This window comes from Phyllostomus hastatus, unplaced genomic scaffold (assembly GCF_019186645.2).
Source record: "Phyllostomus hastatus isolate PE091 unplaced genomic scaffold, TTU_PhHast_1.1 phas_scaffold_397, whole genome shotgun sequence".
Classification (NCBI taxonomy): domain Eukaryota; kingdom Metazoa; phylum Chordata; class Mammalia; order Chiroptera; family Phyllostomidae; genus Phyllostomus; species Phyllostomus hastatus.
The window spans coordinates 2626257-2698345 of NW_025334029.1; positions in this window are offsets into that span (position 1 = coordinate 2626257).

A 72089-nucleotide genomic window follows, 5' to 3' on the forward strand; every position below is an offset into this window, starting at 1 on the left:
TTATCCATTCAGCTACCCTATTTTTTTTATTAAAGCATTTAATCCATTTACATTTAATGTTACTTCTGAAAGGTACTTATTGTGATCTTTCCTTTTGCACATGTGTTCCTGTCTCTCTCACTACATATCTTCATCTTCTTAAAGCAGTCCTTTTATCATATCTTGCAATGGTCATATGGTATTGGAGTGGTATTCTTTTAACCTTCTTTTGTCTGGGAAACTCCTTATTTTTCCTTCCATTTAAGATGAGAGACCTACTAGATAGAGTAGTGTTGGTTGCTGGCCTTTACTTTTCATGTATTGGAATATATATATATATATATATATATATATATATATATATATATAAAATAAATATATATTATATATATAAAATAAATATATATTATATATATTTATGTTGATATATATATATATATATATATATATATATATATATATATATAGCCATTCTTTTCTGGCTTCTAGTGTTTCTGTTGGGAAATAAGCTGCTAACCTCATCAGAGCACCTTTATATGTTACTTCCTGTTTCTCCCTTGCAACCTTTATAATTCTCTTTGTCTTAAAATTTGGTATTTTAATTATGATGTGTCTTGGTGTAGATTTCTTCAGGTTCATCTTGATTCTAACCCTCTCTGCTTTCTGAACTTGCATGACTTTTCCTCTCTCCAAGTTAAGGAAGTTTTCTGTCATTATTTTCTCAAACAGGATTTATATCCCTTGTTCCTTTTCTTCTCCTTCTAGTATTCCTATGATTTCAATGTTGTTATATTTCTTGATGTCCTGAAGTTCCCTTAATCTATTCTCATACTTTTTGTGTCTTTTTCCATGCCATTGCTCTACCTAGGTATTTCTTTCTATCTTGTCTTCCAGCTCACTGATTTGATCCTCTGCTTCATCCAGCCTGCTTGTAATTCCTTCTAGTGTATTTTTTATTGCAGATATTGTGTTCTTCTTTTATTCCTGATTGTTGTTTATAGTTTCTATTTCCTTTTTCATGACACTGTACTTCTTACTCAGTTCCTCATAGTTGTCAATGAGTTCCTGGAACATCCTTATAACCATTTTTTTTTCAAATTGTATGTCTGATAGATTCCTTGCCTCAATTTCATTTAGCTCTTTTACTTAGGATTCTTTCATTTCTTTTGATTGGGGGTTATTTCTTTTTAATTCCATTTTACATGATTTTTTTCCCCTGCATGTCAAGGTGCTCTGCTTTGCCTGTATGTGTTCATGGGTGAAGTTTTGTTGTAGGTGTTTTGTGGGACTCAGTGATGTGGTCTCTTTGATATCCTTGTCTTGAGGCTCTATGGTTGCCATTTCTTCCAATTGTTGTGCTCTCTTATTGTACTGGGTTTTAATTTTTTGTGGCTTCTTTGTTGGTGTGTTCTCTCCTATAGCAGGCTTACATGGTAGTCATAACCCCCACATTGTCTTGTATGCTGTTGTACAGATGTTGGTTAACAAAGCAATATTACCAGACAACCAAACCTATGCCAGCAAAATAACCTCATCCCACATCAGCACTCTCAACTGTAATGGAGCAAACATTAATCAAGTTGAAGATATATTTCAAATATTATAATATAGGACAAAGGTAGTATGAGATGACTAAAAGAGGGGGAAATATTATTGCATAGTAAGAAGGAGAACTGATGAAAGTTGGTATAGGACTGAAGTAAAGGAAGGGGGAGAATAGAATTTAAAATCTAAGTAAAACAGAAAAGGGCAATGGAAACAATGGGGTAAAAAAATGGAAGAGTGTACTATGAGGTTTGAAGTAAAATTGGAAATGTCTTAGATAAACAGAATCAACATTGCAGAAAAATCACAGCAGGATAGATAGCAAAGACAGGTAGTTGAAGTTTAATAAAGGTGGAACGGGGATAAGAATACTGTGCAAAGACAAAAACTTGAATAAGAGATGTTTACAGTAAAGAAAAATGATTTTGAGGTGATGGGGGAAGGAAATTAACAAAAGTAAAGAATAAAGCCCAGGTTGAAAGGCAAGAAAAATGAAATAAAATTCCTCACTCAGCTGATCATGGTCAGGGGTAAGGCAAAACAGAATAAGACAGTGGGAGAATATTCTATTGGATTTCAAGTATAAATAGTGAACAAATAGGAGTTCTGTTGGAGAATAACAGCAATAACTATGGTATTTTGCCCAACTAGCTGCTGTTTATAACAGACAGAAAATAAATAAGACTCTTATAAGAGGGGAAAAAGAATGTGAGCTGACATAAGAAAGAAGACCGCTTGTGCGAGGTTAGATGGATGAAAAATAGTGAGAGTAAGGGATAGAAATTGCATAGTGTGAGAGAAAATAAAGTTTACAACAAGAGTAAAGAAGCTCAGGAAGATGGTAAAATGGATTAAAACATGGGAAGGGTGCTGTGTGGGATTTAGAATAACAATAATATGATAAAAACATAATCTGAATAAAAACTAAAAGACCAAGAGTAGTGGATTATTTGGGATATGAATGAAATAAAAGAAGAAAAATTAAAATGCAATATGAAAGGGTAAAACAATCAAATATGCCAACAAACAAACAAAAAAACTAAAAGAAACAACAAGAAGAGAAATTTAAAAAACATACAAGTTCTGATGAAGAGCAAGTTGAAATTTGTCTCAGTTGTTGGTGTTTGCCTTCTGACATTTTTGGGATCTGTCTCAGTTTCCTCTCAGCTCCAGGTCTTACTGTCTTATTCTTGAAAAAAAAAAAGTCCCCAGTTGGTTAAGCCTGCCTAGCTGGTTTTGCAACTCTTCCTGGCTCCTGAATGTGGTGGAGGCTTGGGCTCAGTTTTCCCTTTCCAGTGGCTCTGCCAAGTAAGGGGACTCAGTCTGGGCTGCAATAATCATTGGTGCCCTGTTTCCAGCCTACACCCACAGAGCACTGGGCAGCCTGCACTTTTTACTCTGCACAGTTGCTCTGAGCTAGTGCTGATAAACCACCTGGCTTTGCACCCCTAAAGGGCACTGATTGGGAGCAGATTGTGACTACAATCCTCCTTCCTGGTTGGCTCAGCACCTGCACATGCAAGGTCCCTCCCCAGTGCACCTAAGTTTCCCTCTTGAAAAAAAAAAGTATCTTTGGGTACCACTGCTGCTCTGAGCCACTGCCTGGTTTTCCACACACCCCAGCTCTCTGGAAAGTACAGAGACTTATGGCCAATCTCACTTATGGCCAATCACAGCCCTCTTCTCCTAGCTCCAGGTGCTGCCAGGGTTTCCCCCCACTCTCTGGCACTGTCCTGGCCTGCAACTGGCCAGTCGGGCTTGGGTGCACTGCCAGCAGTGTGTGTGTGCTTGCTATTTTTTTCTTCCTGGTAATTTTGTGCATTCAAGTCTCTCATGGCTTGAGTCTGGGATTTCTCCGCTCTGGGAGAAAAGGTAGCCCTTAGGCTACTATCACTGACCCAGCTCTCCTCCAATGTTGTCCCCGTAGCAGCCGAGGTTTCTGTCACCACGCATGGGGACTTTCCCTGTCCACCTCATGGCTTTCCTTTTCTAGAGTATAATTTGATAAATTATACTAAAGACCACAACATGTTATCACATAAAGAATCAAGTGCATATATGGATACTGACAAAAACACAAAAATAACAATCAGTGGTATATTGTTAGGTGATTGAAATCTATACCACAGATGGCTGGTGGGTTGGTACTTTTAGTACACTTTCTGAGTATTTTCTTGTGTTGGGGAATGTTTTATCCTATAACTGACCTTTCTCAGTGAAACTGAAACATTTTTTCTCCCCCAAGGGGAAGCGTTGTTACTATGGTTGAGCATTTTGGGAAAATGTCTTCAGGTTATTTTTTCTATCTTTCATAATATGGATCTGGATACCAAAAGAACTGGAATGAAACCCATGGCTGAGTATGATATTCAGGAGTAGGTGCTGTTGGAGGCTCTTTTGAGGGATTTTATAATTAGAGAGGAGTCATCAGATTTGCCTTCAGAAGGCATTTCTTTCAAATTTGGAGAGGAGTGTAAATTTAGGTTTGAGGGATGGTCTGTGTCAATCTGTGTAATGCAAATCTTTATTACATTTATGACAACAGGTCTTATAGAAGAAGATAAATTGAATAATACGAGCTTAGCCTTTTTTTTTTTCAGGAGCTTTCCTGAAAAAGGAAGGAAGAAAATTGGGTGGTAACTGGAATGGAAATCAGATCAAAATAAAGTCTATTTCTTTTTAAAATTCTTGTCAAGATGGTAGAATTAACAGCATATTTTTATGCTCATAATAATGATCCATGATAGAAGGAGTACTTGAGGTGGAAAAAAAAGTGGTGGATTAATTAGAATGAAGTTCTTGGTTCAGTGAGGGGATTAGAGTCTACTGCACAGTTCATCCATAATAACTATATGCAAATGCAAATACTGTGAGAATTTGTGGGAATTCTCTTCCATTCTCTCATTGAAATAAGATGAAAGATCACTAGCTGAGAGGGAAGTAGGAGAAATGTTAGAGGTACAGGTATAAAAAAGGAGGATATAAGAGTTTTCTAGATTAGTGGAAGAGAGAAGATACTAAGAAAATATCAATGCAAGGAAACATTCAGAGTTTACCTAAGGTAATGATCATTAATTTCAAATAAGGCCAGTCACTATGGTTGTAAGCTTTTCTCCTGTCACATTCAACTGAATAGGTCAAGTGTGGGTAAGAGAGAATATGCATATAATGAGACATGAGGGGAAACTTAACAGGATTTTTTGAAAAAGTTTACTCTGATTTGCATACAAGTATATACAGATCATGTGGGAGCTACAGCTTTCATAGTTTGAGGATGGTATTCATTGAGAAAAACAATACAAAATTGCAAATATGAAATTATTTATAAAACTTTGTATTTAGAATAAACATAAATCATAGCTTATGAGTTTTAGAAATTTGACCTCACAACTATAGCACACAAACATGTTATTTTTATTAACTGTCTGGAAGACAACTAGAATGTTTATTCCCCTAGTTTCTGGCTGAATATTCTTTGGTCCTGTCTTTTAATGACAATGATTATATAAAATTTTCTAAAGAAAAGGACATTAGTTCTAATGTAATTGATTAAACATTTTATCATTGATAATTTAGAAACAATACTGTCAGCATTATACCTGAGCAAACTGGGGCTTGTGTACATGGAACCTTGATGCAATTAGTGTTGAGGGATTAGGTTTTTATTTACAGGATTCCAACTTTGGGGAGAGGGCTGAGAGCACTCCTGCTTGGAGCCCTGTTCTCCCACCAGACCCAGAATTTCTCATGATCAATTGACCCAGGATATAAGTCCAAAACACCAAAACAAGAAGTTCCCAATATCTTTATCTTTTTTTAAGCCAGCTGCACAAGCACATCCCCATCCACTCTGTAAGGTATGCTAGTAGGATTCAGAATTGCCATCCTCCAGTCCTGAGAGGGAAGTTCATAGCAATCTAGGCCTACCTAAAAAAGATAGAAACATTTCAAATAAATAAGCTAACCCTACACCTACAAGAACTGGAAGAACAATAACAAACAAAGCCCAGAGTGAGTAGAAGGAAAGAAAACAAATATCAGAACACAATTGAATGACATGGAGACTAAAACAACAATCCAAAAGATTTATAAATCCAGGAGCTGACTCTATGAAAAGATAAACAAAATTGACAAGCCTATAAGGAGACTCATCAAGAATAAAAGACGTAGGACCCAAATAAACATAATCAGAAAAGAAAGAAAAGAGATTACAACTGACACCACAGAAATACAAAGGATTGTAAAAAGTTATTATGGAGAACAATATGCCAATAAATTTTAAATCAGGATGAAATGGACACCTTTCTAGAAAAATAAAATCTTCCCACAAAATGAACAAGAAACAGAAAGCCCGAACAGACCAATAACAGCTAATGAAGTTGTAGGAGTAATCAAAAAATTGTCGGCACACAAAAGCCCTGGACCAGGTGGTTTCACCAGAGAATTTTACAAAACTTCTAAGGAAGAGCTAACCCCTATCATTCTCAGACTATTACAAAAAAATCCAAGAAGAGGGAAGACTCCCAAATTCTGTTAATGAAGCCAGTATCATTATAATTCCAAAACCAGATAAAAACACAACAGAGAAAGAAAACTAAAGACCAATATTGCTGATGAACATAGATGCTACAATCCTCAACAAAATATTGGCAAACCATATCCAGCAATACATTAAAGAGATCATACACCATGATCAAATAAATTTCATCCCACAGATGAAGGAAGGTACAACATTAGGAAATCAATAAACATAATACATCACATAAACAAAATGTAAAACAAAAATCACATGATTATAGAAATAGATGCAGAAAAAGCATTTGATAAGGTACAGCACCAATTTATGATAAAAAGAATGAGCACAATGGGAGAAATGGGAACATACCTCAACATGATAAAGTCCATATACGAGAAACCTACATCTGACACCATACTCAAAGGTAAAAACTAAACCTTTCCCACTAAGATCAGTAACAAGACAAGGATGTCTGCTTTCACCATTTCTATTCAATATAGTATTGGAAGTCCTAGTCACAGTGATCAGACAAGAAAAAGAAATGAAAGGCATCCAAATTGGAAAGGAGGAAGTAAAACTGTCACTGTTTGCAGATGATATAATACTGTACATAGAAAATCCAATGACTCCACAAAAAAACTATTTGAACTAATAAGTGAATTTGGCAAAATGGCCAGGTTCAAAGTCAACATTCAGAAATCAAAGGCATTTTTATCCACCAACAACAAAATATCAGAATGTGAACACAGGATAAAATCCCATTTGCTGTAGCAACAAGAAAAATAAAGTGTCTAGGAATAAACCTTACCAAGCAAGTAAAAGACCTGTACTCAGACAACTACACAACAATAACAATAAAAAAAGAAATTAAGGAAGACACAAACAAATGGAAGCATATACTATGTTCATGGAGGGGAAGAATTAACATAATCAAAATGTCCATATTACCCAAGGCAATTTATATATTTGACAAAATTCCCATTAAAATACCAAAGAGATATTTCACAGATATAGAACAGACATTTCAGAAATTTATATGGAATAATAAATGACCCCTAATAGCCACAGCAATTTTGAAAAAGGAGAACAAAGTTGGAGGGATCACAATACCTGACATCAAAATATATTATGAGTCCACTGTTATCAAAACAACCTGGTCCTGGCATAAGAACAGACACATAGATCAAGGGAACAGAAGAGAGAGCCCAAAATAAACCCAAGTCTCTGTGCTCAATTAATATTTGACAAAGGGGGAAAAAGCATAAAATGTAGAAAATATAGCCTCTTCAACAAATGGTGTTCGGAGAGTTGGACAGCTACATGCAAAAAAAATGAAATTCAATCACCAACTTACACCATACACAAAAATGAATTCAAGGTGGATCTTAGACTCAAATGTAAGTTGTGACACCATAAAAATCCTAGAGGAAAACATAGGCAGGAAAATCTTATACATTACGTGCAGCAATATTTTCACCGATATGTTCCTTAGAGCAATGGGCATAAAGGAAAGAATAAACAAATGGGACCTCATGATAATAAAAAGCTTCTGCACGGCTAAAGAAAACAACATTAAAATAAAAAGAGAACCAACTGTATGGGAAAACATATTTGCCAATGGTTACTTGGACAAGGGTTTGATCTCCAAAATATATATAGAACTCATACAACTCCACTCAAGGGGGACAAGAAACCCAGTTAAAAAATGGACAAAGGTTTTGAATAGACACTTCTCCAAGGGGGACATATAGAGGGCCCAGAGACATATGAAAAGATGCTCAACATCACTAGCCATCAGAGAGATGCAAATTAAAACCACAATGAGATACCATTTCACACAAGTCAAAATGGCCATCATACACAAATCAACAAACAAATGTTGCAGAGGATGAGGATAAAAAGGAACCCTAGTGCACTGCTGGTGGGAATGCAGACTGGTGCAGCCACTGTGGAAAACAAGTATGGAATTTCCTCAGAAATCTAAAAATGGAACTGCCTTTTGACCTGGTAATTTCACTGCTAGGATTATACTCTAAAAACCCTGAAACACCAATCCATAAGAACCTATGCACCCCAATGTTCATAGCAGCACAATTTACAATAGCCAAGCACTGGAAGCACCCTACATGTCCATTAGTAAACAAGTCAATCAAAACACTGTGGTACATTTACATGATGGAATAGTATGCAGCAGAAAGAAAGGAGGAGTTCCTACCCTTTGCAACAGCATGGATGGAATATGAAAGCATCATGCTATGTGAAATAAGCCAGGCAGTGAAAAAGAAATACCACATGATCTCACCTATAAGTGGAACTGAATGAACAAAGCAAACAAACAAGTAAAATACAACCAGAGACATTGAAATTAAGAATAGATGGTTACCAGACAGGAGGCAGGAGAGGTATAATAGGGAATGTGTCATCAAGGGACATTTATAAAGGATCCATGGACAAAGACAAAGGTGGTAGGTTTGAGGGTGGGAGGCATGGATGGGTAGGGTGATGAGGGCATGGTGGGGTAAAAATGGAGGCAACTGTACTTGCACAAGATTAAAAAATTGTATTACAAACTGGAGAGCATTATGGTAAGTGAAATAAGCCAGGCAGTGAAGGACAAATACCATTTGAAATATGGTCTCACCTTTAACTGGAACATAATCAATGAAAGAAAAAAGCAAACAAAATATAACCAGAGACATTGAAATTAAGAACAATCTAACAATAGCCAGAGGGGAGGGGGGAGGGGACAGTGGAGAGAAGGGTTTTCAGGAACTACTATAAAGGACACATGGACAAATCCAAGGGGGAGGGTGGAAGCAAGGGAGGTGGGTGGGTTTGGCTGGGGTGTGGGGGGGAGTAATGGGGGGAAATGCAGACAACTGCAATTGAACAACAATAAAATAATTTAAAATTGAATTAAATAAGTTACAATTAAACTAAGTGGAAAATAAAAGTAATAAATAATACAAAAAACAATTTAAAAAGAATTTCCATCCTTGAAGCAGTCCCATTCTTCAGGATCTGGGGCATGCTTTCCTCACCCTTCATATAATAGCCCAGGAAAGCATGTGCCATGTTTCACTGGGTCATGGTGAAGTCCAGGAAGACACATGTCCCTAGAGATTGGCATCACCACATGTCCTTCAGAGAAGCAGAATTCTGCATTCCTTGTTCACAGTTCAGCATTCCAGGTATCTCCCACAAATCCATGTTAGTTTAGGCAGGTCCCCATGATTCCCAGCTCCATCAACTTTGCTGGCATCTGCTTCAGGCAAGCTTCCCAGGGGGTCTAGTCTTTCTAACTCCAGATCTTAATCCAAAACCACATGGCATTAACACTACAATGAAAGTTCCTTTTTTCTCTTAAGAGGTCCAGGGGAAGAATGTCTCTCTAACCCTTCTCCACGTGGCTGTGTCTTCTGGTGATGCTTAGAATTGTGGCAGCCTCTTGCTCCCAGTAAGAGAATGAAGCCAATCTTAAGATGATAGAACAGAGATGGAGAATACTTGGATCCTTGATGGCTTGTTAGCCAACTTACTTTTACCTCTGTACTTCATGTTATGTAATATAGTGAATTACCTTACTCTTTAAATCATTTTAAGTTGGAGTTTCTACTATTGGGTTTGTCAAAAGTTCACTTTTCTTTTTTTCTGTAAGATGACTCTAGTAGCATTTAGTTGTCTTTAACTATATTTGAAACAAATTTGTTTTGTGATAGCTGTCATATTGTATAGACATTTTAATATTGAAGATGGAAGAAAATACACATTTTTGGCATAATATACTTTTTATTTCAAGAAAGATAAAAACATTACTGAAGCACAATAAAAATGTGTGCAGTGTAGTGTATGGAGAAGGTACTATTAATGATCAAATGTATCAAAAGTGATTTGAGAAGTTTCATGCTGGAGATTTCTCTCTGCACAATGCTTCACAATTGGGTAGACCAGTTGAAGTTGACAGTGATCAATTAAAGACATTAATTGAGAATAATAAATGTTCTACCATGCAGGAGATAGCTGACATATTCAAAATGTCCGAATCAATACAGTTTTTGGTAGAAATTAGAAATGTATGTTTTATTTTATGACAAAAACTAAATGGACTTTTGGCCAACCCAGTACGTATAGCTGAAAGGATCCTGACTCTTTATTTATTTTTCTCTAAAAATTTATTCCCTATGTTTTTTTAGATTTTATTCATTTATTAGAGAGAGGGGAAAGGAGGGAGAAAGGGAGTGAGAGAAACATCAATGTGTGGTTGCTTCTCATGTGCTCCCTACTGGGGACTTAGTCCATAATCCAGGCATGTGACCTGACTGGGAATCTAACCAGTGACCCTTTGGTTTGTAGACCAGCACTCAATCCACTAAGCCACACCAGCCAGGGTCATTCCCTAAAATTTTCTTTTCAGTTTATTTGGGTTTTTCTTTTGTCTTTCTAAATATAAGTTACACAAAACTTTGTCTTATGTGGTATCAAAAACCCCCAAAATAGTATTTACCACTTTGTAGATGCTCAATAAATATTTGTTGAATTTGGATGAGTATATGAAGTGTGCCATTAACAGTGAGTGAGGCAGGCAATGAGTCTTCACTTTTATTATATTTTACACTCCCAGCTATGTAACCTTATAGAAAGGGGCTCATTTTAAAAAAAATATTCTACTGATATCTTGAGATTGCTATGCTGAGGTACTGCCATTGCAGAGATTTCTCTGCTCCACTCAAGATTAATGACACTGGTTTCATTCTGTCAACAAGGTCAGTCTGGGCACTGAATGTACAAGCCCAAACATTAAATTGTCTTGTCTCCATCTGTGTATTAAATTATGAACTAATAGTTTAAGCAGCTTGACCTCTTGGTAGGGAATAAAACACATTTTCTTTCTAGAGTTACTTCTGACTGCTAAGCATGCCTTATTCCTCATATGCCTCCTGTAACCACATTCTGATATTCCCCTGAACAGAACATCATCTAAGTTTGCCCTCTTCTTTTTAAATTCCCTGATTTGGCTTCTACTTGAAGTTGTCTAGTGTCTTCAGCCCTTTCAGAAATGTTCTTCAACAGCCACTCTCCATCTCTGGCTGGTTCTGTACTTAATTTCTTACATCAATAATTGCTTTCTAACAGAGCCTTTAATGGCTCCCTGAGGTTTTGGGTGTTAAGTACACATTTGTTTTCTCTCAGCTCTAATAAAAATTATTGAATTTCCTGGAGGCAGTGATTTGGGACTATAGTATTAGTGATAGTGACAGCAGCAAATTCCTATTAAAGAATTAGCAAGACAGAACCATTCAGCAAATTGGAGAATACTACTTAGGTATGGACATGCCTATCTCTTCCTTCTTTTCTTGCTTTCTTTTTTGCTTGCTCACTATTTCTTCCTGCCTTTTTTCCTTTCTTCTTTTCTTTTCTTCCTTCATTTCTTTCTTTCTTTCTTTCTTTCTTTCTTTCTTTCTTTCTTTCTTTCTTTCTTTCTTTCTTTCTTTCTTTCTTTCTTCCTTTTTCTTTCTTTCTTTCTTTCTTTCTTTCCTTTCTCTCTTTCTTTCTCTCTCTCTCCTTCTCTCTCCCCCCTCCCTCCCTCCCTCCCTCCCTTCCTTCCTTCCTCCCCTCCCTCCCTCCCTCCCTCCCTCCCTCCCTCCCTTCCTTCCTTCCTTCCTTCCTTCCTTTCTTCCTTCCTTCCTTCTTTCCCCCCTCACTTATTATGTGCCAGACATTTTAGTCAGAGCTGGGAACACATAAAACAAGGAGACACAGTCCTTGCTTTTAAGGTGTTCACTGTCTAGTCAAAGAAACAGACACATAAGCTGATGTTTAGAATGTAGTGTGATGAGGGTATGCATTCAGTTTTGTGAAAGCCCTTAGAAAAGTCATCATGTTTACTCCCAGTGACTCAAGGTATGTACAAAGGAGGTAGATCAAATAGTAATCTATCAAAATGAGTATAATTAGTTTTGGTATAGTATTTATAAAAGATATTCCAGGAAGAGAGAACAGCATGCACAAAGCTCTGAAAGCAAGAAAGTACATGACACGTTCAAAGAACTAACAAAATCAATGTGACTGATTAAATAACTGAGAGAGTAAGGATGGTAGAGTGGCATTAGCTAAAACAAAAGAGGTAAGAAAGAACTATAGCATGGAAGACTCCAGGAGAAATAAATGGGTAGGCATTGATGGGTTTTCAGCAAAGAAGTGACATGGTCAGATCTGGATTACAGAAATGTTACTATGCCTTCAGTGTGACAAATGGATTAAGAAGGCTTCTCACAATAGGAAAACCAGCTAGGAAGTTAGTATAGTAGGTTATGTGAGACAAAATGGTGGCTTGACCTGGGATGTTAGTGGTGGTTGTGGAAAACACTTAACATATTTGAAGTATATTTTGAAGGGATGGTTTATAGGAATTGGTAAATAATTAGTTGTTGGGGAGGTGAAAGAGAGAGTCAAAATAAGGATGGGGTAGGCAAAGATTTCTTAAACTGGATGTGAAAACACTATAAAACGAAAGACTGATATATTGACTTCATTAAAATTAAGAACTGCTCATCAAAACTGACATTCAGAAAGTGAAAGGGAAATCACAAACTAGAATATATCATTTTACATATATCTGTAAGATAACTGATATCTAAAAAATATAAAGAAATTCTGCACATCAAGAAGAAAAAAGGCTCTGGCTGCTGTTGCTCAGTGGATTGAGTGATGGCCTGTGAACCAAACGGTAGCAGGTTCGATTCCTAACCAGGGCACATGCCTGGGTTGTGAGCCAGGCCCCTGGTAGAGGGTGCACAAGAGGCAACCACATGTTGGTGTTTCTCTCCCTCTCTCCCTCTCTCCCCATCTCTCTAAAAGAAAATAAATAAAATCTTTAAATAATTAAAAAAAAAACAAGAAAAGGGCAACCTGTTTTAAACTTTAGGTAAAAGATTTCAATAGTCACTTTACAAGGGGACTTCCAAATAGCCAATAATCATATGATAACATGCTCAACCTTATCAGTAATTTGGGAAATGCACATTTAAACCACAATGGCATACCACTTCATATCCACTAAAATAGCTAAAATTAAAAAGCCTGACAATATCAACTGTTGTCAAAATATTGGAACACTTAAGTCTCTCGTATACTGCTGGTAGGAGTGTAAAGTAAACCACTTTGGAAACTTGCTTGGTAGCATCTACTGAAGTTAAATGTACCTATTCTGTGAGTTAACAGTTCCACTTCTGTGTGTATACCTGCAATAAATGAATACCTGTGCTTACCAAAAACATTTATAAAACTGTTAATATCACCATTATTCAAAAAATCTCAACCATCTACAAACAACTCAAATTTCTATCAACAGTGAAATAGATAAATGGGTTATGGTATATTCATACAGTGAAGCTCTAGAGCAATAAAAATAACTATTGATACATAATGACATGGGTTAGTCTCACAATACAATGTTTGCAACAGATGAAAGAGTAACTACAATATGAGCCCATTTATATTAGCAGGAAAATCTAATTAAAGATGATAGAACTAAAATGGCTGTCTCTGGATTCACAGTGATATCCCACAGTCCATACTCCAAACTTGGGTCTAGTTTAGAATAAATGTGCTGCACAGGTAAGGGGCTTCAGCAAAAACCCCAGATAGATTTCAGCACTCCTCTTCCATTCCCTTTGACATCTTCCTGCTGGAGTGAAGGGATCACTAGCATGTCTCCTCCTTCCAGGTGCTTTAGTGGGTACTTGGAAAGAGACATAAGCATGCATACGGACATATGCACATCCTCAAAGGACACATATAGGTTCTCCAGACAGGGTTTTCTAAATCCTTATTAAAGAAGAGAATCGCAGAAGGGGGTATAAGGGGACTAAGTGGTAATGGAAAAGTATAATAAAGATTATTTTAAAAAGAAGAGAAATGTTTCCTGACTCCATAGTGATCAGCTGAGCTGACCCAGGACCCCTTTGGAGGAAGCTTTTAGTCTATTATGCAGAGCTGTGTCAGTCCCCCTTTGTCTATTTTAGTGCTTTCAAGACTGCCTCTGGAGCCTGTAGGTGTATAAGAAATTTCAATTATTGGGCTACTCTGCTATCAATGGCCACCACTTAAGCTGCACAAACACCTGGCAGGAAATTTAAAATGAAAGGGTTTTGTTTTGCTTTTTTGAGTATAATCACTTTGCTGGGCAGAGTGCTCAGGAGTAATCTCAGTGGGCTGAAGGGGGTCCAAAGGGAGAATATAGTATCCTCTGTTTTAAGTAACTGCCTGGGCTGGAGATGCTGATGGAAGAATATTGTGCTGCTCTTGGTTACCTATATAATGATTTGAGATAATGATACCTATATAATGATTTGAGAGCATCCTCAGACTGGATGTTCTATGTTTGTCCCCATATCCAAGTGCCTGGCACATAGTAAGTGCTTAGTGAATAGTTAATCAATGAATGAATCTTTTGGAAGAATAAGTAGGTGATCATACTTTTAGAAATTAAAAATGCTTATATTTTACTTGTTTTTCTGTTTTGTTGTTTAGGTTCCTGTTAAAGGTGAGATCATATGGTATTTGTCTTTCACTGCCTGGCTTATTTCGCTTAGCATAATGCTTTCCAGTCGCATCCATGCTGTTGCAAAAGGTAGGAGCTCCTTCTTTCTACCACATAGAATTCCATTGTGTAAATATAACCAAAGACACTGAAATAGAGGACAGACTGACAGAGTTCAGAGGGGAGAGGAGAAGGAATTTAAGGGGAATTTCAGGGGAAACAGGGAAGGGTTTGCAGGGACAAGTATAAAGGATACATGCATAAAAAATAGGGGCAGGTGGAAATGGGAGGGAGGAGGGGAGGGATGGGTGGGTGGGTTGGGATGGGAGGAAAAGATAGAAAATTGTACTGCAACAACAATTAAAATAAAATTAAAAAATGTTTCTAACAGTTTGAGTACTGTTTATATTCATTTATATAAAATTCTGACCTTATTGTTACTTCTCTGAAGTTTAGGTCAAGACCAATATGTTCTAAGAAATGATTTTGACCTGACCCCATTCTGATGTTTTAATGTGTCTCTTTGGAACTTCTGGTTCTTTTTTCTCTTTTTTGTTTCATTAATATAACCTCAATTTCTGTCATATTGTAAACTTCCTAGAATTTTATTTATGCTTATTGCAAGCTTTTAAGGATAGGGTCTATTTCCTTAGTAATACTCATAATCAATTCATTCATTCGAAGCACATATTGAGTACTTACACTGTTCCGAGTGTTGTTTAATGTACAGATTAATTGCTTTTAGAAGATGTTGATCAGTAAAAAAATATATTTACTGTCATACATGATTTTTTAAAGAATGAAAAAGTTAAGTAGTTAACATTGTACATGCCGATTAAGCAACCAATCTCAGTCAAATTTTACTTTAGGACTAATAGTCAACCTAAATGGATTGTCATTTTGCCAGCTTTTTTTCACAGTCTCAAATGTAGCCCTCTGATACCTGTTCCACTGACAGGAAAGTTAGCTGTTGCTAAAGGTCATAATTATTGCAGGTTGCTCTAGTTTATTGCTCCTAACCTGGGAGTATTCCCTTTAAAAGGTTCAATTTTCATAAAGCTTTTTCTGCTCTTTGGAACAGCCATAATTTAGTGCACCAAATTAATTGAAGAAGCTAAAATTTTATACATAGTTAACTACACCTTCAAGTACTATTTGGTACTTAGAGAAAAGGTCCCCAATGGACATTTTCCTGTACAAGTCATGCTGCACTGATAAATTGGTGCCTGTTCACAGACTTTTTCTCCTTCAAATATTTAAGTTTAGCAATGATAACAGTTAGCCAAGTGGAGAATGTTTCTAAGAAAAAACATTCAATTCTGCTCTAGGATATCTGACAGAGAAATGGAAGTGACTTTAACTTCCTCCAGGTAGATGAGTCAATGGTTATATTATCCACTCTTCAACTCATGCTAAATGAGTGAGGGTTCCTAAGAAGCTATCCATATTCTTCCAATAGGTTAGAACTGTTTAGAAGAAGCAGTTACTCAACACAATTGTTGATGACATCATTACTTATATTGTTCAGGTGGGGAAGCTCACCCAATACACTCTTTCAAACCCCTGGGAAGAAATATTTTAAAAAGTTTCATACATATTTCTGACCACTGTGAGAAAGGGACGGAGCCCTGATTGGGAAGTCGAGTTATGGACTCTGGGTCTAGCTCTGCCATCAACTCCTTATGTGAGCTTGGACATGGTCCTTCCCAAATACTTTCTGTTTCCACCTCTGCAGGACTATAATCTTTGCCAGTTACCTCTACATACTGCAAGGAGATTGTAAATAAAGTCCACACAATGATTGCTCATAGCAGCATTATTCATAATAGTACAAAAATGGAAACAACCCAAATGTTGATCAATTGGTGAATGGATGTACAAGACAGAGTATGTCAACATAATGAAATATTATTCGATCATAAGTAGGAATGAAGTTCTGATACATGTAACAACATGGATGAAGCTTTACTACATCATGCTAATTAGAAGAAGAGAGAGACAAAAGGCCTGCTTTATTTATATTAAATGTGCAGAATAGGCAAATACATAGAGACAGACAGTAGATTAGTAATCACTAGAAGGTGGGGGAGTGGCAGGCACAGATTTCCTTTGGGGGATGATGAAAATGTTTTGGAATTAGATGGTGGTGATGGTTGTACAACTTTGTGAATATACTACTAAAAACCACTAAATTATACACTTTAAAACAGGGATGTCAGACTCATTTTTACCAGGTACCACATCAGCCTTACAGTTGCCATCAAAGGGCCAAAGTAATTTTAGGACTGTATAAATGTAACTATTCCTTAACTAGGAGCAAGGAGTTCAGTGCTGCTGCCAGGTAGAAACAAGGTACTGGGCTGGATAAAACAATGTGGAGAGCCAGATTTGGCCCTTGGGACTTGTGTTTGCCACTTGTGCTTTAAAAGAAAAGAATCACCAGAGTAGCTTGTTGAAAGTATGGATTCCAGTCCCCTCCCTTATAGATTTGGCAATCAGAAAGGCAGAGGCTGGTACTGAATAATATATATATTTAACGGTTGGACAGGTAACTCTAATTGTCAGATAAGCTTATAAAAACACTGTTGTGATGACCTTTTCCTAAGGATCCTTCAAGATCTCTATTACTTGATGCGTTTTCTATTTGCATTACCTATTTCTTTACCCATGTGCCACATTCTGTGCCATTGAATCAATGTACTAAATAACCCCCTAGAGAGGTAGAGGTGGGAGGTAGAGATAGTCCTCATCCTTGTCGAATTTACATGTAGTACTATGAGGACAGGGGTTGCTTCTAAATGCATTCTAAATTTTAACGCACATTCTATTAAACAACCAAAATGCCATCATGTGTCACTTAATGATGAGGATACCTTCTGAGAATTGAGTCTTTAAGTGATTCCATCATTGAGTGAACATTATAGTGTGCACTTACATAAACCTAGATGGTATAGCTTACTATGGACCTAGGCTGTATATACAATATTATACAACCACCATCCACTATGTGGTCCATCATTGACAGAAAAGCAGGGGACTTAAAAAAAAAAAAGAGGAAGACTGCCCTAATTCCCAGAATGCCGTAAAGCCGTAACCATGCAAATAGGCTTCAGCCACTTGGCACCCTTATATATGACCCAACCATCTGTATTGAAGGAAACAGGTTTTTATTAACAGGGGCCCAACCTTGGGGAGGCTGAGAGCACTCCTTCTCTGAGCCCTCCTCTCAATGATACCCAGAACTTCTCTTACTACCCAAAAGGCTACAAGCCAAAACCATACCCAGAAGTTTCCCAAATCGTTATCTGTCCATCAGCTTGTCACACAAGCAGATCTCTGTCTTCTCTGGAATGTGCACTTGTGCGTTTCAGAGTTGCCATCCTCTCTAAGCAGCTCTCTCCTTCCATATTTGGGGTATGCAGTTCTAAGCCTCTATGTAGCAATGCAGGAACCCATGTGCCATGTTTTATTGTCCCAGAGGGTGGAGCCAAGGGAGGTACAAGTCCCTGCATGGGACCCTGCTTCCAGGAGTAGGCTTCTATTCTCTGTGAGGTGTAAGCCCCTGGTGGGACCAGCATCTGTGTGGCCCCAGAGTGATCCTGTTTGTGCAGGGAGCAGGGCCAAAGGCCCAGAACATCCAAATGCCAAAAGGCCAGAGACAGAGCTTGCACCAAGCTCCACAGACGCATGCCAAGAGAGCAACTTCTTAGTACCGAGTTCCCATACTGAGAGAGACAGAGAAAGAAAGAGCTTCCCTATGCCATTTCTTTTAAAAATGTCCTCCCACAACCCTGCATACACAGGAATCCATTGGGCGTGCCCAGCTTTCCCTAAGGTGTCGTGTCCATGTCCACCATTTTTGTTAGCTCCCCAGTGTCTTTGACCCTCTTTTGGTTGCCATCTTTACTCAGAGGGAAAATCCTCAACCTTGTACAGGCACACATGCACCTGTTCATCCAGAGTTGAACATCTGGCCACCACAGCTCACACAGTAGCTGTATGAGCTCCACCCCACTATGCCTGCTATGTCATGAGTGACTCAAAAAATGCACATTCTCACAGTATTGTTTCCCTCAGGCAGCAGCCTCCTTCACAGCCTCTCTTTTCAGGAAGATACTGAGTGTTTTATTCTGCCTTTGTCATGCACATGTGCCCTAAACTCCATCAGCACCCTTTCCTACCCCCTGCCTTTTTGCTTTGGTGAGAGTCTCTCCTGTTTTCCCAAGGTCTCCCCTATTTTCCAGGGACCTCTGGTTTAATTAATCTCATTACAAAGTAAGGTAATCTGTTTCCTTCTTTGGAAGAAATGTTTTTTTTTAAAGCAAGATTACTTTCAGATTCCTTAGGGTTCCTAGGATTTTGACTAGTTGTTGAATGAATACTTTCAGTATAGAGATGTGTCTACTACAAATTATAGAATAAGAAGGTATTCTCAGACTACTAAATACTTGGACTGTAGATTGTTTTATTGTGACAAGCTAGAATTAAGACTGGAAGTCTCTCCTCTTTACTGTTTTTTTTTTTTTGTGTGTGCTGAAAGAGATAAGAGCGAGGGTGAGCTTGGTAATTCACACCTGTTACTATGGTGTCACACCTGCAATTATGGAGAAGTAAGTCAATGGTAGTAGGAAACATGTGAGAACTTACCTCAAGGGTAGCAGAGTTCAGATGGATTAATATTGTTCAGATCATATGTAATAGAATCCTTGATTGCATAGAACTGGGAAAATTGAAATTGGAAAAACCCTGTAGTGCCTTATTCTTGGAACTGAGACTGTTAAAGATGTCCTTTAAGTCTAGTTTAATTTTATCAAGCATTGCTTGTGTATACATTATCATTTTTCTCTTTAATTAAAATCTGAAGAAGTGGTAATAAAGTCATGAGATATCACAATATTATGATGAGAAAAAGAGACATATTGCTTATTTCTCACATTTTTCTCATGTAAATGAATGTCCTTCCTTCTCTAATTGTTACCTTGTGATTTTGTGTCACAGTTTAATGTCTCAGGTGTAATAATTCTGAAATATAGGTTGCTGAGTATCTCTAAGTGTGGAGAATACATATAAAATAAAATGTGTTTTTAGCCCATGGTTAATTCCTGGATGCCCATGAATGGAGATGGAGTGCTGAAAAAGACTTAGGATTTGTGGGGAGCAGAACCTGCATAGGAATCCCAGTTATGCCCTACAGGTAACAAACATTCATTGTTAAGCTGTTGCTATTTTTAACTTATTCAAGATATGAGCATGTGTAACATACTTAACCTTTCTGAAATTTGGTTTTGTCACCTGTGAAATGGAAATAATAACTACTACTCACTACATGCTGGAAAGTGTTCTGAGTTCCTTACATATATGAATTACCTTTCTCATAAAAACAACTCTACCACAGCAAACATTTTATTCAGTGGACAAAAAATAAAAATGTTTCCCTTAATATCCAGAACAAGACAGGGACATTCACTTTCACCAATCTTTTTTTTTTTTTAATCCTCACCCAAGCACATGCTTATTGATTTTAGAAAGAGAGGAAGGGAAGGAGAAAGATAGGGGGAAATACATCAATGTGACAGAGAAACATTAATCAGTTGCCTCTCATACACTCCTCGTCCAAAGACCAAACTTGCAGTCTAGCCATGTGCCCTGACCAGGAATCAAACCTGCTACCATTTGGTTTATGGGATGATGCTCCAACCAACTGAACCACACCAGCCAGGACATGCTTTCACTACTCTTGTTCAACACAGTACTAGAAAGCTTAGCCACAGAAATCAGATATAAAGAGAAATAAAAGGCATCAGAATTGTAAAGGAAGAAGTAAAACTGTCATTATTTGCAGATTACATGATATTGTATGTAGAGGATCCTAAAGATTCAGTAAAAAACTACTGGAACTAATAAATAAATTTAGGAAACTAGAAAGATACAAAATAAATATTCAGAAACTGGCAGCATTTTTACACAGCAGTAATGAAATATCAGAAAGGGGGAATTAAGAAAACAATCCCATTTATAATTGCATACAAATAATAAAATATCTAGAAATAAACTTAACCACAACTTGTGGCCAAGATGGAGGTGTACGTAGATACACTTTGCCTCTTCACACAACCAAAAGAAGGACAACAACAAATTTAAAAACATAAAATAACAAGAACTGCCAGAAAATTGCACTGTATGAAAGTCTGACAACCAAGGACTCAAAGAAGAAACATTCATTCAGACTGGTAGGAGGGACAGAAATGAGCAGCTGGGGTGGAGAAGACTCTCAGAAAGGCAGCAGCTGGAGGACCAGGGTGGGCAGGGTGGCTGCTGGCAGAAGGTGCAAGGCAGCAGCTGGTGGAGTGGGCAGTCCCACATTTCCATGTGGATAAACTGGGAGGAACAACTGGGGAACAAGACAGATTGTGCAACCCAGGGTTCTAGTGTGGGGAAATAAAGCCTCAAAATCTCTGGCTGAAAAAAAAAAGCCTGTAGTGGTTGAGGCTGCAGGACAAACTCCCAGCCTCACAGAAGTGTTCATTAGAGATACCCATACAGTTCTAGAGTGTACAAAAGCCAGCCCACCCAGAAATCAGCACCAGAAGGACCCAATTTGCTTGTGGGTAGTGGAAGAAATGACTAAAAGCTGGACAAGAGCTGAACAAGTGGCATTGTTCCCTTTCAGACCCTTGCCCCACATGCAGCAACAAGGACTGTCCCACACTAGCAAATACCTAAGACTTCACCCCTTACTTCATAACAGGCACACCAAGACAAAAAGATATGGCTCAAATGAAAGAACAGATCAAAGCTCCAGAAATAATACAACTAAGTCATGAAGAGATAGCCAGCTTATCAGATGCAGAGTTCAAAACACTGGTAATCAGGATGCTCACAGAAATGGTTGAGTATGGTTGCAAAATAGAGGAAAAAGTAAAGGCTATGAAAAGGAAAATGTATAGGCAATCAACAGTAAAGAGAAGGAAACCAGGACTCAAATAAATGGTTTGGACCAGAAGGAAGAAATAAACTTTCAACCAGAACATAATGAAGAAATAAGAATTCAAGAAAATGAAGAGAGGTTTAGGAGCCTCCAGGACATCTTTAAACACTCCAAAATCTGGATAATAGGGGTTCCAGAAGGAGAAGAACAAGAGCAAGAAGTTGTAAACTTATTTGAACAAATAATGAAGGAAAATTTCCCCAATCTGGCAAAGGAAATAGACTTCCAGCAAGTCCAGGAAACCCAGAGAATCTCAAACAAATTGGACCCAAGGAAGCACACACCAAGGCACATGATAATTACATTACCTGTGATTAAATATAAGGAGAGAACCTTAAAAGCAGCAAGAGAAAAGGAGACAGTTACCTACAAAGGAGTTCCCATAAGACTATCAGCTGATTTCTCAAAAGAAATCCTGAAGGCAAGAAGGGGCTGGAAGAAACTACTCAGAGTCATGAAAGGCAAGGAACTACAGCCAAGATAACTCTATCCAGCAAAGCTATAATTTAGAATGGAAGGGCAGATAAAGTGCTTCACAGATAAGGTCAAGTTAAAGGAGTTCATCCTCACCAATCCCTTATTTTATGAAATGTTAAAGGGAATTATCTAAGAAAAGGAAGATCAAAAATACAAATAGTAAAATCACAACAAACTCACAACTAGCAACAGCTGAACCTAAAAAAATAATTAAGCAACTAGAACAGGGACAAAATCACCAAAATAGAGTTACATGGATGGTCATCAGGAGGGAGAGGGAAGGAGAGAATGGGGTGAAGAGGTACCAGGAATAAGATGCATAATTGGCAGGCACAAAATAGACAGAGAGAGGTTAAGATACAATAGGAAATGGAGAAGCCAAAGAATTTATATGTACAACCCATGGCCATGAACTAAGGTGAGGGGTGGTGAATGCTGGATGGTGAGGCAGTGCAGGATGATAAAGGGTAGAAAAAAAATTAGGACAACTGATTAGCAATGAAATATACTTAAAAATCAAAACCGTAATGAGATGTCAAAAATAATAATATTGTGATAAATATGCATGGAACCAGTTGAGTAATTGAAGCAGAAGAGGACCACTTTTAAAATATATGATTTTCTAACTACTTTGCTGTACATCTGAAATTAATACAGAATAATCCTAAATGTAAACTACAATTAATTTTTTTAATTAATAAAAATAGAAGAAAAATATTTATGTCATAGTTATGGTTGTGTGTCTACTCCCATTTTGCAGGGGAAGAAAAAGAAGGACAAAGAAGTTAAGTAACTTGTCTAGGTATGTAAGTTATTTAATCTCTCTGGGCCTTAGTTTCCTCATCTGTGAAATTGATAATAGTGCCAAATTTACAAGGTTATTGTTAGACTTAAGTGGGCTAAATAGATAAAGCCACTAGGAGCAATGCTTGGCACAGAATAAGTCCTCTATCTTTGCATTTTCTTATCTTTAAAGCACTGTGATTGGAACCAGGAGTCCAGGTAAACTGCTTGGGCAGGGGACCATGGAGTCAGTCCAGAAACCTAGATTTTGGGAATGTGTCTAATAAAGTAGGAACTGTGCAACTAATTGCTGAGGGTCTGGGCAGTAAACTAGGAATCAGGGGCAAAAATGCAGTTGCTTGGATCAACTAGGCTACTAAAGCAGGGCTTACGTCACTCTCATTCTCAAACACCTGCAGTGTCTCCCCACCACACTCAAAATAATATCATAAGTCCTTAAAGTGATTTTGGGCCTGGGCAATGTTTCAAAAACCATTCTGAAATAAAGAATCACCCACATTTTTTGTTAAAGGTTTTCAACTCTTGTGGGAAGATAGTAGCTCCTCATATCACATTTTTGTTCTCTTCTACCAGTCCTAGGGCAACTTCCATTCATTTTTCTTTTCTGATGAATTTAGTCTCTGTTTCACAGTCATTTTCTTCCTTCCTACTCCTGTATTAATTATTGACTGTGTCAATACCAATGTAGATGATCCTTCCAGCACCCTGACCTCTCAGTTCTTGACCTCTTCCCCTTTTCCACTGGACTTGTTCTGCAATTCTCACCCAGTCACTACACTAGCTTTTTTTGTTTGTTTTGTTTTGTTTTAATTTTATTTAATTGTTGTTGCAGTACAATTTTCTATCTTTTATTCCCATCACAACCCACCCACCAAACCCTCCCCTCTTCCCTCCCATTTCCACCCACCCCTAGTTTTTATCCATGTGTCCTTTATATTTGTTCCTGTAAACCCTTCCACTTTTCCCCTGAAATTCCCCTGAAATTCCCTCTCCTCTCCCCAGCTTTTCAATGACCAATATCTGTAATCCCTAAAGTTGCAGTTTTATTCATTCTATGCTCTTGCAGCCAGGTTTTATCTTTATGGATCATTCCCTTTAATACCCTATATCCCAGTTTTCCTTCAAACACAGCAGACCCTATAATTCATTACACCTACAAAATTTTCATTGTCTCTCTCCTACCTGATGTCCTCTCTTCCCTCCTCAATTCCATGGCCAAGCATTATAATTGCTTTCTGTATATACCATTCAAATTTTTTGCTCCCCTCTCATTTTGCTTAGCAAGACCACTACCTACTTACTTTACACCACTGCACTCATCTGACTTTACATGACTAAGAAATCCCCACAGTGATGCTTGTTGGTCTTACTTTCAATTCATAGCCATGATCTTCAAGTAGATTCTTAATATTGCTTAGCAACCATAACACTATTTGCCAGGTCCTTACTCTTTTACTATTCAAGATGACTATTTCATACCTCTCCTCATTCACTAAGCGTCCATCTCCTCCTTTCCATCTTCATTTTCAGGTGATAACCATGTTTCTTCTTCACTGAGAAAATAGAAGCAATCAGAAAATTTCTTCAGATTCCCACCATGACATCGACCTACCTGTCTTCCCTCCTATTAAGTTTATAAACTGTGTTAAATCTAATTGTCAACTCTTACTTCTCATCTTACTTGACTGCAACAGATTGTTGACACAGTTGAGTATTCCCTTCTCCTGCAAATGCTTTCATTACTTAATAGTCAGGGCACCCAAACTCCTAGGTTTTTTCTTCACTCTCTGGCTTCTCCCCCTCAATCTCCTTTGCTGACTCCCCCTTACCTCCCCAATCTTCAAATATGTTGATGGAGTTGCCTGGGATATCTTCTCTATCTATACCCATTTCCTTGGTGATCTCTGCCAGTCTCTTAACTTTAAGTACCATCAACATGCTGATAACTCCCAAATTTATGTATACAACCAAGATGTGACCATCCTGTATAAAAATGCAACCCTTCCATATCCAAAGTACTGCCAGTTGCACTTAGTAGGTTATGTTTTGCTTGCATTTTAGCATGGAATAATATTTAATATACTGCATGATTTTTAAAGATGTTTATTTTAAAATTTCCTCTATTGGAATAAGAGTTACACATTTTTTTTTCTCATGATGTGAACTTATAAGCTCTACAACACTGGTCTTTTTATGGTTCCTATGTAACATGACAAACACCTTCCAACCCCAGGGCCTTTGTACTTTATTTTCTATCTACCTGGAATGTTTTCTTCATGATTTGCTTGCTCAGTTTATTCAGGACAATAACTTAGTTTATGTGGTTTAGTTCAATTTATTCAGAAGTAATACATATTCAAAACTATGCATAAAAGACACTCTGAGAAGTCTTTCCTGTCCCCATCATTCTCTATTCCCTACCTGCCTTATTGTTTTTCATAGCACTTCTCACTATCTTTACTTAAGTAATGTTTTTATCTTTGTGTAGATTGCACTGTAAAAATAATAATATAATAGCTAACACTTTCTAATTGCCAGATAATAAATGATTTGCATATAATACTTTTTCAATCTTCAGAATAACTCTAACATCTTTATTGTTACCATTTTCACTTTACAGATGTGGAAACTGAGGCAAAAAGAGATTAAGTAGCTAGCACCTAGAATATTAAGATACCAAGAGCAGAATTGTTACTAAGGACAGGACATGCCAGGGTAAAAAACAAAACAGCCCTGGAAGGTGTGGCTCTGTGGATTGAGTGCTGGCCTGAGAACCAAAGTGTCTCTGGTTCAATTCCCAGTCTAGGGCACGTGCGTGGGTTGCAGGCCCGGTCCCCAGTGGAAGGTGCTTGGGAGGCAACCATACATTGGTGTTTCTCTCCCTCTCTTTCTCCCTCTCTTCCCCTGTCTAAAAAACCAATAATGTATTTAAAAATTTCATATACTATGAAGTTCATTGGCTTTTAAACTTTTTTTAAGTGACTGAAGCTCTTTCTCAAAAGCAATCTCCTGTGGAAGCTCACTATGGCACATTACAAAACAGGGGCTTCACTGTTGGGTGCTGAGGTGGAAGGCCATGTGAACCCCAAGTGAGTACTGCCCCCAGAAAGCTCCTGACTAAACCCAACACCTCCTTTTATAAAAGAGATTTTTGAGTCTATAAAGCATCATGGACACTCTACATTTCCTATACCCAGCAACAGACTTGGTCTCAGTACAGAGAGGGCAACTGAATCACCAGCTCAGGTTTTATGGCCTCCAAGTAGAAGTCTGGAGACCCTAGCAGCAAGAAACCAGGTGATATTTAAACCAAGAGAGTGAGGAAGGGATCCATCACAACTACACCACATATAGCTGAGGCTCAATGTCATCCCAGTCAGAATAATGGCCAGGCTGCTTCTCCCTTTGTATTATTAGCAACTCATCATTTTAATGAAAGTTTTAGGCTGAGTTTGAGTGAGTCAAAAACATGTAAAGGTCTCTGATTCTATAGCTCTATATCACCTACATTCTAAAGCAGAGGAACTGTTGAAGATATTATAAGTCACCAATTTACAGGATACACTGTTGGGGACCACTCTGTGTGATTCCAGAGATTGCAGTCCTATGAGAGCAGGCTCTGAATGGGGCTAGTAAGTCTCGCTGAAAAACCAGGTAACTCAGGTGGCAGAGATGACCCGACTCTAACACCAAGGGTTCCATGGGAATCAGGCCTGAAATATAAATTGTTTCCTTTGAAGCTTGCTCTGTTTTGCTTTGTATGGCTGTCAATATAAACTGGATTATTAATTCCAAGACATAAGGAGTAAACTCCTTATATCATGAAACACGTCTTAAAGATGATCTAGCATCAGCATGACTAACAGACCCTGACCTATGACAAATCTCTGTGTTCCTTCAACTGTTATCTACAGATCATATCTGTGTTTGCATTACTATAGTCTTTTGACATTCATTGATGAGCTCTATGCATGGATGCTGTATTCACCTACACATACAATTCCCAACAAAAGCCGTTTGGGTAAAGGGTTTGGGGCATTCCCCACTAAAGGGAACTGCCACCCTCTTTCCCATTAGAACAACCAGATTGTGTCTGAGATGACTTAGTTCTTATCCACGGCACGTGGGAGAGCTCTACTGGACAGAGTTCCTCCTCAATACACAAAAGTAAATTCAAGTTGGGTAAAAGACTTAAATATAAGTCATGACACCATAAAAGTCCTGGAGGGGAATATTGGCAGGAAGATCTCACATATTCCACTCAACAATATTTTCATCGATATGTCCCCTAGAGCAAGGGACAAAAAGTAATAATAAACAAATGGGACTCATCAAAATAAAAAGCTTTTGCATGACTAAAGAAAACAGCACTAAAATGAAAAGAGAACAAAACATATGGGAAATACATTTGCAAGTGATACTTTGGACAGGGATTTGATCTCCAAAATAGTTAAAGAACATGCATGACTCCACTCCAGGAAGACAAACAACCCAATTAAAAAATGGGCAAAGACCTGAACAGAGACTTCTCCAAGGGGGACATACAGAGGGCCAGAGATATATGAAAGGATGCTCAGCATCATTAGCCATCAGAGAGATACAAATTAAAACCACAAAGAGATACCACTTCACAATGGTCATAATGGCCATCATAAACATATCAACAAACAATAAGTGCTGGTGAGGTTGTAGAGAAAAGGGGACCCTAGTACACTGTTGGTGGGAATGCAGACTGGTGCAGCCACTGTGGAAAACAGTATAAAACTTCCTCAGAAAACTGAAAATGGAAGTGCTTTTTGATCTGGCAATTCCACTGATGGGATTATACCCTAAGCATTCTGAAATACCAATTCAAAACAACCTATGCACCCCAATATTCATAGCAGCAAAATTTACAATAGCTAAGTGCTGGAAGCAACCTAAGTGCCCATCAGTAAATGAGTGGATTAAAAAAAATGACTATGGTACATTTGCACAATGTAATACTACACAGCAGAAAGAAAGAAGGAGCTCCTACTCTTCACCACAGCATGAATGGAACTGGGGGCTATTATGCTAAGTGAAATAAACCAGGCACTAAAAGACAAATACCATATGATCTCACATATAAGTGGAACCTAATAAAAACAAACAAACAAACAAACAAACAAACAAGCAAAATATAACCAGAGACACTGAAATTTAGAACAAACTGGCAGTAACCAGAGGAGAGGGGAGAAAGGGATAATAGGGGAAGGTCTATCAAAGCACTTGTATAAAGGACCCATGGACCAAGCCAAAGGGGGTAGTGTCAAAGGTGGGAGGTGAGGATGGGTGGGGTGGGGGGCATGGTGGTGTGAAAATGGAGACAATTGTACTTGAAAAACAATAAAAAATAAATAAATACTATAAATCACTCCTAAATGCCTCAGTTCAAATGTTATTTTAGTATACAAATTATAGTCATAAAGCATATGGAAGCACATTAAATATCTAGTACAAAAGTCTCCATGTAAATATAAAATAGGATAGACATTCAGCTAAGATGGAGGCGTAGGTAGACACACTGTGCCTCCTCACACAACCAAATTAGGGACAACAAAAATTTAGAAACATAAAAAACAACCAGAACTCACAGAAAATTGAACTGTACAGAAGTCTGACAACCAAGGAGTTAGACACATTCATCCAGACTAGTAGGAGGGGCAGAGTTGGGTGGCCAGGTGGAGTCAAGAGCTGGGCGGAGAGGGGTTGCAGCAACAACAACAACAATAACAACAACAACAACAACAAAAAGCAGTGGCTTGTGGACACTGAGGCACAAGGCAGTGGCTGAGGGACCCAGGCATGCAGGCAGCAGCTGGCAGACACAGTGAGGAGTGCAGGGTGACTGGCTGACCAAGAGGTCCCACATTTGCTCATAGACAAACCAGGTGAATCTGAGCAGCAAGACAGACTGCACAGACCAGGATCCCAGCACCAGGAAATAGAGCCTCAAAACACCTATTGAAAACACCTGTATGGGTTGAGGCTCAGGAAGAGACCCTCAGGCTCACAGGAGAGTTTGTTGGAGAAACCCACAGGGTCCTAGAATGTACACAAGCCCACCCACCTGGGAATCAGCACCAGATGGGCCCAATTTACTTCTAGGAAGTGACGGAAGGGACTGAAATCCGAGAGAGAGTGGAGCAAGCACCATTGTTCCCTCTCACATCCTTGCCCCACAGACAGCGTCACAGCCCAGCAACTGGGTTGATCCACCCTGGTGAACACATAAGGCTCCATCCCCCATACTTAACAGGCAAGACAAGACCAAAAAGAAAGAATGGCTCACTTGGCTGGCATAGCTCAGTGGATTGAGTGCGGGCTGCGAACCAAAGTGTCGCAGATTCAATTCCCAGTCAGAAAACATGCCTGGGTTGCAGGCCATGGACCCAGCAACTGCACATTGATGTTTCTCTCTCTCTCTCTCTCTCTCTCTCTCTCTCTCTCTCTCTCTCTCTCTCTCTCTCTCCCCCCATTCCCTCTCTAAAAATAAATAAATAAAATCTTTAAAAAAAGAAAGAAAGAAAGAAAAAGAAAGAAAGAAAGGCTCAAATGGAAGAAGATCAAAGCCCTAGAGAAAATACTTTCAAGCAACAAAGAGATAGCCAACCTATCAGATGCACAGTTCAAAGCTCTGGTGATCAGGATGCTAACAGAATTGGTTAATTTTGGTTGCAAATTAGATGAAAAAATGAAGGCTACACTAAGTGAAATGAAAGAAAACATACAGGGAATCAATAACGATGGGAAGAAAACTGGGACTCAAATCAACAGAGTGGACCAGAAGGAAGAAAGAAACAACTAAACAGAAAAGAATGAAGAAATAAGAATTCAAAAAAAAAAAAAATGAGGACAGGCTTAGGAACCCCCAGGGCATCTTTAAACATCCCAACATCTGAATTATAGGGGTACCAGAAGGGGAAGAGGAAGAGCAACAAGTGGAAAACTTCTTTGAACAAATAATAAAAGAGAACTTCCCCAATCCGGCAAAGGAAATAGACTTCCAGGAAGTCCAGGAAGGTCAGAGTCCCTAAGAAGTTGGACCCAAGGAAGAACACACCAAGGCACATCATAATTACATTACCCAAAATTAAAATAAAGGAGATAATTCTAGAAGCAACAAGAGATAAGGGAACAGTCACCTACAAAGGAGTTCCCATCAGACTGTCAGCTGATTTTTCAAAAGAGACCTTACAGGCAAGAAGGGGCTGCAAGAAAGTATTCAAAGTCATGAGAGACAAGGACCTACATCCAAGATTGCTCTATCCAGCAAAGCTTTCATTAAAAATGGAAGGGCAGATAAAGTGCTTCTCAGATAAGGTCAAGTTAAAGCAGTTCATTATCACCAAGCCCTTATTTTATGAAATGTTAAAGGGACTTATCTAAGAAAAAGAAGATAAAAAAAACGTATAGTAAAATGACAGCAAACTCACAATTATTAACAACCACACAGAAAGCAAAAACAAAAATGAAATAAGCAAATAACTAGAACAGGAGAAGAACCACAGAAATGGAGATCACATGGAGGGTTAGCAACAGGGGAGTGGGAGCATGAGAGAAGAGGGGAAGGTACAGAGAATAAGTAGCATAGATGGTAGGTAGAAAATAGACAGGGGGAAGACAAGAATAGTATGGGAAATGTAGAAGCTAAAGAACTTATGACACATGGACATGAACTAAAGGGGGGAATGTGGGTGGGAGGGGGTGTGCAGGGTGGAGGGGAATGAGGGAGGAAAACGGGACAACCGTAATAGCATAATCAATAAAATAAAATAAAATTTAAAAAATAGAGAACATTTTACAAGGAAAAAATTGGGAAAACTATATAAAATAAGAGTGAGTGAATGTGGTCAACATTTTAAGAATTTTTGGCCAATATTTGGAGGGCCCCTCTGAATTCCATAACCAGGAATTTCACTGTTTTAATTATGAAAGAAATAAGTATATGAATGTATATATGTGCCCATCTGGTGGAAATTGATAATAGTCATATTTTTGTCTTGTTCTCTATATTTCCTAATACTCCCCCAGCTCAATTTTAAGTACATTGTCTGACTTGACCATTACTTACCTTAGGGTTTCTTACATATTGGAAATCAGAAGTTGTCCTGCATTGCCTTCTTGTCAGGACTGAGCCATAAAAAGAACTCAAAGAGGTATGGCTGCAGGAGCATGTGAAAGAGCTGTATATTAGACTGACTTGCTAAAGAGTCAAGTCTCCCAGAGCAGCTATAGCACTGAAGAAAGAAACCATTCTCTCAGGAAATGCTACTGTCATGACCAGGAGTACTGCTCAATGATTTGGTGTTACCTAAATCCATAGATATTTTGTCAAATCCCATGTGATAGAGTCTTCAAGGATGACTGAGTTTGTATAGCCTACCATTCCAACAGTGTAGGACCTGAGAAACGGAATTAAAAAACAAACAGCTGTCAGAGCACAGGGTAATTGGGGGTGGGTGGGTAAAAAAGAAGTTGAAGGAATTGAGCAAAGCAACCAAACAACCAAACAACCAAACTCATAGACACAAACAACAGTATGGTGCTTATCAGATTTAAAGGGGTGGGTAGAAGAAGGTATTGCTGGGATAAATGGTGACAGAAGGAGACTTGACTTTGGATTATTATTGAATTGTACACTTGAATCATTTGAAATTTTATTATCTAATGCCCAATGTCACTTCAATAAATTCAACTTAAAAAGATTGTTTAAAGAGAAAACTAAAAACTTAATATCGAAAAATCTTAAACTGCAGACCAAATCTGTGCCCATCTCTGAACATAAATGGGAATGAAGGTCTCAGCCTGGGCTCTATGCTTTACTTTTGCTCATCTCTTTCATTTCTTTTATTTGTCAATTATAGCCTATTACATCCTTTTTTATTACATGGTTAATACAAGCATTCATATTTGTTTTGTAAGATTCTGAAGTTACCATTGCTTCTATCAAGATCCAACTCAAGAATGAGGTTTCCCTGAAATCTTACCCACCCTGATCCATGTTAGATAGATTAATGTTTGCATCTTCAAACTTTAGATGTGAGTTTTCTCCCCATTACCAAGCTTCACTATCTATACCTTTAAAATCATTCTGTACTTCTGTTGATTAGGTTCTACTTATAGGTGAGATATATGGTATTTGTCTCTTACTGCCTGGCTTATTTCACTTAGCATAATGCTCTAGAGTCCCATCCATGACATTGAGAAGACAAGGAGTTCTTTCTTTCTCTCTGTTACATAACATATAACATTGTGTAAAATACCACAATTTTCTGATTCACTCATTTTACTGATGGGCACTTAGGTTTCTTCCAGCACTTGACTATTGTAAATTGTGCTGCTATGAATATTGGGGTGCATAGGTTCTTTTAAATTGCTGTTTTGGGATTTTAGGGTATAATCTCAGCAGTGGAATTACCAGATCAAAAGGCAGTACCATTTTTAGTTTTCTGAGGAAATTGCATACTGTTTTCCACAGTGGCTGCACAAGTCTGCATTCCCACCAACAGTGTACTAGGGTCCCCTTTTCTCCACAACCTCACCAGCACTTATTTTTTGTTGATATGTTTATGATGGCCATTATGACCATTGTGAAGTAGTATCTCTTTGTGGTTTTAATTTGTATCTCTCTGATGGCTAGTGATGCTTAGCATCCTTTCTTATGTTTCTGGGTCCTCTGTATGTCCTCCTTAGAAAAACGTCTGTATAGATACTTTGCCCATTTTTTAATTGGGTTGTTTGTCTTCCTGGTGTGGAACCATGTGAGTTCTTTATATATTTTAGACACCAAATCCTTGTCACAAGTATCATTGGCAATGTATTTTCCCATATGGTTGGTTCCATTTTCATTTTGCTAAGGTTTTTATTAGCCATGCAGAAGCTTTTTAATTTGATGATGTCCCATGTGTTTATTCTTTCCTTTATATCCCTTGCTCTAGGGGACATATTGGTGAAAATATTGTTATGTGGAATATATTATTTTTTCCTGCCTGTGTTCTCCTCTAGGACTTCTATGGGGTCATGATTATATTTAAGTCTTTTATACATCTTGAGTTCATTTTTGTGTATGGTGTAAGTTGGTGGTCGAGTTTCATTTGATTTCCATGTAGCTGTCCAGTTCTCCTGAAATTATTTAAGGAAGAGGCTACATTTCCTCCATTTTATGCTCCTGCCTCCTATGTCAAATATTAATTGACCATCAATACACGGGGTTATTTCTGGTCTCTCTATTCAGTTCCATTGATTTTTGTGTTTGTTCTTAGGCCAGAGCAGACTATTTTGATTATAGTGGTCTTGTAATATAGTTTAATATCAGGTATTATGATTTCTCCTACTTTTTCCTTCTTTCTTAAAATTGCTGAGGCTCTTTGGAGTCATTTATGGTTCTATATAATTTTTTGAAATGTATGTTCTATATCAGTGAAATACTATTTTTATTGTAATAAGGATTGCATTGAATGTATAGATTGCTTTGAGTAGTATATACATATTGATGATGTTAATTCTGATGCATGAACACAAATTATGCTTCCATTTATTTGTATAATTCTTAATTTCTTTTTTTAAAAAACTATTTATTTATTTTTAGAGAGGGACGAAAGTGGGAAAGAGAGAGAGAGAAACATCAATGTGCAGTTGTTGGGGGCCGTGGCCTGCAACCCAGGCATGTGCCCTGGCTGGGAATTGAACCTGCGATGCTTTGGCTTGCAGCCTGCACTCAATCTACTGAGCTATGCCAGCCAGGGACTGTAATTCTTAATTTCTTTTTCTCTGTTTGACAGTTTTCTGAGTAGAGATTTTTTTACCTCCTTGGTAAGGTTTATTACTAAGTTCTTTATTTTTCTTGTTGCTATAGGAAATACGATTATTTTCCTAATTTTTGTTTCTGATACTTTGTTGTCAGTGTAAAAAATGCCTTTGATTTCTGAATATTGACTTTGTATCCCACTGTTTTGCCAAATTCACTTATTACATCAAGTAGTTTTTTTGGTGGAATCTATAGTGTTTTCTCTCATATCATTTGCAAACTGTGACACTATCGCTTCCTCCTTTCTAATCTGTATGCCTTTTATTTTTTTCCACATTTTAAAAAATATTTTATTTATTTATTTTTAGAGAAGGAAGGGAGAGAGAAGGTGGGAGAGAGAGAGAGAAAGAGAGAAACATCAATGTGGGGTTGCTGGGGGCCATGGCCTGCAACCCAGGCATGTGCCCTGACTGAGAATCGAACCTGCGATGCCTGGTTCGCAGCCCGCGCTCAATCCACTGAGCTACGCCAGCCAGGGCTTTTTTTTTCACATTTTTTATTGTTGTTCAAGTACACTTTCCTCCAGTTTCTTCCTCCCACTTTCCCTACCCCAACCATTTCCACTTCCCACCCTTAATCCTACCCCCATTTGGTTTTGTCCATGTGTCCTTCATACATGTTCCTGAAAACCCTCCTCCTTTTCCACTCATTATACTTTTCTTGTCTTATCATTGTGGCTAGAACTTCCAATACTATATTGAATAGAAGTGGTAAAAGTGGACATCCTTTTCTTGTTCCTGATCTTAGTGGGAAAGCTTTTAGTTTTTTCCCATTGAGTATGACTTTGGCTGTATATGCCTCATATTTTACCTTTATCATTTTGAGGTATGCTCCCTGTACTTCCACTTTCCCTAGTGTGTTTGTCATAAATGGGCGCTGTACTTTATCAAATGCTTTTTCAGCATCTATTGCCATGATCATGTGATTTTTGTCTTTTTTGTTTGTTTGTTTATGTGATGTATTCTGTTTTTTTTTTTTTTTTGAGTAGTGAATGTTGTATCATCCTTGCATCTCTGGGGTGAATCCTGCTTGATCATGGTGTATGATCTTTCTAATGTATTCTTGGATGCAGTTTGCCAATATTTTGTTGAGGATTTTAGCATCTATGTTCATCAGTGATATTTGTCTCACCTTTTCTTTTTTTGTTGTGTCTTTATCTACTTTTGAAATCAGGATGATACTGCCATCATAAAAAGAATTTGGGAGTCTCCACTCTTCTTGGAATTTTTTGGAATAGCCAGAGAAAGATAGAGATGGCTCTTCCTTAAATGCTTTTTAAAATTCCACAAAAACATCCTGTCCAGGGCTTCTGTGTTTCATGTGTTTTTTGACTACTGCTTCAATTTCACTAGCTGTTATTGGTCTGTCTAGGCTTTCTGAGTTTTCTTGATTCAGTTTTGGAAAATTATATGTTTCCCAAAATTTGTCCATTTCACCTAGGTGTTCAAATTTCATAGCATATAGATGTTTTTAATAATTTCTTACAATACTTTGTGTCTCTGTGGTATCAGTTGTAATCTCTCCTCTTTCATTTTGATTTTGTTTATTTGGGTCCTTTCTCTCTCTCTCTCTCTCTTTTTTGTTGAGGAGTCTGCTTAAAAGCTTGTTGAATTTGTTTATCTTTTTAAAGAACCGGCTCCTAGGTTCATTGATCCTTTGGATTGTTTTTCTCCTCTCTGTATCATTAAATTCTGTTCTGATCTTGATTATGTCCTTCCTTCTGCTTGCTCTGGGCTTTGTTTCTTTTGTTGTTGTTGTTGTTGTTGTTGTTGTTGTTCCTGCATTTCCTGTAGATGTTGCATTAGGTTCTTTATGTGAAATGTTTCTATCTTTTTTTAGGTAGTCTTCTATTGCTGAGAACTTCCCTCTCAGGACTGTCTTTGCTGGATTCCATAGATTTTGGAGTGTTATAAAATGTATGTTGGTTTTCATTTGCTTCCAGAAACTTTGTTTTCTTCCTTCAACTCATTATTAAACCATAATTTTTTAAATAACATGCTATTCATCCTCTGTGAATTTGAATGTTTTTGAGTTATTTCTTTCAGGTTGATTTATAGTTTCATGCCCTTGTGTTCTGAGGAAATGCTTGATATGATTTCAATTTTCTTGATTTTGTTGAGGCTTATTTTGTTTCCTATTTGTAGTCAATCTTGGAAAATGTTCCATGTGCATTTGAAAAGACTGTGTAATTTCCTTCTTTTGAATGAAAACATCTATATCTATATCTATATTGATATCCATATAGATACAGATATAGATATAGATGATATAGATGGATATATAATCAGTTAACTCAATTTGATCTAGTGTGTGGTTCATTGCCATAATATCCTTGATTAATACTTTGTTTGGGAGATCTATCCATTATTCACAATGGTGTGTTAAAATCCCCTATTATAAATGTGTTGCTGCCCATAAGTTTCTGCAGGTCCCCCAGGATTTTCTTTATATATTTAGGTACTCCTATGTTGGCTGCATATATGTTAACAATATTTACGTCTTCTTGATGGAGTATTCCCATAATTATTAGGAAGTATCCTTCTGTGTCTCTTTTTATGGCCTTTGTTTTGAAGTCTGTTTTGTGTGATATAGGTGTTAGTCCTCCAGCTTTTTGCCCCTGTCCATTTCTTTGGAATAGATTCTTCCAACCGTTCACTTTCAGGGTGTGTAGGTCTTTTGTTCTAAAGTAGGTCTCTTATAGGCAGCATGTATGTGAGTCATGTTTTCATATTCACTCAGCAACCCTTTATCTTTTGATTGAATCATTTAATCCATTTACTTGAAAGTTATTACTGATAGGTACTTATTCATTGCCATTTTCCCCCTTTGGATGTGTACTGCTATATCTTCCCCACTCTTTTTGTTCATCCTTTTAAAGCAGTCCCTTTATCATATCTTGCAAAGCTGATTTTTTGAAGGAGGATTTTTTTAGCCTTCTTTGTCTGCGAAAAGCCTTATTTTGCCTTACATTTTAATTGAGATCCTTGCAGGGTAGAGTATTCTTGGTTGCAAGTATTTGGATTTCTTTTTCTTTATTGTTGTTCAACTACAGGCCTTTGCTTGTCATTACTTGGAGTATTTCTTGCCATTCCCTTCTGTATTGCAGTGTTTACTTGAGAAGTGAGATGCTAACTTTATCAGAGCTCCCTTGTATACTACTTCCTTTCTCTTCCTTGCTGTATTTAAGGTCTTTCTGTGTCTCTAAATTTTGCTGTTTTAATTATAATGTGTCTTGGAGTGGACCTCTTTGGGTTCATCTTGATTTGGACCCTCTGTTCTTCCTGGGCCTGTGTGACTTAAGTACTTATTCATTGCCGTTATTTCATACCTGTGTTCCTCTTTCTCTCACTTTTTTCCTTTTCTTAAAGCAGAACCTTTAGCATCTCCTGAAGAGCTGGTTTGGTGGAGGTGTATTCTTTGAGGCTGCTTTTGTCTGGGAAATTCTTTATTTGGTCTTCCATTTTAATTGAGAGCATTGCTGGATAGAGTAGTCTTGGTTGTGGGCCTTTGGTTTGCATTACTTGGAATATTTCTTGCTATTCCCTTCTGGCTTGGAACATTTCCATTGAGAAGTCAGCTGCTAGTCTAATTGGGGCTCCCCTGTATGTTACTTCCTGTTTCTCTCTTGCTGCCTTTAACATTCTCTCTTTGTCTTGGAATTTCACTATTTTAATTATGATGTGCCTTGAAGTGGGCCTGTTTGGGTTCCTCTTGATTGAGACTCTCTTTGTTTTCTGGATTTGTGTGACTTTTTCTCTCATCAAATTAGGGAAGTTTTCCACCATTAAGTTTTCAAATGGGTTTTCTATCTCTTGCTCCTTTTCTTCTCTTTCTTGTATCTCTATTATATGGATGTTATTATGTTTCCTGTTGTCCTGCAATTCCCTTAACCCCTATTTATTCTTTTTGAATCTTTTTTCCCTTTCTTACTGTTTCTCTGAATTTTTTTCTACTGTTTCCTCCAGCTCACTGATTCAATCCTCTGCTTCATCTACCTTTCCTCTAATACCTTCTACTGTATTCTATGATTCAGGGACACTATTTGACAGTACTTTTAATTTCCTCCTTGATCTTATTGATTTTTTATTTCCTTTTTCATGCTGATGTAATTAGCAGTAAGTCCTTGCAGCTTCCTTCTAGTGTCTTTTTGGATTCTCACTGAGCTCATCGAGCATCCTGAAAACCACTGAACTGAATGTTTGATAGTTTACTTGCCTCTATATCATTTAGCATTCCTTCTGTTGATTTCTCCCTTCCCTTTGATTAGGGGTTGTTTCTCTGCTTTTCCCGTTTTGGAGACTTTTTCTGTTTGCTTCTGCGTTTTTGATATTTCTGTTTTAACTCCCTGTTTTTGTGGTGATAACTTCTTTGGTAGGAGACCTGTGGGATTCTTGGTTGCCGTCTTCTTGATCTCCTGAATTTGATGTTCTTGGGATGCCCTTTATGCTGTTTATGTCAGCTCTCTACATCTAACTGGGTTTTGATTGCTGTTAGTTCATTCCATGGTGGGTCCTTCCCTTGAGTTTATTTACTGAGGGTCAATCTGCCCATTATATCTTGTATGCTGTTATGCTGGTGCTGCCAGAAGAAAATCACAAAGCACAGGAAAGAAACTCACACCCTCAAAAATAACTCACATCCACAATTCCACTATCAACAGTAAATGGACCAGTTTTAATAAGTGTTTAAGGGGATTAAGATGATTATAAGAAAGGAGAGCAAACATGAGGTGCCCTACTGGAAGCAAATAATTTATTATTATATTTTATTGATTATGCCATTACATTTGCCCCATTTTCTCCCCTTTATACCTTCTTCCTTGTACCTCCTGTGTCATCAAGCATTCCCTCACCTTACTTCATGTCCTGGGGTTGTTCATATAAGTTCTTTGGCTTCTCCATATCCTATACTATTCTTGACCACCCCTTGTCTATTTTGTACCTACAATTTATGCTTCTCATTCCCTGTACTTTCTCCCATTCTCTCCTACCGCCTCCCACTGATAACCCTCTGTGTGATCTCCATGTCTGTGATTCTGTTCCTTTTGTAGTTGTTTTCTTTCTTTGTTTGTTTGTTTTTAGGTTCAGTTATTGATAATTTTGAGATTGTTGTCATTTTACTGTTCATATTTCTGGCCATCTTCTGTTTCTCAGATAAGTCCCTTTAATGTTTCATATAATAAAGGCTTGGTGATGATGAAGTCCTTTAACTTGACCTTGTCTGGGAAGCACTTTATCTGCCCTTCCATTCTAAAGGATAACTTTGTTAGATAGAGTATTCTTGGATGTAGGTCCTTGTTGTTCATGACTTTGAATACTTCTTTCCAACCCCTTTTGCCTGAAAGGTTTCTTTTGAGAAATCAGCTGACAGTCTTATGGAAACTCCTTTGTAGGCAACTGTCTCCTTTTCTCTTGCTTTTAAGATTCTATCCTCATCTTTAATCTTTGGTAATGTAAATATGAAGTGCCTCGGTGTGCGCTTCCTTCAGTCCAACTTATTGGAACTCTCTGAGCTTCCCAAACTTTCTGGAAGTCTATTTCCTTTGCCAGATTGGGGAAGTTATCTTGTATTATTTTTTTCAAATAAGTTTTCACCTTCTTGCTCTTGTTCTCCTTCTTGTGCCCCTATGATTCAGATATTGCAACATTTAAAGTTGTCCCAGAGGTTCCTACATCTCTCCTCATATTTTTGAATTCTTGTTTCTTCATTCTGTTCTGGTTGAATGTTTATTTCTTCCTTATGGTCCAAATCATTGATATCAGTTCTATTTTCCTTCTCATCACTGTTGTTTTCCTGTACATTTTGTTTTATCTTACTTTGCATAGCCTTCGCTTCTTCCCCTATTTTGTGACCATACTCAACATTTCTGTGATCCTCCCGATTACCAGTGTTTTCAACTCTGCATCTGATAGGTTGGCTATCTTGAAAATGAAATGAGTTTGAGAGAATAGATGGAATAGCACCAATAAGAGTAGCAGATGGAGCAGTGGAAAGAGAGAAAGTAAAATTCAGGTCATAAATTAATGAGGGAATGAGAAGGTGGAATTTAGTGAGAGAAGGACAGCATATAGTATTACATAAAATAAAATAAAATGAAGTGAAAGAGAAAAATAAAAGCAAAATGTAAATAAATAATAAAAAATTGGAACCAAATTGTGGTAGAAAGACCTCTAACAGCACTATCAACAACCAATAAGCTAAAATTAATATAGGTGGGATTGGGAGAAGAGATGAAAAAATGAAGAAAGAAGAAAAGATTAATTGATGTCTATAGGAAAAGGAAGTGATTTTGAACTGACAGAGGCAGAGTGAATAGTAAGAGTGAGGAACAAAAACCAGGCTAAGATGGAAAAATTAAAATTTGAGATGAAAAGAAAAAGAAAAAATGGCAGTATGAAAGAGGAAAAAAAATGGTTAAGCCAGGGCATAATTAAAATTTGAGACAAGACAAAAGAGTATGCAAGGGAATGGTAAAAATTGAGATTGAAAATACAAAATTAGTGAGGATCTAGAGATAAAATTGAAAAAAAAAATGCAATGACAACTATCCTATCCACAACGAATGTGCAAAGATTGCTAAAGGTGGAGAGACAGCATGGGTATTTTAAGGGCAGAAAAAAGAATGTGAGATGACCATTAACAAGATAATTCATTCTGAGAGGCTAGACAGAGGAGAAATAGTAAGAGTGCAGAATGGAAACAAGTTATATCAATAGAATAAACAAAATTTAAAATGAAAATAATAAGAAAGAAGAAGGTAAAATTGGGTAAGGGAAGATCAAAATATTTGTATTGACATAAATTATGGTATAAAATGTAGTGAATTAATATGCACAAACTTGAAGGACAAGAAATGAATGTTATAAATCTATGCAGGAAAGAAAAAAATTGCAAATCATAAAGAAGACCACAGTGGATTTCATCTCTGTATCATCTAGTATATACCATTGTTTTTTCTTCTTTTTTTAAAATTAATTTATTTATTATTAGAGAGAGGGGAATGGGGGGAGAAAGAGGAGAGAAATATCAGTGTGAGAGAGATTTGTTGGTCAGTTGTCTCTCCCATGCCCCCAAATGGAGACCTGGCCTGCAACCCAGGCATGTGCTCTGACTGGGAATTGAAGCCACAACTTTGCAATTTGCAGACCAGCTCTCAGTCCACTGAGCTACACCAGCCAAGGTTGTTTTTCTTTCTGGATCTGCCCCTGGTGATGTCAGATGGTGACCTGGTGGAGCCATAGGCAGCCTGTTGGAGACTACCATAAATCTACTCTCTGTGGCTAACTCCTTCAGTTATTACTCTAGTTACTCAGCAGTTAGGTTTAAGTTCCAGAAGGAGGGACAGAATCCCTCCTAGGGTCAGGGCTATTGTTTACCCTCAGGCTTCTGTGACTTAGAGGGGAGTGGTGTGCTTGAGCAGTATGGTAGCTGCTATTTGGGGGATGACTCAACATTGGGATCCCAGTGGCTTCTCTCTCAGTTCTCTTCCCAAATCCTCTGTCTCCAGTCTCTTATCAAGCATCTCTAGCCCACTCTTTTCCACTACCCCATAATTTCTAAAGCCCAGCGTAAGTGGCTGAGACTGAAAATTTATGTGTTGGCCCTTTAAACGGCTCTTTGCAGCTCCAGCCCTCCATTTCTGGCAGAGAGCAGCCCTGCCTCTTTTTTGCAGCTGGATGTTATCTGTGTGCTTTTCAGTCTCTGATGCTGTAGGCTTGGGAATCCAAGATTAGGCTTTAGATCCCATACTTCTTGGGGGGATCCCCCAAGCTGCTGAGATATTCCTCCAGTGCTTTAGCTGCTGCCCATGGGCACCCAGCCAGCCCTCACATATCTCTACCACACTTCCTACCAGTCATGATGTGCTCAATCTGCTTCTTCTGTCTGGCCACGGCTATAAGGATTTTCTCTCACTATTGTTCAGTTGGTTGTTCCAGGTTATTTCTCCACAATTTAGTTGTAATTCCAGATTGGTCCTGGGAGTTGGTTAGTGTTACTTCCACTCACTCCTCTGCCATTTTTAGAAGCCTCACCTATTCTTGTCTTTCTTCCAAGAATGTCACTGCCCCTCATCCCACCTACAGCACAATTCCATTTTGGAAAAACCTCCTCCTCTTCAAGTCTCAGCTCAAATACCCAGAAAATTTTTGCAAATCTTTTCCAGTTGTGATTACAATAGTCTCGCTTATCTGTGAGAGATACATTCCAAGATCACCAGTGAATTCTTAAAACCACAGATAATATCAAACTCTATATTTACTATGTTTTCCTCTACATACATACTATGATGGATTTTAATTTACAATTAAGGCACAGTAAAAGATTAACAATAACTGTTAATAAGACAAATATAACAATATGTTGTAATAATAGTTAAGTGAATGTGCTCTCTCAAAATATCTCAGTGTGATGATCCCTTGCTTGCAGTAAATGGCTTGGTATCACTCATTTTGGTGGATCCCTTGTTGAAGTATTTATATAGGTTCAATGTGTTCTGGCACAATATATTGCCCTCAATTGGAACACATGTCTTCCATGTAAAAATTTATTTTTTTCCCATGTCAGCTAAGCACTTATCATGTACTGTGGCTGTACTTTTTACAGTTTGAGGGGCAAGAGCCAAACTAGCACATTTTTTTCCCTTCTTCACAGATAGATTGTTTTTACTGTAGATCTTAGGACTCACATCATGCTTTTTTTTCTTTCCTTAACAGAAACACTTTATGGCTTTTCTTTGCCATATTCAAATTCCCAGCATTACTACTCTTGCACTTTGGGCCATTGCTAAGTAAACTTAGGCCTATTTAAACAAAGCACTGTGATACCATAACACTCAATCTGATAAGAGAGAGAAATTAAATGACTAACTGGCTGGTAGCCTATACAGCTGGAATATAGTGGATGATGGGGTAATTCACATTTTGGGTGGAATGGAGTAGGACAACACAAGAGTTCCACATGCTACTCAGAACAGTGTGAACTTTAAAACATGAATATTTTATTTCAAGAATTTCCATTTATTATTTTCAAGCCCAGGTTTACCACACATAACTAAAATTGCAGAATGTGAAGCTGTGGATAAGAGGGAGACTATTGCAATTGTTTTTTTCCCAATAATACTTCACCTATCTGTGTTGTTAATTTATTCATTCTTGTAGTAAATATTTACTGAGTGTCTATGATGTACCAGTCTCTGCGATAGCTGTTGGGGATAGTGTTGAACAAAAACAGATATTGCCCTCCTCTCAAAGCGCTCAAAGGCTTAAAGGAGAAAAGTAATGTCGCTCAAATAAACAAAAATCAATATAAAATTACAATAGTGACAAGAAATAAGTAAGGTGGGACCATTCTGCTTTATTCATTTATAACAAAGGAAGGTTCACAGAAGTTTAAATAGGCCTTTGTTGGGAACCACCTTGCCTGTTTTCAGAAGCTGTAATTCCCCATGGCTAAGGCTGAGTAAAAAGACCTTGGGACCCTAAGCCACTAAGGAGGCAAAGCTTATCTCCCTGGCAGGGGTGCTGCCCCTGCCCCCTTTACTTCACCCTGCCTGGCCCCAAGTGGATGATCAGTTAGCCAATGATGGGTAAGATTCCTCAAAGGAGGGACGACCTAAGACAAGCACAGTTATGAGGGGGCCCTCAGGGAAGGGCTTGGGGGTTATAGAAAAGGGGGTGATAGACCCTCACTCCTCAGCTTTGACATAGCCAGAGTTCTCATTCTGTCTGCAAGAAGTCTCCTAATCTCTTGGCTGCCTTACTTCCCTTGCCCAATTAAACCTGAAATAATGCTGGAGGTGGGTGCAGCCCTGTGGTGGAAAGGGTGGGTTCCCTGGGGTGATCAGGCCTAAGAAAGAATGCATAAAATCTTGTGAAACTTGCTTTGCCAGTACCCTCAATTTAAATGATAAGGGTCCAAGCATGAAATGAGTTTGTTTCCCCAAAGTTTTATGACCCTTTAGCTAACAGACCCTGACTCAAAATAAGCCTCATAGTTCTTTGAATGTTATCTATTGTTTGATCATTACTGCCTGACAATGATTGATGAGCTTTACATATAGGACCTGTATTCCTATGCAGATAAGCCCAATAAAATACCACCATCTACACCATCCTACTTAGGAACAGGCTCCTGGTCCTTCTCCTTTGAGAGATCAGCCACCTTTCCTCCCCAAGCAGATCATGTTTTGGTAGACTTATTCTTATCTATGGCATCCAGGGGGGCCCTGTGGGAAGAACCCCACCACCACACAGGCCTTTTTCTATATGAATTGTTGCACTCTGTAGGGTTAGAATGAGGAACGATAAAAAAAAAATGCTTGTATTTTCATAGTGCCTTTTATACAATGAACTTGTTTTCTGGTTTGTTATGAACATTATTTCATTAATTCTCATGATAGCATGATACATAGTTTCTCACAGCAACACTTATTGATCATATACTATTTCCATACCAGTATTCTAGCTAGTATCAGAGGTGTCAAGATAACAAGACATTGATCACAAGTTCCTCACAGTCCAGTGGGAGGGGCTGTATTGCTCACAAAACTCAACTTCAAGCCATGCTATAAGAAAAGGCATAGTCATCTACTTCACTCATTCTCCCACCATATTTTAAGGTCTATGTAGATGGTGGTATTTTCCTAGTTGTTCACTAGTGTTGCTCAAAATCAAGACCAGTACCAGTGCAAAATGGAGAGATGTTAGATGAATTAATACATCCCCATTCTCACTACCCTGGTTCAGGATTCTATCATCATTCACATCGACTTTACAATCTAGTCTTCTTGACTCTAGTGATGCCACCTTGAATCCATTCACCATACCACAGCAAAACAAAACAAAACAAAACTGTATATCTCTCCACATTTAAAACCTTTCAGCTGTTCCATCTATGCTGTTAGGAAAAGTCCATACTTTTATGTGGACTATTAGGTCTTTTGTGATCCAAATCTAATGTATCTTCTATCTCAGCTGCCAAGATCAACACCCACTACCCCATGAGTCCCAGATAGAATTGCGGTTCCTGGAATGTACCCAACTCTTTCTCACCTAGGAACTCCACCCCTCACTCCTGTTTCCATTGGCCACTAGTGATGAATATAAGCTAAAATTTAATCTCCCTACTTTTGGGATAAAGCAACAAAAGACTTCCCCATTTCCTTTTTTAAGTATTTTTTATTGATTAGGCTATTATAGTTCCCCCCTTATCCCCCTTGTGTCCTGCCCCCTCAACCCTCCAACATTCTACCCCTCTTAGTTCATGTCCATGGGTTGTACATATAATTTCTTTGAGTCCTCTGTTTCCTATACATTTTTTATCTCTCCCTGTCTATTTTATGCCGACTAATTATGCTTCTTCTTCCCTGTACCTTTCCCCCCATTCCACCATTCCCACTCCCCACTGAAAGCCCTCCATGTGTTGTCCATTTCTCTGATTTTATTCCTGTTCTAGTTGTTTGCTTAGTTTTTGTTTTCATTGTTTTTCCTTTCTTTTAGTTTCATTTGTTGATAGCTGTGAGTTTATTGTCATTTTACTGTTTATTTTATTTTATTTTATTTTTTAAAAAGTATTTTATTGTTGTTAAATTACAGTTGTCTGCATTTTCCCCCACTACTCCCCCCAACCCTGGCCAAATCCCCATTCCTCTCTTGCTTCCACCATCCCCCTTGGTTTTGTCCATGCATTCTTTATAGTAGTTCCTGAAAACCCTTCCCCCCATTATTCCCTCCCACCTCCCTTCTGGTTACTGTCAGATTGTTCTTACTTTCAGTGTCTCTAGTTATATTTTGCTTGCTTTTTTCTTTTGTTAATTATATTCCAGTTAAAGGTGAGATTATATCCTAATAACCCTGAAACATCAATCCAAAATAACCTATGCACCCCAATGTTCATAGCAGCACAATTTACAATAGCCAAGTGCTGGAAGCAACCTAAGTGTCCATCAGTAAATGAGTGGGTAAAAAAAATTATGATAGATTTACTGTTCACATTTTTTTATCTTCTTTTTCTTAGATAAGTCCCTTTAACATTTCATATAATAATGGCTTGATGATCATGAACTCCTTTAACTTGACCTTATCTAGGAAGCACTTTATCTGTCCTTCCATTCTAAATGAAAACTTTGATGGATCAATTAATCTTAGAGGTAGGTCCTTGCTTTTCATGACTTCAAATACTTCTTTCCAGCTCCTTCTTACCTGCATGGTTTCTTTTGAGAAATCGGCTGACAGTTTTCTGGGCACTCCTTTGTAGGTAACTCTCTCCCTTCCTGTTGCTTCTTTTAGGATTCTCTCTTTATCTTTAATCTTGGATAACTTAATGATGATGTGCCTTGATGTGTTGCTCTTTGGGACCAACTTATTTGGGACTCTCTTGGCTTCCTGGACTTCTTGAAAATCTATTTCCTTCACCAGGTTGGGGAAGTTTACCTTGATTATTTGTTCAAATAAGTTTTCAATTTCTTGCTGTTGTTCTTCTCCTTCTTCTGGCACACCTACAATTTGGATATTGGAATGTTTCAGGTTGTCCCAGAGGTTTGTAAGACTCTTTTCACTTTTTAAAAATTATTAGTTTTTCATTCTGTTCTGGTTGGATGTTTATCTTTTCCCTGTTCCAAATCATTGCTTTGAGTCCTGGTTTCCTTCCTGTCACTGTTGATTCACTGAATGTGTTGTTTTGTCCATTTTGAGTGTCTTTTTCTTTGTTTTCATTTTTTGAACAAGCTCAATCAGTTCTGTGAGCATTTTGATTACCAGGGCTTTAAATTCCCCACCAAATAGTTTGTCTATTTCCTCCTTGCTTAGCTCTCTTTCTGAGGTTTTGCTGTGCTCTTTCATTTGGACCATATTTCTTTGTCTTGGCAACCCTGATAAGTTATAAGGGTGTGGGGCCTTATGTGTTCATTTGGGCAGGGCAATCTTGTTTGCTGTGCTGCAGCGCTGCAGGACTGGTTGTTTTGATTGATTTTTTTCTTTAAAAAAGAAAATTCCTTGGTTGTCAGAGTTCCATGCAGCTTGATTTTCTGGCACTTCTGGTTGTTTATTGATTTTAGATTAGTTGTTATCTTTCTTTTGGTTGTATGAAGAAGTGAAGGGTTTCTACCTACCACTCCATTTTGGCCAAAAATCTTCATAATTTCCTTTCTTACATCCTCTGTTCTCAATCTAGAAGTTGGGTGATGGAGTTATTTATTAATGGCAATGTCAAAAAGTATTGACAGAGAATTCCAATGATTCTAGAACACACTATACATTTATAGCTCCTGAGTTATCCACCCTATTCTCAAATTATTTTCAAATGAATATGCAATAGTTTGATGACTGAACAAAACAATTTCTTCAGAAAGTGAGATAAGCAATGTGACCTTTCCTTAAATGGAAGTTCCTCTTTTTTTTTTTTTAATAAATGAGGGACCATGAGTATTTTCTTTTGTGGCTCTGTTAGGGACAGAGAAAATCACTGCACTTTAACTTTCTTAACTTACAAATGGAATATCAATCTGTATTTTTACCTATGGAGTGCTTTAGGATCCCAAATGGCCCTGCCCAATAAATACAAAGCATAGTATAGAAAAAGGCAAAAATGAAAGTCATGGTTAGATCATGTGGCTGCTCCTCAAGGGAAGGTTCCAGTCTCTTAGGTGTACCTGCATCCCCTTCCTGCCATGTTGTTGACTGTTAACACCTGCCTTTTTTTTCTTTTAAATCTTTTTTTTTTATTTTTACTTTAATCATTGTTCAAATACAGTTTTCTCCTTTTTTACTCCCGATCCAGTCCCCCAACACCTGCCTTTTTTGTGCCATAAGAAGATTTGGGCACTTCTGCATTTAGTAGAACTAGGAAGTCATGACATATGCAAACAGGACATGAAAATGAAACACATCTTGAGTATGTTTATGAAATTCTTTCATACCCAAGACGTTTCACTTCAGTCTGCATTTCAGTTTGGTATTAGAAACCACCTGATTTTCTTTACTTAAAGGAGCAGATCCATGTCTATTTTCTGACTATTAACTTCTTCGCTAAAATGACCTACTGGCCTTTTTGAGGCAGACTTCAGTATTTCTAACAATTTCAGGCAGTGGGCACTTCCATGTAGAGATGGACCCCTGCTGTCCCTTGCCTTCATCCTGAAAAGTCATAATGTGAATGTTGACTCATAGACTTCTGAGCAAACTCTGTCATTTGAAGGAACCCTGGGAGATCATGACTGTATCCTAGAAAAACCTCAGACACAAGTCAGTTTATCTCATAATATGCTTATTTGAGAGCTTATTTTCTCCACTAGCATGTGAGCCTCTGTAAGGCAAGGATTCTGATCTTTTGTTTTCTCCTCTTCCAACATCCCATTACTATTCCCATTTCACTCCCATCCTCCACCTCCTACTTCTGGCACAGTGCCTAACAGGTCTTAATAAAATGTGTTGAATTAAAAAAATATCTTACAGTTATGCTAGTTTGCTGGACAGTCTGCATTTGCTATAGAGTAGAATACAATACACTAAGGAGCTATCTAGGCCCTCACTGTTCCAGTTGGTTAATACTGAATTTTCAGGAAGCCTTTCCAAAGCACAGGCCCTGAGTCCAACATAGTAAGGAGTATTCCACATAACAAAATTATGCATTTTCCCTTTAAAATTTGTTTTTCATTCCTTTAGTCCTACGGAGGACACAGGGACTACTAAAATTCTTTCTCAGCCTCTAGAAAAGGAGCCAGACAGTCTTGCCACTGCCTATAATCCCTTGCTAGACAGTCTAGCCTAAATAGACAGTTGGGGACAAATAAATTGATTTCTGCACTTCAAAATGTTGTTACAAAAGCAAAAGTCTTTGTCAATTATAATAACTGACTTATGACCTAACTTAAAGTAATTTACAGATTATTCTCTCCCACTGCTACTCTGTAGATAAAAAACAACACAAAGATAATCTATTGAGATTTATGCCAATAAATTAGTTTGTCATCATACTGAATAGCAAACATCATCCAGGGGAAATTAAAATCCCTGATCAGGACCCTAACTAACTCTAATGAACTAGGACAAGAAGGGAAGAATGAAATTCTACCATTTTTCACGGTCAATTAATTAAGGCTTTATAAAAGTACAAACATCAACTGTAAGTTTACTAAGGACTGAACACTTCTAGACATACTTTCACTCACTAAGCAATTAATAGAAACAACCGTAATTATTTTTAATAATCAATATAGGGAAAAGGAAGAGCAAAATCCACCACAGAATAAAAGCAAAGCTTCACTTATTGTTTACAGCTTTAAATAGATAACAGCTGTGTTGGGGTACTCCTCCCTCTGGCTCAAAGGAAGATGCCTTTTCCTTACAAATGGGAAATCAGGAGTACATCCCAGATGGAACCGCACTAGGCTATACCCTTTCCAACAGATAACAGCTATGTTGGGGTAGTTTTCCCTTTGGCCCAAAGGAAGATAGGGACACACATTCTGGAAGAATAGGGTAAGGCACTATTCTTTTTGGGTAAGACAGGGTCTCAGATTCTGGAACACCAAATCCCTCAGGCTACAATCTCAGATATGAGCTCTTTAGCTTCTAGTGTTTCCTCCTTCCAGAGGTCCCTACATCTGTCCAAATGGAGACATCCCTTTTGGACAAGGCAGGATCTCAGGTCTCAGGACAGTGAGGTCTTCAAGTTATGACCCTGGATGTAAGGCCTCTAACTTTCTGGTATTTCTTCCTTCCAGGTGGGAAACCAGAAGTCCATCTCAGAAATAACCTCAGTGGATTCTATCCTTTCTAATTGGTTACAGTTTAATCCTCAAAACTTAAAGGAATGACTAATCTTTTTTTATTTATTTTTATTTATTTATTTTTTTGGAACACAGCCTGGCCCTAATATGAACTAAGGGACAGGAAGGTTTGGCCACTATATGGAATCCTAAAATATAATACAATTCTACAACTCATTCTCTTTTTCAAATGCCTAAGCAGGTGGGCAGAGATTGCGTACATACAGATATTTTTCTATTTATGGGTCAGAGGAGACCTATGGTACAAATGTACACTATATCCTACCATAATGCCATCTGATAGCATTGCATGGGAATCTTCCCATCCACACTCCTGCCCTACAACTGGGAAAGGGATGCCAGGGCTCAGAAGGAACAGAAGGCTAGGCATGTCCAAGTTCTAGGTGTTTGCAGGACATTCATAGTCATGTCCTACAGACCCTGTACAGTCTGCTCCAAAAGAAACTAAGTGTTCTGTGTGCTGAGAGATGGGGCATCAGGCAAAGGAGTGTCCTAGCTAAAATAAGCCACCTAAAATTCAAGACTGCAGGCCATTGGGCAGCCCTCTTTCCCTGGGACCATAGGTCCTGTAGGCCTGAGGCTGCAGTTGCCTTGCAAAAGAAAACTCAGGACTGAAGCTGCCTACCCCAATCAGCCCTACCTCAAGAGGTCATCATTACTGGACTGGAGCCCAGGGTACACATAGATGTGGCAAGTAGGACAATAACCTTTTATTAGATGCAGGGGCCACCTACTCTGTCTGCCCTTACTTCCTTTTCCAGACCTCTTTCCACTCAGACTTAATTCTAAAAATAAATTTTCAAATCATACCTTTAAACACAAGAATTTATAGGACTATAAGGAATAACTGAATTGGTGCTTCACCCAATCCCCATGTCCTCGCACTGAAAGCCTCATAATGAGTCACCAGCTGTATTGACAGGAACTTTAAGGCACAATAGAAACCTCAAAGAATTGAGAGAGGCAGGCGCTACAGGCAGGGCCAGATGGCAGATGTGTAGCTCAGCTTCCATGCCTTGAAGGGCAGACTAAATGCAAACAACCAGAAAAAAATTAAAACTGGATTTAACACAGTCCTATTAATGACAATGGGGGTGATCTTAGGCAGAAAAATTGTGATTCAAGGACATTAGACTAGTGCAGCTAACTCTCTTCAAAGTTTGTTTTCATTTGGTAGTTGAAACTGAGCATCAGCCTAGTTCTAAAGATGCTCAATTTACAGGCAAGAAGGATCTATCAAATTGCTACATTTAAATGTCATTCCAGGAAAGGTATTGAAACTAGAAGTCTTCCCAAAGGACAGTCTAGGAGACTCAGAGACTGATTTTAGGTTGTCATGTAAATTAACCATTTTACACATTTTCTCATTGCAAGTTTTGCTATCCACCTGGTGAACCCCTAAACTCATTCTGGGCAGGGGAATGAGTCTTACTGAAAACCTAGAAGACTCAAGACCCTGAACAGCAGCTGGCCAAACAATGGACCAGCCTGTTGGCAGGTCCTATGACATCCTGTTGGCAAAGCATTCTTCCATAAAACTAGTGGGAATAGATATGGGTAACAGCTAACCTGGGCTGTTCCCCCTCAGGACAGCCCTTATTTATTGGTGGAACACTTGGGGGACCTGTTGCTTGAGGGGGTAGCCTAATAATCCAATATGTAAATGACCTACTTGTCTGTTTCCACACAGAGGAACTGGACCATGAATGTATGGTACAAGTCTTGAATTGTTTTCCACCATTGATCTAGGACAAATACAGAAAATATTACAAAAGTATAGAAACAAACTTATGGCTACCAAGACAAACGAGTCAAATCTAGGTTATTTAAAAAACCTAGAAGGATTCACTTCAGGTTATACTACACACCTCAGCTGCAATAAAGGTCACAGGGATAGCCAGTTGAGGCTATATACTACAAATTAAATCTGTTTCTTCTAAGTCCCCATGGGGACTACAGCCTGAGACATATGCTTATGAATCCATCAAGGACCTTAAACTCTTTTTTAAGAAACAAACTATTGGGAACCGCCCTTCCTGGTTTCAGAAGCTGTAACACCCCCCCCCCCCCATGACTAAGGCTTAGTCAGCCACTTTCAGACCATAAGCCACTAAGGAGACAAAGCTAATCTCCCTGGCATGAGTGCCATTTCTGCTTTTTTTACTTCACACTGCCTGGCCCCCAATGCTTGATCGGTTAGCCAATGACAGGTAAGATTCCTCAAGAGAGGAACGACCTAAGACAGGCACGGTTATGGGGATGCCCCAGGAAAGGACCTGGGGGCCTATAGCAAAAGGGGGTGATGGGCCCTCGCCCCTTGGCTTTGACAAAGCCTGAGTCCTCATTCTGTTGGCAAGGAGTCTCCTAATCTCTTGGCTGCCTTACTTCCCCTGCCTGACGTAAGCCTGAAACAGTGACAGAGGGTGGTACAGCCCCATGTGGGCAAGTGCCGGTTCCCAGGTGATCAGGCCTAAGAAAGAATACATAAAATCCTGTGAAATCTGCTATGCTAAGAGTGCTCTCAATTAAATGATAAAGGTCCGAGCAGGAAATGAGTTTGTGTCTCAAAGTTTTGTAGCCCTTTAGCTAACAGACCCGGACTCAGAATAAGCCCTCACAGTTCTTTGTATGTTATCTATTGTTTGATCCTTACTGCCTGACAATGATTAATGAGATTTACCTGTATTCCTGTGCAAAATAAACCTAATAAAAGCCCATTGAGGAAAAGACTCTTAGCCCTTCTCCCTTGAGAGATCAGCCACCTTTCCTCCCCAAGCAGATCAGGTCTTGGTAGACTTGGGGGCCATTTATGACAGTCAGTGGGGGGCCAAGGGGGCTGCAGGTGAAGCTCTCCCACAACAAACCTGTTACAGATAAATAACACAACACCTAGGCCTTAATGTAATTGTCTTTACACTCTCTGCCAGCCTATCAATATGTTCAGCCTTCTCCCCAGAAAAGGATTTTTCTGTCCTTGTTGAATTTAATCCCTATAGAACAAAGTCCTAGACCTCCCCTCACAAACACTACTCGGAATTTTCCCTGCCACATATAAGGTAAACAGAGGCAGTCTGGCTTCCTCATCCAGGTGTCTGGGCAACTAAGGGAAGCAGTTTCCCATAACCTTGTGAACTGGCCTGATAAGCAGTGTTCTCATAGTCTTGACACTGGGTCCAATAAACAGGTCCCATAACATTGAATAGGCTTGCATGCACAGCATCAGACTATGTTATACAATATCCTGGGGTTCTGATGGCTTTGTTTGTATTTAGTACTTAAGTGGGTAGGGGCTTCCCACTGGACACATGCAGCTTGCAGCTTGTGTGGATCACCCACCCTTGAATAAAGGCATGTCAAGTATCCTCACAGTTCTGCACATTTTCTCCCATCTGCCTGAATCTAGAGTGGACATGCCAGGCCTTGATAGGCTGCAAGACACCACAATACCCTATATCTCTGGAGGAGTTCCAACTCAGGGGACAAAACAAATTTCATACATATCCACTTTCAAAAGCTGGCTGTTCCTAGCCTAACTTTAGACAAAAACTTAACAAAAACAGCTTACTGCCAAGGCAGGCCATCCTATCAAGTGAATACATTCTTCTCACAAGAAACAGAAAACTGTATTACTGTATAATGTAGCTCTTGAGTTGTCATAAATTCTGGGCTGAAGAAGAGCTCTATTTTTATTGAATTTATTAATCGCACAAACTTCCCCAATCCCATAATAGACCCTCTGGTCACAGCCTTGCTGGCAGCACAAGGATTACAATGGTGGGGTACTAAATATCCAAGAACCAAACAACTAGTCAATGGCAGATATATTTCTTAGAAAACCAGTCAGTTAAATCGGCAGATATTGCTCTGATGGCAGAAATGCTCCCTTTGACAGAAGTTTATTGGATTTGTGGGTCCCAGGCATACTGGACCCTCCCCCCACAGTAAAGAGGAATCTGCTACCTCTGGTATATCTTCCTGTTGTTTACATAGTATGGGAAAGCACCTCCCTCCTGTTACAAGGACAGGGACATCTTTTTAAAAGGACTAGTCTTCCTATTCCTATAATGTAACTTATTGGGATCCTCTCTGCCATAGAAACAGCAGTAGGGAGTACTTCATTAGGAATACAACACCACCTATCACAGGAAATAGCTGAAACATTAACTAATACCCAGGAAATGCCTGTGGTACTCCAAGAGCAACTAAATTCATTAGCTGGAGTTGCCCTCCAAAATCAAAGAGCATTAGTCTTCCTCACAGCCTGAGTAGGAGGAACATGTTTATACCCCAAAGAAGAGTGTTGCTTCTTTGTTAACATATCAGAACAAGTCCAGTAAAACATCAAAAGCAACCTTGAATTCACATTTAGGATCAAAATTTCAACTTCTTTCTGGGACTCAAATACATGGATTATGTTTTTACTTCTTCCCTTTGCAGCATTGTTACTAATTACACTACTAATATTACTATTTGGACCTATGATAGTCAACTTACTAACTAAATTTATCTCTTCCAGAATAAAGTCTACAAAGCTACAAATAATTCTCATGAAAAAATATTGAACTCTGAGTCCTTAGGTTCTGGACACCTATCACAGGCTGATGGAAGGACACCTCTCTCCACCTCCTCTGACTAACAGTTAACAAGCAGATGAACCCAAAGAAGTCTTAATGTCCCTTTTACAGAAGGAAGCAACCAGAGTGGTCACTTCCCCATGGCCCCCCAAAATTTAGGTTCTGAATGCTTCAGGGGGCATATTAAATAAGATAGGCAGTGGACCAAGGCAAGGAGGGAGAAGGAGACATGTCTCAACTGTTGACCCAGCAGTCCTGAGCCCAAAGTCCCCAATGATTTGGGTCCCTATTACTTGAGGGGGGAATGTTACAGTGGAATGAGCAGCCAGAGGGGAAATAAAGGCAGGGCCCTCACCCTTGTAATCTAGCAGAGAATTTAATATAGAAGGCTAAAAGCAAATGCTCACACATTGACCCAGTAATCCTGATCCTGGTCTGATAAAGTTGCCAGGTGTCCTGAACAAGTGAAACTATGATGGTGTAGGAGTGGGCGGAGCCCTTGAAAGTCTGTGTGTATCATCTCCACTGGCTGGGAAAAGGAAAACCTTGAGACTGTGTATCCACCCCAAAGCCTGAAAGGAAGAAGGGGAGGGGTACTACAGTGTCCAAGGAAAAAAAACTATAAAACAACTTCATTTAACTGCCTGCCTCCCATCACATATGCAAAATGAACAAATAGAGTCTGGAGTAAGATACAACTCAGGCTAACAGATCCCCATACATACCAATATTTGCATGGTTACATCTCCCCAGGAGAAGCCAGCAGCCACCTTTACCTTTAATCAAAATGTAACTGCCTCACCCTCATCCCACCAACTATGTAAATCCTTAGAATAAAGGACTCTAGAGCTCTTGGCCCTCTTGACTCTTTTTTCCACATGGGGGTAGGGCTGGCCACTTGGCCTTTGGCCACACAGGTGCTGATCACCTGGCCTCTGGCCACGCTGCTTTTACAGTCCCTGCTTTAGCCACCTTTACCTTTGCTCTCCCATTAGAAATTAGCATTAATAAACTTTGCTTGCATGCTAGTAGGCTCACTGATCCATAATTCTTTATTTCATAAGCAACAATAACTGAGTTTCTGGGAGTTTCTCCCATAACAGAATTTTCCAAAATTGTAAATGATGCTGAGAAACCATTCTGCCATAGCCAATAGCGAGAAGTGAAAGAAGCCCTGGACACTGCATTCTGATAAGCTGCTGGCAGCTGAAATGGATTCTATTGTCCTCTGTTTCTAAGAAAGAAGTAGTAATTAGGAAAGGATAGACCATAACATTTGGATGCTTGAATAATTATATCTTGATTAGAATCCATGCTGTCATAAAGGGCTGGGAGCCTGGTTAGATGAAGGGATAGTAGAGAACCTCATTCAAGAACCGTTTTGGAAGTTGGAGTTTGGCAGATATATGGAAGGATAGTGTGAGTAATTTTCCTGTAAACTATTTATTGTTGCTCTGGATACCAAAGGTTATCAGAAAAAAAATAAAGAAAGAAATAGATTTCTACATCAGAGTTGAGAAATTGTCAGCTCATATCTGTGCTGATGGTTTCTACTCCTACGGCGTCCCTTTTAAATTTAAGTCATTTGTCATATTTTAGCCTTTAGTTCTTCTGGCTAAAAACCTTGAAGTAATCCTTAAATCTTTTCACATTCCAATAGCATCAAAAATGCTATTGCTTTACCCTCAAAACATGTCCAAAATCTGACCAATTCTAACCACCTCCACTGCTATATCTTAACTTAAACCCAATAAACTTTCATTTCAATAGTCACTTTCTTGAATAATGATTTTATAACTTTTCATTAATATTGGAATTTTCATATTATTAATTCATCAAATTTTTTCCACTCCCCTCTTCTCCTTTGGAAGCACCAATTAAACACACGCATGAAGACTGATGTTGTTTCAAGGTTCATCTATGTTCTATTTATTTTGGGGGTAGGTTTCTTCTCTCTGTGTTTCATTTTGAACGATTCCTATCTCTATCTAATTTGTTAATCTTTTGTCACACAATGTTGAATCTGCTGTTAATCCCAATTCAGGGTCTATTTTGTTTCAGACTACATCACTTTCATGCCTAGAAGTTCAATTTGAATGTTTTCTATACTTTCCATGTCCCTATTTAACATGTTCAGTCTTCTCTAGCTTCTCGAATATATAGAATATGGTTTTAATGTCCTCATCTGCTAAATCTATCATCTGTGTTAATTCGGGATCACTTTCAGTTTATTGACTTTTGCTTCATTATAGGTATAATTTTATTCTTTTCATGTCTGATAACTTGTGATAGGATGACAAACAGTGTGATTTTCATTTTGACTTTGTAGGGTATTATATATATATTTTTGTTTTCATATAGGTTTCCAGAATCAAATTCTGTAACTTTTTAAATTGGTACATATAAAGCATCACTGAAAAAATACAAACTAGATGTGGATATGATAACACAAGGAACATGATTATAAGTAGTTTTTCAAATTTCTAGAGAAAATTTACTTGATTCTGATGCATATATCACATATCAGATCAATAGTATTAGTAAGGACCACACCTTAAATATCTGTCACTTTTTTTACCCAAATTCATTTATTAATGAATTGTTGTTATTAAACATAGTTAAAATTAGTATAGTTGTTAGTTTCTGCTTAGAGCTATGAAATCAATACAGCTAAATATTTCCACTTTAAGGTACCTAAAAGGAGATTACTTTTTTTGATGATTTAAAAAAATTATTGTTGTTCAATTACAGTTGTCTGCATTTACCCCCCATCAATCCCCCAACCTCAGCCATCTCAACCTCCCTCCCTTGCTTGCACTCCCTCCTTGGTTTTCTCCATGTGTCCTTTATAGTTGTTCCTGAAAACCCTTCCCCCTTTTTCCCCCATTATCCACTTTCCACCTCCCTTATGGTTCCTGTCAGATTGTTCTGGATTTCAATATCTCGGGTTATATTTTGTGTGCTTGTTTGTTTTATTGATTAGGTTCCAGTTAAAAGTGAGATCATATGGTATTTGTCTCTCACCACCTGACTTATTTCACTTAGCATAATGCTCTCAAGTTCCATACATGCTGTTGCAAAGGATAGGGGCTCCTTCTTTTTTTCTGCTGTGTAGTATTCCATTGTGTAGATGTAACACACTTTTTTGATCCATTCATTTAACGATGGGCACTTAGGCTGTTTCCAGCACTTGGCTATTGTAAATTGTGCTGCTATGAATATTGGGATGCATAGATTCTTTTGGATTGGTGTTTCAGCGTTTTTAGGGTGTAATCCCAGCAGTGAAACTGCCAGGTCAAAAGGCAGTTCCATTTATAGTTTTATGAGGAAATTCCATGCTATTTTCCACAGTGGCTGCACCAGTTTGCAATCCCACCAACCGTGCACAAGGGTTCCTTTTTCTCCTCATCCTCTCCAGCACTTGCTCATTGATTTGTTTATGTTGGTCAATGTTGCCTATGTTTAACTCTAGGGATTTTATGGTGTCACAACTTACATTGGAGTCTAATATCCATCTTGAGTTTATTTTTGGGCATGGTGTAAGTTGGTGAGTGAGTTCAATTTTTTTACGTGTAGCTGTCCAGCTCTCCCAACACCATTTGTTGAAGAGGCTATTTTTACTCCTTTTATGCTTCTACCCCCTTTGTCAAATATTAATTGACCATAGACACTTGGGTTTATTTCTGGGCTCTCTATTTTGTTCCATTGGTCTATGTGTCTGTTCTTATGCCAGTACCAGGCTGTTTTGATTACAGTGGCCTTGTAATACAATTTGATATCAGTATTGCTATCCCTCCTATTTTGTCCTCCTTTCTCAAAATTGCTGCAGGTATTCAGGTTCGTTTATGCTTCCATATAAAATTTCTAAAGAGTTTGCTCTATATCTGTGAAATATATCATTGGTACTTGAATGGGGATTGCATTGAATCTTTAAACTGCTTTGGGTAGTATGGCCATTTTCATGATGTTCATTCTTCCAGCCCATGAGCATGGTGCATGCTTCCATTTGTTTGTGTCTTCCTTAATTTATTTCTTCAGTGTTGTGTAGTTTTGAGTATAGGTCTTTTATATCCTTGGTTAGTTTTATTCCTAGGTACTGCATTTTTCTTGTAGCTCTATCAAGTGGGATTTTTTTCCTGATTTCTACTACTCCTATTTCATTGTTGGTATACAAAAAATGCCTTTGATTTCTGAAGATTGACTTTGTATCCTGCTGTTTTGCCAAATTCATTTATTAGGTCAAGTAGATGTTTAGTGGAGTCTATAGGATTTTCTATGTACAAATTCTGGCCATCAGCAAACTGACAGTTTTGCTTCCTCCTTACCAATTTTGATGCGTTTTATTTCCTTTTCTTGTCTGATTGCTGTGGCTAGGACTTCCCATACTATGTTGAATAAGAGTGGTGAAAGCAGACATCCTAATCTTGTTCCTGATCTTAGTGGGAAAGCTCTAAGTTTTTGCCCATTGAGTATGATATTGGCTGCAGGTCTCTCATATACGACCTTTATTATGTTGAGGAATGCTTCCTCTATTCTCACTTTGCTGAATGTTTTTATCATAAATGGGTGCTGTACCTTATCAAATGCCTTTTCCACATCTATTGATATGATCATGTGATTTTTATCTTTTGTTTTGTTTCTGTAATGTATTACATTTATTGATTTGTTAATATTGTACCATCCTTGCATTCCTGGGTTCAATCCCACTTGATCGTGGTGTATGATTTCTTTAACATTTTGCTGGATGCAGTTTGTGAATATTTTGTTGAGGTTTTTGCATCTATGTTCATCAGCAATAATGACCTGAAGTTTTCTTTCTTTAGTTATGTCTTTATCTGGTTTGGGAATTAGGATGATTCTGGCTTACTAAGAATAGTTTGGGAATCTTCCATCTTCTTGGATTTTTCATAATTGTCTGTGAAGAATAGTGTTTAGCTCTTCTTTAAATGCTTTATAAAATTCTCCTGTGGAACCATCCCGTCCAGCACCTTTGTGTGTCAGGAGTTTTTTGATTATTGCTTCAATTTCACCAGCTGTTGTTGGTCTGTTAGGGCTTTCTGCTTCTTCTTTCAGTTTTGGGAGATCATATTTTTCTAGAATTTTTTTCCATTTCACCTAGGTGTTCAAATTTCTTGGCACATAGTTCTTCATAGTAATTTCTTACAATCTTTCATGTTTCTGTGCTATCACTTGTAATCTCTCCTCTTTCATTTCTGATTGTGTTTATTTGGGTCCTCTCTTACTTTTTCTTGATGAGTGTGCTTAAAGGCTTGTTGATTTTGTTTATTTTTTCAAGGTACCAGCCCCTGGATTATTGATCATCAAATTTTTTCTTTGAGTCTGTATGTTGTTAAAGCTGCTCTGATCTTGGTTATTTCTTCCCTTCTACTTTCTCTGGGCTGGAGTTGTTGCTCCTCGAGTTCTTGTTGGTGTAGGGTTAAATGGTTTATTTGAAATGTTTCTATCAATACATGTCATTTTCAAATAGATACATATCACATTTTTTAGTGAAGGAATGAATGGTGACTAATAGAATGGAACTATAATACTTCCTGAATCCAGGCTATTGAAATCTGCTCTAATGTGTAAAACAGTTACTGACACAAATGTATCCCCTCTTTAAAAGCTTTTGTTGTAAAATTTCTTTGTAGGAAGAAAGAAAAATAGATCACAGTTACTACTTTTTGTAGATGGAAACAGCATCTAGATTCTGCCTGAGGTGAAAATGTCTGTGAAGATCCTACTTCTGAATAAAAAACAGGATTTCCTTTGTGGTTTAATTCAATGATCAATTAGGATAAAACATTATTAATTCAGGTATACTCATTTTCAGTATGTGATATTTTGGACACAGTGAACTGAATTTTATGTTTCTCTGGCAAATTTGTTCTTCATGATCTTTAAGTAATTCTTGCCACTGCCATTTATTTGGTCATTATCAGTAATTTTGTTTTATTATACCTTCATCCTTCTTAATCTTATTCTGCTTGTTATCATACTGGCTACCTATCCTTCCACTCAGTTCATTTGTGGCTCATTTTCTCATCTTGATTTCAAAGCAAAGTCCTAGGAGCCACCTTGATAATGATCCTTTAGATGTGAGGAACACTTTGTACTTTATAAAGACTTTTCTTTTTCATTTCATATAATTGTCACAAGAGGTATTTTTCTCCCCATGTTACAGATATGAACATTGAAGCTTAGTTTGGTAGTCATTAGTAGTATTCACCAAATGTTTTCAATTCTTCCCCCTCCAATGCAGATGCTAAGATGGTATTTCCGGGCTTCTTTGTGATTTTGTAAAGGCAAATGGCTTGTACTCACTTATGAGTACTTCTGGGCTGAACATTTAGTTTTTAATGTCATACTTCCCAGAGATTTTTTTTCCTTTTGTCACAGTGACCAGCAATGCCTGAAACAGTAGATTCTAATAATAGTATGAACTATTAGGATATGGGGTCTGTAGGTTATTTTAGGCATTCTGACTTTTACACTCTGTAATAAATATAATCTAGACTATAATGCAAGTCTATGCAACCATTTCACTTTCCACTACACTGGTATTTCCAGAAAGCAAGAGCATCTTCCAGATAAAAGAGTTAAACAGTTTTCTGTTTAATTTGGTCTGTTGAAATTTGTTCAAGTCTCTAAATACAAAGATGCTTTGTGAATCTGCATGAAGCAAATGGTATGAAATTTTTTCCAAAATTATTTGTCTAGAAAAACCTATCTTTTCTTTCATAAGAACTTCCAGGGTTTGCATCATGGAGCACACACTTTGGGACACATTGTACTAGATGTCCTGTGCTGTTGTCCATGTACTGTTCTTCATCTTCCTGAAGTTAGTTGCTTTGGTTAGAGATGTAGTTAGCTAAATTAGGTAGCTAAACAAAGGAAGATTAGGGTTAGACTGAAGATCACTTATCAGCAAGATAGTCCAAGCTGGGGAAGATGGTGGCCAGGGGGAATATCTAAAGGAGCAAAGGCGGTCTGGCTGGTGTAGCTCAGTGGATTGAGCATGGGCTGTGAACCAGATGGTTGCAAGTTCAGTTCCCAATCAGGGCACATGCCTGGGTTGTGGGCTGGGTCCCCAGTGGGGGCCAGGTGAAAGGCAACCACACATTGATACTTCTCTCCCTCTCTTTCTCCCGCCATTTCCCTTCTCTCTAAAAATAAATAAAATCTTTTAAAAATAAAAATAAATAAAAGAGCAATAGAAGCTGTCATGCCAATAGTGAAGGAGATAAGAAGGTAATTGAGAGAGAGGCATAAGTAATGATGTTAAGTGAACCCCCAAAGGACATTGTTGGTGGAAGAACACATAGATGAGGCAGAATCCTGATGAGCCTGAAAGCATATGAAAGCCAGGGTCAGAGATAGCCTTACAAATAACTGCTATATCATAGGAAAACTCACAATTAGAAAACTCACTAAGTGCTAGGTACTTTGATTAGCACTTTACACATTTCATCACTGAAGCCTTCAGGGATTATTAGAATCTTCACTTTACATACAAGGAACTTACACAGTGTCGCTCAAACATTAGGAGAGCAAGTCAGGATTTACATCCATATCAGTCAAATTTCAGTCCCACCCAGGTTTTTAGTTACTATGCTCTACTGTCTTCCCATAGTTTATGAAGTCCAATTCTTGCCAAAAATACTCCCTGCAGCAGATTGTGGGTAGGGGGAGAAGGTGGGTATAAGGAGACTAAATGGTAATGGAAAATATAACAAAGAAAAATATATTTCCTGCTACCTTGGTTTCCCTCTTTACTAGACTAATTGTGGAATATGAGTGTATTAACAATAGAGACTTTGGAGCAATAGATATATAGAATAAAAATAGAGGACATTCACATTTGAATAACCAAATGTTCTAATTTTCTTTCATAATTCAATAATACAGATAAATCATCTTACTGAATGGTGGTAGTCAGTAAACCAAATACTTTTAAAACATTGATAAGTAGAATCACTTTCTAATTTAAGGACATTGTTTTGATGTCAAACTGCAGTGTGGTTTATGACAGCAGCTGAAACTGGTTACAAACTGCTATCTCTGATAGTTTTGGTCATTTGTAACTGGAAGAATAAATTTTAAATTGCTAAGGATCTAAAAGAAGATGACTAACTTCTCACTGACTAACTTCTCATTCAAAAGTTTCCTTTGATGCTTGTACTGCTCTAAGATTGGATTTGGACCATTTAGCTTCCCCCCTACATTTACTTTCTGTGCTTAGATCCATAGAGATGAAATAACATGGGTCATAAACTTTGAAACAACAAGGCTTCTAATTCATCTAGAATTTGTTGAGTAGTTGAGTCAGTATAATGATAAATTTGAGTGACCACTGACACTTTTCCATTTCATTAATAGTCATCCATACCCGGAATTGGTAGTCAGATAAAATTTTGTACTAAAAAATATATTTAATTTATTTATTTTTAGACAGAGGAGGGGGGAGGGAGAAAGAGAGGAAGAGAAACATCAATGTGTGGCTGCCTCTTATGCACCCCCCACCGGGGACCTGGCCTGCAACCCAGGCATGTGCCCCATCTGAGAATTGAACCAGCGATGCTTTGGTTCGCAGACTGGTGCTCAATCCACTGAGCTACACCATCCAGGGCCAGTTTTGTACTTTTTGATCATTAGACTTTCTGTGGTTTGGTTAGCTTTTCTTTTTAATATTGGTTGTTTTTTCCAGGGCTGAAAAATCAAACTATAAAGAAAAGCATCAATTGACTCAATGAGTTGAATCATTTAGTGTTTGATAATGAAGTACTTAGAGATCGTTAAAAAATGATGCAATCTTATATTTGTGGTAGTGCAGGTTTAAAAGTCAATAAGAAACAGCCCAACTAGTTTAGTTAATATTTGGCTTGAATGATAAAAAAATGAAGTTTTGAACAGTGTGACCTATGGTCAACTAGCTATTACATTTTTAAGTGAACTCCACAATTCAAATGAATTTATTACAAAATCAGTCATTTATTAATTCAGAAACTGTTCCAGAAACTCTCAAGGACACACTGATGAACAAAATTCTTCCCTGTCCTTGAAGACCTTATAATCTAGCAGAAAAATTAATACATCTGAATACAATATATCCTTTAATACAAGATACATGTGGAAGATGAGTAGTGTAAGTAAAGTACTAAAGTAATTCAAAGAAGAGATGTCTTGTTTTGGGGAGGGGGTAAATACAAAAAGTTTCATAGAATATATAAGATTCTGAAAAGCATTAATGGGCAGAGAAGATATGATCAGAAATTCAGTGTCATGAAAGATAAGGAACATTCAGGGATTAAAATGAATAGTGTAGGGCAATGCCTCCCCAAAACTATCATTTATGAGAATCATCTGAAAATTTTAAATGCTGATTTTTTTGGTCAGTATGAGGTGGGGTATATAATTCTGTGTTTCTAAGCAACTTCTCAGTGATTTCCATGCTTCTGGCCCTTGGACTGCATTATGAGCAGCATGGTCCTAGGGCACTGTACTAGGTGTCAAAGACCAAGGTGTGCTAATAGACAACAGTGTGATACAGACCCTAAGGATTGCATGATTTTATAAGGTGAGGTCAGTGAGCACTGGAATAATTGGAGAATATTTCCTAGAAGTAGAGCTGGAACCAGAATGTCAAAGAGTGTCTGGCTGGTTTGATATTTCACAGAGTATATATTTGCTAATGATAAGTACAACCTGTATTCCAGGAGGAAACATCAAGAGTGAGCTAGATTTAAAGTATTTAAGATTAGGAAAAGGTAAGATTGAAATTTTGAAGGCAACCATGTCAGCCTTGAAGGATGATGACATTTCCCAAGGTGGAAGTCTAGAGCAGGAGTCCTTAATTTTTTCTGCAGGATTATGGACACCTTTGAAATTTGATGGAAGTCATGAACCTTCACCCAAATGAATGCAGATGCACATACAAACACAATTTGGCATAAATGTACAGAGGTTTCCTGGAAATGTCTAAAACTTGACCATTTATTCCTAAATTTAGACATTCTTGCTTCTAAAGAGGAAAAGGAAAATAATCTACATACTTTATTGTAGGATTGTCTATGCCAAGAGAAAAGAGTTCCCAAAAAGAAAACAAGGTATGTCAACTTTATCACAGGTCAATGAAGAAGAGCACATTGGATCAGGCAAAGGCAAAGTTGATGTGAAAAAAAAAATCAGTAGCATGCTGAGAACATTAACTCTACTAAGAACAGAGTTAAGGAGTACGTAGGAATGAGAGATTGGAATTAGAGAGAAAGAAGGATTTTTTTTTTTAAGAAAGATATGGTGGACAAATAGGTATGGTAGGGAGGAGGCCTAGGATGGATAGGAAGAAAGTTGAGAGGGCTTATGCCAATAAATTTGTGTGTGAGCTTATCAAAAGAGTAGGGTGTGGCAAACTGAGAAAATGAGGGAATCAGCTATTGTGAACATAGGGAGCTCATAAAAATGAAATCAAGATCTGCAATCAATATCTCATATGATACTAATGATGCTTTTGACTTTTCAGTGTTTCTCTGTGTCAAGTGTTCTCCAAAGATTGACTATATGTACCTAGCATGGCCATTTGTAGAGCTAAATTCTTGAAACAAAATGCTGGGCATACCCTTTCCAAGTTATAATTTTCTCATGTTACTGTCAGCCTGTTTCCTGTAAGCAACTTTCCAAGAGGAATTACTTTGCATATCTAGCCAAATTCTTCCTGTGGAGAGGCAGTGTTATCTATATAGCTGGTCCACTGTAAAGACAACCACTGTCAGTGAAATAAGCTAAATATTGCACTTACTGTACTTAATTCACTTAATTTAAATTATTGTATATACATGCATATAGGATAGAATTTCATATTTACATGTGACTGCAAATCATGAGTATGAGCTAATCAGTGGGAATTTGGAATATGCAATGGTTATTGGCATACTACCCAGTATAGTGATGACAGTCCAATTTGGAATATATTAAATGCAGACAAATTTTTATTTCCCTTGCTTCCTGGTTAAGGGTCTAAAGTTCTTGAGAGGGAGTCATGTGGATCAGGAGGGTTAGAGACTTATCCAAGCCAACATAGTGAGGCACACACCCATTTTGCAGACAAAATGCTATGTATGTCTGCCAAACTTGTAAATGAATTCAAGTGAAATGTAAAAATAGCCTCCAGTGTAGACAGTCTGAAATCACATCATTCCACTTTTATCAGCTCTGGTATAGAGCACCCCCAAAAATAGCATGTGTTAAGCTCCTAACACAGGGCCTGGTATGCACACTGGACTTTAAAGGAAAACACTTCCTCCTTTTTCCTTTTTAATTGGTGATTTCAGAAATAAAGTGTTGTTATTTTCATAAAGGCACAGCACAGTGAACCCAGCTTTAGTAAGTAAGGCCTCTATCCATGGTAAAACTTACATTTAATTTTAATTCATAAATAGTTAGATTTTTGAGCCTCCATATAAATTTTGTCTACATTTGTCCACATTACACAAATGCAACACAAAATGAAACATTTTGGCAATGCATTTAATATCCATTTGAGAGGCAGAGAATTGTAATGGAGAGTTGGCAGAGAGAGGCATGCATCTGCTGCATTTTGAGCTGGATGAAGCATACTCTTCCTCTTTGAAGCTCCAAAACTCATTACTTTTCTGAAACTGTGAGAAAATGACTGGACTCTCCATGCTAATGTATCACCATCATCAATTCATCCAGGACCCAAGAATATACTAATCCATCATGTATGGCATTATAACAAAGTAATCAAAATGTAGAGTTTTTAAAATTTCAGTAATAGCTTATAACCACTCAGCTGTCATATGTAATATAAACACAAAATTGTCTCCATGAAAAATTTCTGAAAACCTGATTGCCATTTGTTGGGAACCGCCCTGACTGGTATCAGAAGCTGAAACCCCCGCCTAGCTAAGGCTAAGGGAATGCCCTTGGAACCGTGAGCCGGCAAGGAGACAAAAGTTTATCTCCCTGGCAGGAATGCTGCTTCTGCTGCTGAACCCCAAAAAGCTTGGTCGGTTAGCCAAAGACGGGTAAGATTCCCCACGGGGGGAACAACCCAAGCCAGGCACGATCACTTTGGGTGGCCCCCCCAAAAGAAGGACTTGGGGGGCTGCAGCAAAAGGGGGGTGATGGACCCTCACTCCTCGGCTTTGACAAAGTCTGAGTTCTCAGCGTCCGGAAGAAAATCTCCTTATCTCTCGGTGGCCTTAGTTCCCGCGCTCCACCTAAGCCTGAAACAATGACGGGGTAGTACAGCTCGGTACTGGGAAGTGCGGATTTCCCGGGGTGATCAGGCCTAAGAAAGAACATGTAAATTACTGTGAAACCTTCTTTGTTCAAGAGTGCTCTCAGTTGAATGAGAAGGGTCTTAGGAGAAAGCTAGTTTGTTCCTCAGCCTTACAGCTCTTTGACCCCCAACTCAATAGACGGGCAGAGTTCTTTGTTTTCTATAGTTCCTTACTTCCCCTAATGAGTATTGTACTTTACCTGAGTTATTATGTAGCATGAGCACAATAAAAGCAGGTATGGACTGTAAATCGGCGCGCTCCTCACTAGAAGGGGTGGCCATTTCGTCCCTACTTCTCCACAGAAACTAGTTTGTCTCTGTGCATGTTTTTTCTCGCGTGTTTATCGTCGAGCCATCCACAGCGTTCCGTGGTCACTGCTGGTTGGTGACCCATGCGCAACAGCCATTATGAGTTTATTCTAGGAACAGAGGGACATAAAACTTAAGGCTTCAAAGAGGACCCAGAGCTCATGGAGATCAGAAATGCCACACAGGTCCAGTGCTGCACACATACAGAGAGCAGAAGAAGAAACATTCTGGGCTATGTATGACCATCCAGCCAAGCATAGGGCAGGTAGGATTCCCTCATTTGATGTCTTCCCTCCTTTTTGTATCTACTATCAACTGACTATTTTTGAGGGTTACTATACACAGGGACTCATGTTTGTATCGGTGGTGATCTACTCTATTGACTAAACTTGGAAAAGACAACACAGTGGCCTATTATAACTCACATTCCTTTCTCTTGAATTTTCTAGGATAATCACAAAATACTAAGCAGTGGTTAAGAAGTCATGAATTCAATGTTTTCTTTACTTGAAAGACAAACATATAAGGCAAGCAGAATCTGTCATTAAAATATCTAATATAAATGTTAAAACATATTGTATAGAATTGAGTTAGCTATGTGAGGGGTAAACTCCAGGATGGAGCATTTGAAGGAGGGAATGGGAACTAATATTTATTCCATTCTGTATCAGTACTTGAAAAGAGTGGTAGAATACTGCTTGTGAGGTATTATCTGTTATGTGACCTTTTAAGGCACACTTATTGTACTATGCTCCTACCAGGTCCTCTTCATTGCCACAGGGAAAGAATGCTACTACAGAAATGAAAAAGAAATGAAAGCCAGTTTCTTGGCTTCTGTATTTCAAATGAAGCAGCCCCTCACCCACTTCCTAGATGAATACTTTCTGAGAGGCAGAGCACAGCAGTTGGAGATAGACCATGTCAGTTCAAACTCCAACTCTACCACATGCAAGCTGCATGACCTTGGACAAGGCTCTTAACCTCTTGGTACCTCAGTTTTCCCACTTGAAAAATGGTGATAACAGTAGTACCTCCCTTACTGGGTTATTCAGAGAATTTATGAAGTGTTTATGTGAACACTTTTTTTTTGGTGAACAGTACCTGACACATAATAATAATAATAATCCCTATATAAATGTTAGTTGTTAGGTGAGGGATAAATGAGAGAGAGGAGTGGCAGCAGAGTATATTCTTGAGAAGAAGACCCCCCTAGCTCTGAGGTTGGAGGCAGGGGGAGGGTAGGATTATGGGAACTGCTGGCAGGTTCTGGGCTTCTAAGAATAGATGTGATGTATGCTACACTTTTCAGGTGGTGGACTGGGCAGTAGCAAGCCTCAGATTGATTTCCTTCCAAGCCCGGCATGGCTCAGGAATAAAAGATTAGAAATGAGTTGAGCTACCCCTAAGCAGAAAACATAAAAGAATCCTCACAGCCTCCCTTAGCTGGAGAGTGGCAAAAAAAGCAACCGAGGTGAAGTCTGGAGCTGAGAAAAAGCCAGGGCAAGGAGAGGATCCACAGTGGGGAGTGAGGAACAGAACAGTGGCAACCTGTGTGGGTACTAACATGGGAGGACAGTGCCTGCTAACAACCAGATGCACTTCACCCTAGAATCCCACCAGTAAATAAGGAGAGAGAGAGAGAGTGCCCCTAAACTGATTAAGATGATATGCCTGCCACCTAACAAAATGGGGGCTGGTAAAAATAATTTATTTGTTTTTCAGAAAAAGAAATCCAACCTTTTGTACATCTGCATTTAAGATCTGAGATTTATGCTTGACACATGTTTAGTTCTTTTAATAGTCATAACCAGAGCAGAAAAGGTGGAGGTGAGATAGGTGGGAGTGAAGCCCACTTCCTTCTGCTCACAGGTGGAACACCTAACCTATCTTCTGAGGAACAGAGTGAAGAACCAAAGGTATTCCAGTATATATGAAGGTTGGAGGTCAAAATTGTAGAGGGCATTGAAAAATTAGATGGTAAGGAGATTGATTTGGGACAATAAGGTCCCTGGGACCAACATGGGGACCAGAGCAGCTGCAGCCCCAGGCCCAGCACCTGCTGGGCCTGCAACAGCATTCTTGGAAGATAGCCAGGTCAACAGCTCCCTCCCCTGCCAAACAGGTAAGTTTGAGCAGAACCAGGATTGACCTGGATGCTTGAAGTCGCTGGGGGGAATAAAAATGAAGTGGCAAACACACAGGGGCAGTGTTCACCTGCTGAGACTCTATACACCAGCCGGGTCATTACCAGAGAAATTGGTGAGCCAGGTGATGCCTGGAGAAGGGGGAAAAATTGAGCCATGACAGACCCTGACCTGGGTAGTCTCCAGTCTGGTTGGGAAGTTGAGCTCATTCAGAGCAGCAAGCTTGAACAGGGGGGATTTCTTAAAAAAAGTAAGAGGGGGGCTCTTGGTAGTTGTTTAAGGAATTCTTCAGCGTCCATCCCTGCCTCCCTGGCTGTGCCCCTGCAGCCACCACAGCCTCAGCTGCAGGCCTGCCCCTACCACTATGACTGTGGCTGCGCTCCTACCCACCCCTTGGCCTCAGCAGTGGAGAGTGCCCACGGGCACCTGTGAACCCAGAGGCATGCACCCGACCCTGCCTCTGCCATGGCTGTGCCCCACATGCCCACCACCTCAACAGTGGAGGACATGCACCCATGCCGGCTGCCCCAGAGACACATGCCTGGAGGATATGGTGGCTATTCCACCTGGCAAGGCTGAACTGGTTCGATAAGAGGAAGGAAGAAGTGCCCCCCACAGAGGAGAACAGCAGGGCTCAGGGAGTCAGAAGTCCCCAGAAAGACTTAACTCAGGGGGAGCCAAACTACCCTGAAGAGACTTTGAGAGTCCCTAACACCTAGGACAGAGAAGAGTGAGAAGGTGGTGTATGAGTTGCCCTAATTGGTGCACCATAAGGACAGCACAAGTTGTGGACTGAAAGTATAGGCTTGGTGCAGAAGGGCACTGGGGGCCCAGCAGCAAACTGAGGAACTGTGCTGGAGGCTAGGCAACTGTGAAGAGTGTGATCTGGACTTGGCCTGTGTCCATGCAAAAGACAACTGACCATAGGAAGGGAGAAAAGTGAAACCCAACCACCTCCAAATGCTGCAGCCAGGAAGACCAGCAGAATTGGCTTGGCCAGTTTAAAGCCAGCATGAGGCTTTCTTTCTTTCTTTCTTTTTTTCCCACACATGAGACAATAACACCTGGTACTGTGAAAGGATGTGAGTCAGACCCAAAGAGTCGTCATCCCAAGTACTGAGAAAGTGAGACAAACTTTACTTTGCTATTCAAGATAACTTGCAAGTTATTGTATATTTGTACTATTATTATTTATTCATTACTTTTATACCTTTTATTTTATTAGTATGTTTTTATTTCTCTTCTTTCTGTTTAGTTATCTTTGTTTTGTTTGTTTAATTGTATTGCTTGACTGGTTTTCCTTGTTCTCTCTTTCATAGTGCATTTTTAATTTTCCTTCTTTCACTTCTCTTGTGTTCCAATGGCACAGTACTCTAGGTTGTGTACTTCCCATTATTGTTATTCAGATCACATAGATTCTGTCATATGATTGTTGTTCCAGTATTATTGTAAATAATTGTTGTTCCATACAATTGCAAATAGTGCACAACACCACTTCCGGATCTTCACCCAGTCCACTGTCTTCTGAAACTTTATTACTGTTGTAAGTAGAACTATTTTCTCACACACTACACCTATTTTCTATCCTTTACTCTCACTATATTTCATAATTTGCCCTTCCACAAGCTCACTGTTTTCTGGACTTAACTCAAAATGTTCCCCCCTTCTAACAAGTCTTATCTTTATTCCACTCTTTCTAAAAAGTGGCTAGTTGGGTGAAATATCATGGTTAACATTGTACATCTACAAAGGATCTATTAGCTCATCTCTATGTGTTGGTACTTTAAATTCCATAGAATGCATTCCTGCTGTATTAATCCATTTTGCCTTCCCCCTGAAAATGATCACATAAAAGAGTAAGTGGGAGCTGTGAACAACAGTATACCTGCTGAAGAAAGAACCCACCAACAAAGGAACTACCAACAGATAATAAAGGAGTGAGTGGAAGCCACACTAACCTCCATCCAGGACCAATCTGGAAGTAAAACAAAATGGTGGAGAAATTATCCAGAATAATAGTGAGAGGGAAGCCTCAAAACCTGGACCCACAGAAGAACCAACCTCGACACCACCTGTCCACACCCATCCAACAGAATACAAGACCTGGAGGACAGAGTGACCCTCAGTTAATGAGTTTGAGGGAAGGGCTCACCAAAGAAAGACCCAATAATAATAAAAACCCAAAGACATGTAGAGAGCCAACATAAATGACAGCCCAAGAACAGCAAGTTCAGGAGATCAAGGACACTGCACCACTGAATCTCACAGGTCTTCCACCATAGAAGTTCAAATCACAAATTCAGGGAGTCAGCACACATCAATGTAAGAAGCAGAGGCTAACAAGAAGAGTCTCACAAACAGTGGGAAGACAAAGCAAAAAAAAACAAAAAAAACAAAACAAAAAAAACAAAAAAAAACAACCCCAAATGAAAGGAAAAGAGAAAGCCTCAGAAAGGATGCTAAATGAAATAAAGGCAAGACTAATATCAAATATTGAGTTCAAAGCAATAGTTGTAAGGAAGCTCAATGAGCTCACAGAGAATTACCAAAAACTACAGGGAAAATGAAATGAACTCACTGCAAACTATATCAACATGAAAAGGAAAATAGAAACTATCAACAGGGACCAAGAGGATAGGAAGAATACAATTTCTGAAGAACACAGTAGAAGGAATCAAAAGCAGGCTTGATGAAACAGAAAATGGGATCAGCGAGCTGGAGGACAGGGTAGAAAAAACACCCAGAAAGAGCAAGAAAAAGAAAAGAGACTCAGAAAGAACGAAGAGGGGTTAAGGGAAATGTAGAACAACATGAAACATAATAATATTGCTATAATAGGGATACCAGAAGGAGAAGAAGAGCAATGGATAGAAAATGTGTATGAAAAAGTAATGATGGAAAACTTCCTTAATTTGATGGGAGAAAAAGTCACACAAATTCAGGAAACACAGACAGTTCCAATCAAGAGGAACCCAAATAGGCCCACATCAAGACACATCATAATTAAAATAGCAAAATTCCAAGACAAAGAGAATATCTCAATGGCAGCAAGGGAGAAAGAAGAAGGGACATAGAAGGGAGCCCCAAATAAGACTAACAACTGACTTCTCCATGGAAATGCTCCAAGCCAGAAGAGATTGGGAAGGGATATTCCAAGTAAGACAAAACAAAAGACTGCAACCAATTTTACTATATCCAGCAAGGCTCTCAGTTAAATGGAAGGTCGAATAAGGAGTTTCTCAGACAAAAGAAGTCTAAAAGAACATACTTCTTCCAAAACGGCTCTGCAAGA